This window comes from Vicugna pacos, chromosome 5, assembly GCF_048564905.1.
Source record: "Vicugna pacos chromosome 5, VicPac4, whole genome shotgun sequence".
Taxonomy (NCBI): domain Eukaryota; kingdom Metazoa; phylum Chordata; class Mammalia; order Artiodactyla; family Camelidae; genus Vicugna; species Vicugna pacos.
The window spans coordinates 25,201,047-25,273,135 of record NC_132991.1 but is presented as its reverse complement, the minus strand read 5'-3'; positions in this window follow the sequence as shown (position 1 = coordinate 25,273,135).

Below are 72,089 nucleotides of genomic sequence, written 5' to 3'. Positions count from 1 at the left end.
AAATGCAGGCTTATGTGAGTATATGTTGAAATGATCACCTTTTTTGTAAGCACCTTATATTTTTTATGCCTACCAAAGAGTGGAGATAAACACTTTAAGCAATAATTAGACATTACAAAGTTTTATGATTTATGAAGTGGTTTTCTTTAAGAATTGTGAACCCATGTCCTTTGAAACTACAAGTCTTTAATTTATCCAGTTGCTGGATATTTGAATGCCCACTATGTGCAAGATGTTATGAATAAAGCAACATAATGCTTCCCCTCATGGAAATTCTGTCTAGTGTGAGAGACTGACACTAAAAGAAATACAAACAGACAAAAAGTATTTACAACCTATGAAAAGAGCTCTGATAAATAAGGCTGAATAATATTCCATTTTATGCATATACCACATTTTCTTTATCTATTCATCCATCAATGGACATTTAGGTTGTTTCTACAACTTGGCTATTGTAAATAAGGCTGTAGTGATTATGGGGTGCTAATATCTCTTTGAGGTGTTGATTTCAGTTCTTTGGGGTAATATAACCACAAGTGAATTGTTGAATCATTTAGTAGTCTATTTTTAATTTTTTTTGAGGAACTCCTGTATTGTTTAAAAAAGAAGAAAATCCTGCTATATGCAACAGAATGGATGAGACTTGAGGACATTATACTAAATGAAATAAGTCAGTCACAGAAAGAAAAATACTGCATTATTCCACTAACATGAGGTACCTAAAATAGTCAAACTCATAGGAGCAGAAAGGAGAATGGTGCTTGCCAGAGGCTTGGGGAGGGGAAAACGGGAAGATACTAATCAATGGGTAGAAAGTTTTAGTTATAGAAGATAAATAAGTTCTAGAAGTCTACCATGTAACACCAGGCTCATAGATGACCACACTGTATTATACACTTAACTCTCTGTTATGGTCTCATATATAAACTGATATTACCACAATGAAAATAAGTTTTTAAAGTTTGAAAAAGATAGGATGTTTGATAATAAGGTGGTCAGAGAAGGCCTTAATAATAAAATGATGTTAAATAAGACTTGCAAGGTAAGAAATTATCTGAAGGACAAAAACTGGGGGAAAGAGTTTTCTGGTAGAGGAAATACCATTTGCAAAGGCCTGTAACTTTGTTTGTGTTAATTTGCAGTCCCTAGAAGCTGGCCTTGAGAAGAGGGTTAATGTGCAAATGATTTATTAAGGAAATGCTCTTAGGAGATCCCAGTATGGGAATGACAGGGACAAGAAAGGAGAAGGGGAAGAAGCCAAACAAGGGTTGGATTTTAGCTCCAGCCCCAGTGTCATCCTGATCCTGCTGCAGAGACCTGGAGTATAAATGATAGCTCAAAGTGATTTTTCTATGAAGCTATGGAGTTGGCTTCCATCCCCCTGCAGCGGTCAACCAGGAAACTCCCAGGCATCCAGTAAGAGGATCACCAGTAGGTGATTATACCAAAGAATTTTACCAAAAAGCAGTACTTCAGAAGGAGCCAGTGGTATAGGAAGTTAGTCAGCAGCACACAGAAGCCAGAGGAGGGGTGTGCAGATTTCATAGGAAATGAGATCTAAGGAATCTGTGTGGAGCCCCGTTCACGTCTGCTACAACTTGTTACATAGAGAGCATCTGAAAAGAGGCTAGAGTGACTCTGTCATTGGAAGAGAGACAGAGATGGATGTGAGCCAAGGGTGAAAGGTAAAGAAGATATAGAGTTGGCATTTTATTCTACAAGTGGAAATCAATACAGAAAAAATGACACAAACATATGTGTATTTCAAAGAAATATCTGTGATTATTATATAGAGACTGGTTTAGAGGGACAAGTAAGGGAGCCAGGGTTATTTTGGTAGGTCAAAAAAGAGGCGATGGTAACCTGAACTGGAGTGATTACAGTGAAGAAAGAAGTGAGCACGTAAGATCTATGCAGGAGATGAAAACTACGGGACTGAATAATGGATTGGATGTGGAAGTCAGGTCGAGAGAAAGTTCCCATGAGACGCGTCGGAGGTACAGTAATAACAGGACCTGACCATAAGGAAGTACCCTTTGACAAAAGGAAAATAACCAGATAAATTGACCTTAGTCTTAAATCCTGAGAGAGTCAAACCTTCTCCATTATATTTATACCTTCCACGATACTAAAGAACACAGATCAATTCTGTTAAGTTTACAAAGTCATCATCTGGTTACTTATATCCATGTGAACTTACATATTTATTTGTATTGATCATAAAATACGTGTCAGAGTTTATGAATACAAAAATGAGCAGGGCACAACACTTTTCCTCAAACAGGTACACATCAGACATGTGCACATCTCACTTAAAGCAAAATCCAGAAACCTTAAGATTCTTAGAGCACTATCCCTTGGAACACATGACCCTTTTTATTTCTGCATAGTGATTAGATAGGCCCATACTCTCAGAGGGAATCTAGATCCATCATTAACTCCTGAATCTCTCTAGTCTCACCTGACATACCACAAATGCTTCATGTCTTTCTCTGTAGCTCAGGCAGAATTATACCAAGAATATGCAATTCATATTAACCCACAGTTGGTTTCACAATTTGTGATTGAAGTAGTCATGCACACAATTATTGGGTATCCTTAAAGATTAGACCTATCCTAGGGGACCCAAAGATACTGGAGATACAAAATCAAATAAACCCCAGCCCTTGTGCTTGTGGAACTTGCTCTCCACTTGTGACTTCCACCCACAATAGAGAGGATTACAGTACGGTGTGAAGAAGTGAGGGGGTAATCAGAGGATGTGCTGCATTATGAGAGTACTTAACCTTTGAGAATACCGGTGATGTGGGGTGTATACGTGAATTTGAACCAGAGGAGGCTACTTGGTTGAGATGGCACTTTGTTTAAGCCTAAGCGATAAGAGTGAGTTTGATGGAAGTGAATTTCCTAACTCCCATTCTCCTCTTTACCGGACTAAGAGAAGAGGATTTCAGAGGCTTGGGTGTCTGAGAGCACAGCACCTACAGTGGAGCTAGAGGTGGATGGCCCAGGGTGGGGTGGGCATGACGGGCAAGCTGGAGCTAGATGGCACGAGTATGTGTATTATGCTAAATAAGCATGTGTGCATCCTGCTGAGGAGTCTGGATTTCATCAAGAAATGGAGACACTGAAAAATTTTAAGTAGGGTTGTGGAATGTTCCTTTACATCTAAGAACAATTACTCTGACTGGAAAAGTGAAAGTTTAGGGGCCTTGAGGTCGGTTTAACAGCTTCTTCAATAATCAGTGATAAGGGGTTATTGAGGTTTGGCCAAGGTCAGTAGTCAATCAAGTATAGAATCAAAGATACATCTGTGAGATATTTAGAGATCAAAGAGATGGAATATTGAAGAAGTCCCCTCATTTTCAGAATGAGGTAACTTCCTATTCATTGTGCTTGAAAATCCACTGAATGAACTTCTTGAATTTTTTAGGAAAATAAAGTACTCTGCTTTAAATATGTTGATTCTGAAAGGCAGTGATGGTGAAAGCAAAATTGAAATGCCCTATAGTTTATTGAATACATTGAGCTGATCTCAGAAGAGGTTGGAGGGAGATTCCTGAGTCATCAGTGTAACTGCTGTAAGTGAACTCGTGGCCCAAGAGAAGGTGTGTGAAGAGAGCAAGAGAAGAGGGCTCAGAAAGGAGCACCTATGTGTAAAGAATTGAGAATAAGGAGGCTATGCAAAGATTGAATAGAAAGAACACAGAGAAACAGAAAGAAAAGTAGACAACAGTATAACCATAGGGACCACATCAGGAGAAGTGTCCAGAAGGAAAATGTGGTCAACTAGGATGAAATAATAGAGACAGATTAGCTAAAATAAAAAGTAAAACACACACACACACACACACACACACACACACAGAGTATCTAACAATGGATGACTGTAAAATATGTTGAGAAAGTTTTCAAGAAAATGACTAGAGAAAATCACATTGCAGTGTGTTTGAAAGGGCTGGAACTATAGATCACTCTCATTTGTTTGGTTCTAAAATATAGAAGATAAAGCCCGGCAGAATGTCTCATACTATCAAGGGAGGTGCTGTCTTTTAATAGATGTTTTTAACAAGTTAGATACATGCACTTCACATATGGAAGGGAAAGCGTTACTAAAGAACAGGCTCAAGTGAGAGGGATTAGTTAACACGCTGCGTTACTGGAGGCAGTGGGGAGTGTATTATCCAAAACAGAGGTGGAAAGACCACTCTGGGACAGAAAATGAAATGCCTGCTCGCTGAAATGAGAGACAAGGAGAGGAAGACGGAATTTTATGCAGAGATGTATGTGGTTGGAGGGCAGCAGTTTTAAGGAATTCTCACCTAATGGCTTCTAAAAAGAGTCGGAGAGCAGCGATCTTGGGTAAGGGAGCTTGAAAGAGTTAAAGGCTCTGAAATTAGCTGTAGTGAATGGGAAAAGAGGCTGACCAGAGGAAAACTTGCAGGCAACTCTGGAGGTCAGCTGAGTGCCAGGCTGTACATATGCGGTCAACCAGTCACCATGACTGTGTCCTCACAGTGAGATAACCTAGGGCTCATCTTTCTTGAAGGTGCATGGACACTTCGCACAGTCACATGTATGCCACCATCCCTCTGACTTCCTCTACTTAGAACTTCCTTGTTCGATTCCTGTGTTAGAAGCAGGTTTGGTTTTCCATGCCTCCCCCAGTCAAATAAACTCACTGAATAAACAATCTGTGCTAGCAGATTATTGAACGCAGAATAAAAGTGTTATTTGTTCTCCAGTGGACTGCTGGAGATAATACATTACAAGTTGTCTACTTCACAGCTGCCTATGTTTAAAACACCCCTGAACTAAAACATTAAGGGGGAAGACGCAGTGGTTTAGATGGAGATAATCTGTTCTTCATTTTCAGGCAGTGTTAATGCTTATTCTCCGGGGAGCTGAGGTTTCTGGTCTGTTGTGTAGGAAATGGCAAAAGCAGAGAAGCACAACACTCTGCACTTCGGTGGCCACTTTCCTTTAATGACTTTAATTGCCTCTTATAACAGAAAACATTTTGGAAACATGGCACTTGTTTTCCTTTGCAGATCATCATGGAAATTCACAAGTGTACAGTAAGTTAGTCATGAGCAGTTCTGAAGGACATACTGGCACCTACATGATGCCAGACATCTGGAGGCAGATCTTTGTATGATGGTGGATGGGGCTATGTATTTTGGAAATGTAATGCCAAACATCTGGATATTTGGAAATCAACTCATTGTCTAGCTTTGTGATACTGATAGAAGTATTTTGTTCTCAGTAGATATAGTCACAGACTCTTTATCCTTAAAAAGAATGATTTCTGCTGATGTTTTCACCATTAAATTTTGAAACTGCGCAGCACAGACAGTACTACTAGATCACTCCTCAGACTTTAAAAGTGCCTTTGAATCAACTGGAGAACTTGTCCGTAAGTATTCTGATTCAGAGCCCTCTGATTCTGCATTTCTGCAAGCTCCCTGGTGATGGCAGTGCTGTGGTCCTCAGATCGCTCATTGAGTGGCAAGGCTCTAGGCCTACATTGTCCAATATGGTATCCACTTGCCACATGTGGCGGTTTTAGTGAAATTTGTTAAATTATATAAGATTAGAAAATCATTTCTCAGTTCCACTAGCCACATTTCAAGTGCTCAGTAGCTGAAAATAGACAGTGTGAATATAGAATATTTTCAACATTGCAGGAAGCCCTGTTGGAGAGTACTACTCTCGATGCGTTATTCCATAACTTTGTCTATTCACAAAAACTTGGAAAATTATTGGATTTTGCCTGTAATTATAATCTACTTAAAATCACCGGAGAACTCCTACAAAAGTAGAGTCACGATTGAATATAATACAGGAGATCACAGTTTGGGGTCTGACACTTTACTTTGGAAACATTTTTAGTAGCCATGACACTGAGGTTTTCCTGAATTAGAACAGGTATTTTGAAAGTGTTGCACTAAATTCAACCAGTATATTTAAATATAATTTACTTGTATGTATAGTTAATACAGCATAGTGAAAACCCTGATACTTCTATCCTGATTTACCTTTTGTGCTTCTCCTTTGATTTACATCACTACCACTTACTCTACCATTATTATTATTGTTGTTCCTGTTAGGTACTAGTACATTTACCTATTAATATTACTCTACTTACATTCCCAAGTATCAACAGGCCCCCAAATAAATAAACAAATGCAAATTCATGTAATGAGATAATTAATGAGATAGCTTCATATTACACATTAAGCCAGATGATAAGTCTCCGGACGGACTCATTCCAGCTCAATGAGTAAATTACTGGGTCTTTCCAAGGTTTAGTTTCTTCATCTGTGAAGGATAGATATTTCACAAAGATTAAATGAAATAATGAACGTACATGTTTCTCTAGTGGTGAATCAGCACTGTGCACATACATTATTATTAGTGAGTGATTTTTTATGACCATTTGTAGTGGTGATGCCCGAATACTTTAATGTATTAGGTTAAAATCTAAAGTTCACTGGGAAGATAACTGTTGCTAAAACATTGCGTATATCCACAGAAGAACCCCTGTAGAGTTGGATTTCAAGGTTGGATATGGTATAGATGTTCACAGTTCTGAGATCTAACACAAGTTAAATGGTAGCCCAGATCCACCATTTATATAAACACACATGATTGTCTTTTAAACAGTTCCTTATGAACATTATTATCAAAATACAGTAGTCCATGTAGAATCATGTAGAATGACCAGGTGACAGTTTATACTTTCCTGAAAATTATTTTAAATGCCAACTGAAAGTTTTTCATAAAATGTGAATGAGTTTGAGACATTATTCATTTTAAGATTGAAACTAGTTTTAGCTAAAATAGTAGAAAACTTTTGCTTAAGAATATTATGACCTTTCTTCCTTTCCTCCCAGTTTTGATTTTTGATTTGATCTGTTTTTGTGGTATTTGGTTGAGCATTGAATCTTTACATTGGGCACTTAACATGTCAAGGAAACTAATGATCTAAAAATATGACAGACATTTAAAATAGATTAATTTGTCTATTTCTCAAGGCTGCTTGAGAGGCCCTTTTATAGCCCTGAATTTTCCTTCTATGCTTAACTGGAGCTTTGATCAGAAGATGAGTCTGGACAGAATCCTGTCCTATTCTTTTAACCAATACTGGTGAAACCTGGAACATCTAGTCCAATATATTTAATATACCCACAGAGAAGTTTGTGTAGGTTTTTACAAAATATGGAATTTCCACTAGTATATATAATCTTTATAACCTAAACAGCAGTGAAGTTTAGCTTCAAGGAGGGGGGTTGATCATTTTTATTCCAACTAATCAGTGGATTGAGTTGAAATCCATGCCTGAAGGTGATGACTGCATTGATTCTCACATAACTAACTAAGTATGGCCCTTAGTCCAAGTAGCTGGTGATGTATCCAAGTCAAGTAAAATTCCTCATCCTACAAGTAGGAGTTTGAGCCCAGAGATCCTTGAGTGTAATTTGCGACTGAACATGGGTCATAGGATAGAATCTTTGTATTTAGGAAGAAGAGAAGAGTGAGGAATCTGCAATCAGGATGGGGGAATGGGCTTCAGATGAACTCTGATTCTCTGATATTGGAAATCACAGAGACTGAGGTGCTAGAGATGGGGAGTGAACTAGCCTCTTCTTCCATCCTATGAACACATTTTCTTTTCCAGAGAAATCATCTTAGCAGATAGCCCCTTGTTTTGCTCTCAATTCCACTGATGCTGCTGTGGTTGTTGTAGCTCAGTTCTGATTCAGCTGCACATCCTAGATTTGAGAATTTGACTTTCAGTACAGCTTTCTACTATGTGATGATGTTTAGGTACCAGATCTTGGCAAACAGTGCTTCCAGCAGGTCTAGTTGAACCCGAGTGAATGTTGTGCTCTCCTTTTCTGTTTCCTAAGAGTGGAGGAGTAATGACCAGATTTAGGCATCAGGTTTAGCCATTAGATTAAGATGAGACATCATGCTAAGGGGTGGAGGAGTGAAGTCAGCTTAAATGGAGGAACCAAGGCAGAAGGACTTGCTTCACAATGGGTAGACATATTCAAGATCCCCTGTTAAGTGAATACAGGGTGATGAATTGCAAAATAAATAGGTAGGCAGGCAGGTAGATAGACAGACAGGCAGATAGAATAGTCCTGAAAGCTAGCATAGGGCTTGTTAGGAATTATTAAGTAAAATTGGAATCACAACCATCTCTTAATGGCAGGTCCCTGAACTTCCAAGAAGAAAGGGTACACATTAGTAGTGCAGGTCAGTTTCCATGTTCATTTTGAGGTGTGGAAGCTGCAGATCCTGGAGGAGGTTTCCAATTTTTAGAAATTTGGTTTGTAGCAGCTGCAGCAGAGTTCCCTGCTTTCTCTAGCTACTTATACACTCTTTTAATAAATTGATTTTTAGTAGTTGAACAGGGTGAGTAAAAACGTAAGTTTAAAAAAAAACTCTAGTGAGTATTTTTCATGTAATCTAATATTAAAATTCTATAAATTCTCAAGAAAAATTATAGCAAGTGTAGAAATTTAGGCAGCCACCTATTAGTGAAAAATGAACTGAATACAATGTAATGTGGTTAATAATTTACACATTTCGAATTAGGGTCTGGCAGAAAAACCTAATGGAATTATATAAATGATGGTTTCATTTATTTTAAATTAAATTAGTTTTAGATTTATGTTTTGACACTTTATTGACATGAGATTTTTCATCCTAGTTGTTGACATTAGATAGTTTTCCTAATCCTCCCTAAAAAGGATCAGAGTGGAGAACTTATTAAGAATACATTTTGAAGACCATACCCTTTTAAAAGTTATATAATTCCTTCAAAAAACATTTCTTGAAAGGCATTTATGGTCTTTACTTAAGATACACTTTGAAAAGCATAAAATAGAATTATTTAGATACAAATGCATTTCTCCATGCCCCTCACTTGTTAATACAGGATTAGGATGATCATGTGACTCATTGTTCAAACTTGGACCCTTTGAGAATGATAGAAAATGCAATGTTAGGACAAATGGCATAAACTGGGACAGTCTTGGCAAGTAGGACATATGGGCACCTTCTGTAGTAGATTACGTGTCAACAGACTGAATGCTTATGTATTTTACCTTCTTTGCTGCTTATTTGAAGAGTAAAGGAGAAGTGGAGAAGATTGTAAATGGGAAAAGAAGCATCTAAAAAAGCAGCTAACCTGATTTCTAGAGAATTGGCTGGCAGCTAAAACCATTTTTAGCTTTTTGACTTTGCTCTTTTGTAGCAAAGATAGGTAGTCTTTCTCCACATCAGAATAACAAGGGGTTTCCTTTAAAAGTTCAAGTCTACCTTCTGTTTTAGTTCTAGAAAATCATTAATGACTGAGACTTGGGACCAAAGGGTCTGCTTTTTTATATGCTCCCAGGTGCTGCTCATGTACACGTAAGCACTGGCTAAAGTAGAATACAGTGATTCATCCAACCGACAATGTGCCAAAAATCAGAATCTGACTCCTTGTATCACATTGTCAATCAGGTAAAAAAAAAAAATTACTACTTTTACTACAGTGAAAGAAGATGTGAACAATTAAAATCCAACTAGATTTAATGTGAAATTTTCAGACATACTTCATTCTTGTTTCTGTATGACATTAGTGAGCTTACATGCTTTCTTATTCCCACTGAATGGAAGGGGTAAATTGAATGAGATCTTGCTATCAAGAAGGATACAGTTCATTCTGTTTACTCTTGCTCTCTCTTCACCCTGTCTGGCGCTTAAGCTAGGCTAGCTGAGAGTCTGGCTGCTCTCTCTAGAAACTATAGCTTCCGCTTGGATTCAAGGTGAATTGTCCAGGATTCTTCTTGATTTTTTTCAATCTGATTTTGAGAAGGATGTTACTTTCTGAAATAACAGTGAATGCCAAAGATTGATGCCACAGCATACAAGGAATGTCCACAGTAGCGAGTTAAGAGTTCACTTGGGGATGAATGAGAAGAAAAACAGGTCAATAACAGAGGTACAGAAATTACATTTAGCCCTGAATGCTTCCACAGTAGCTAGTTAAATCAACAGCCGTATCCTCCCTTCGTGGCATTCTTGTCGTCTCCTTCAAAAGACTCCATGAAGAGTGGAATTTCTAGTACCCTTGAGCATGCCTGGACAGAAAAAGAGAACTGTTGAAAGCCATCTTCTTCACTGTAACCTCCAGTTCCACCTATGTGGTTTCTCATGCTGTCCCTTATTATGTTTTTCTTGACTCCTTCATTCAAACTTTGTTAGACAGACACTGTATTAAGTGCTAACACTGACACAGAGAATCATATGCTGTGGCTGCTCTCACGAAGGATCTTGCAATCTGATTTGTGCTATAAGTTTGGATACACAGTAAGCAAATTTAGGCAGTCCTACACATACACATAGCCCTACCCAGCACTGTGATAAAGAAAATCAGTATCAAAGAAGTGGTCCAGATAGGATTTTTGCTTTGGGTCTTCTAAGGAGTGAGGATCCCTTTCAACTGAGATGCCTGAAGAAGCTCTCAAAGAGAAGGAGGACCATAAATAACTTGAAAAGAGAGATGGAGTGGGACTTAATTAGGGTATATTTAAACTGTAAAGGAGAGTTTTGTCCTCAAAGAAAAGAGTTTAAACTTAGGAGAATATCAAGAATTTACTAGGGAGTGGATATAGGTCAATGGTAGAGCACATGCTTAGCATACACTGGGTCCTGGGTTCAATCTCTGGTACCTCCTTTGGGGGAAAAAAAAAAAAAGAATTTGCCACTGGAGATTATTTGAGAGAGCACTAAGCCTTTCCTGTCTCCCAGACAATCCCCACAGGTGTGTACTTCCTATGCTTGGAAATCCAGTTGCCCTTATCTGGAACGTGAGATCCAGAGCCTCTTACGGTGTGTACTCCTTTATGTGTTTCTACTACAGCTAGCCTGTCATCTTCTATGTTGTGGGGACATAATCAGAATAAATTTGCAATGATCTACGAAGAAAACATCTCTCAAATGTTAATGTACATATAACCTATATGAGGATCTTGTAAAAATGCAAATTCTGATAGCAGGTGTAGGATTGGGCCTAGAAGTCTGCATGTGCCAGGTCAACCAGCTGCTGCCAGGCCACAGATCACACTTCAAGTAGAAAATTCCCACATCTGTAATTCACAGCACTGAATCCGCATGGTGTTATTCTGTCATTATTCAACTTTTCACTTCTGTAGTTCCCTGTTCCCCAATTAGTGTTTTCAGTTCATTCTGAAAGAACCCATTCCTTATATTGGTCCCCTCATCTCAAAAAAATAATTATTTCATTTGATGTTATACACATGTTACCTATATAAGAAATATTACTTATCAAAAAGAGAAACTAATCATTTCAAAAGAGTAAATACTGAAAACAAGTTTGGTAGATCCACGAGTTATCAGACCTTCATGCTGCTTTAAATTCTGATAAAATTTTAATTATAATTCATGTGTTCTAATTCCTGTGTTTCCAAATAATGACCTCTTTTTTTATTCAGATAAGTCAAATTAGTACTATATCACACACATACATACACACATACAAAATGTTTGGTTCAAAGAAATTTCACCATCTCTGTATACACTTTAAAGAGAAAACCCAAGCGTCCTCCCTCAGAGGTCTACACAGCCTTAGTTTACGGGTAATTCTAATGAGATTGGTTTTGCTTTCCAAGATCACATTAATTTAGACTAATAACTACAAAGAGAGGAGATACTTTCATCTGCTACAGAAATGGCAATGAAAACTAAAAGCTTTCAATATGATGGAAAGGAAGAGATGGGAAAATAGACCAAGAAAAGCAGACCCTAGATCTTTAAAGCTGAACGGTTCAGTGTGATTTTAAGTAGAGGCAAATGGCCCTTCCTAGCCCACAGGCCCTGAGGTCTTCATGCTAATGTAGCTCCGTTAAATAATCAGCATTATTAATGTGAACCTAGGGCTCTAGTAGAAGATTGAAATATATTTTAATTTTTTTTCAGAGAAAATAGGAGATCTGTGGTGACAATCTGTAGCTTTGTGTTCAACTAGTTTAAATTACCATTGTGAAGATAAAGGAGTTTTTACATTTTGGTATGATTTTAATTTCAAATGCTTATTTTCGCTTTATGCTTAAGAGATATATTCCATTATCCAGAATTTGTCATAGTGAAAGATGTAAGTTTTGGTGAAATACTAGTATTTGCTAAAGAAATTAAAATAATTAAATTTTATTTCACTTTGGACTAGCTGTCTTTAAAGGCAGATTTGATTTGTTAGATAGGATTTATTAATCATTTACAAAAGTATCATATTGTTTACAGAACTTAATTTGTTATCATTTACACTAAATTGTACATACACCATGTATAATATAATCTAGAAGTTCAATAAAATCAAACCTTACTTAGCAAAAGGGACAATAGAAGTAAAGTGCCTTGAAAACTCTATTATTTCATATTCATCCCTATAATAATATCAAATTAAAGTACAATTATTCTAATTTTGCATTTGGCAAGCACATTTCCTCATAGAAATGTCTTTGTCTTACTGTTCTTAATGTAAAACTTGATTTACCAAAAATACACATTTCTTTTAAGGAACTCCTTTTAAAGATCTATTCCATAAAGTGAGTTAGTGGTAGTTCAAAGAAAATTGAATATTGCTATATTTTAAGTGTGGGGGTAAATTAAACAGATACTTAAATATAATTTGGGGTTAATAACAGACTTTGGAAACAATATCATGACTTCTATGTAACAGCAGTTTTTAAAGAAAATCTTCATGACAGCACAGAGTGAAAAGTTCAACTTTCTTTTAACGTATTTTCTATGCTATCAACCCATTTATCCTCAATTTGTGCTTGGGTTCTTTCCAATGTGCTGCGTATTCCGCGTCCCGACCCTTCTCCCTGCGGGCGCTCAACATGCATCTAATGATGATACTCAGAGTGATTGCCTTGTTGGGGGGAAAAGTGTTAATTTGTTCTGACATCCCCAGATCTACATCTAATGAAATGAAAATGTAGACTGGAGCGGGTTAAGCTCTCTGGTGCTTTCCTTCTCCGAACTAGGGTAGTTTCCTTTTGCATGATTGAAATCATGCCTATATCATCCCCTTAATGTCTGTAGTACAGTGCTTAATGGCTTCATCAGGATATATCACTTTCTCTAGCACAGAGCTGCCAGTGGAACACAAATCATTTAGAGAGAGAAATTGTTAGAGAAAGATAGGCGGCAGTGGCTGAAGCATCACAGACGAAAGTAAGGAACACAGAAAATTAAGAAGAATTTAGTGAAAGCATATTATAAGCTCTAAGTTAGAAATGGGAAATACAGGGAAATATTTGTATGACGACATTGACACCAATGTACAGGCAGCATGCACTATGCGCAGAAAAACCCTCCGTGTTTTACTTTAATCCTGATTATGATCTGTTATCACCACTAAATATAATATAAGCTCTGTGCAGCTGGAGATTTCGGTTTGTATCCCTAAGAAATCAGAACAGTGCCTAGATGACAGTAAATACTATTTGATAAAAAATGAACAGAGAGAATTCTGAAATCTATATAAAGAGAAAAAAAGAAAAAAAAATCATCATGAAGTATAACAGGATTAACTCATAAAGTAAAAATCCACATCCTAAAAGGATATTTTAAATGTTATCTCTTTTCCAGAGCTGCAGGGAATTTGTAATCGATACCTTTAATTTTTTCGTGAATATTATCAGTGTTTCTGTATCTTACTTGATCATGTGTAAGTTGTCCTACCTGTTTGTCACGTCCTCCTAGAATCTGCCCGCATTTGAGATAAAATCAAGGTCATAAATAAAAACCAAGTGTCAACATTTTTGAAATAATGAAAATAAAATTTTCAGGACATGTTCAAATGCCTTTCTAGAGGCTGCAGGCCGCTTATTTTTTCATAAACAAACAAGATTAATATAGATTCTAATTGAAGGCTTTGGACGGCCACTTGGCACAAGAGGGAATAGAAGTTGAGATTTTGTATGAAAAATAGTAGGGATACACACTTAACTAGTGTGTATCCAAATCCGTGAATCCACTTAAAATGCCCACTCTTCTCATTGCAATTTCTTGCTCCTGAAATTGCTGAGCATCTGCTATAGATGGTGGTCTTAGAACAGTGAGTTGTTAACCTATTTATTATCGGTGTTTTTCATTTATTTTTATTGACGTATAGCTGATTTACAATGTTGTGTTAGTTTCAGATATACAGCAAAGTGATTCAGTGTTTTATATATATATATATATAAAAATATATATATATATTTTCTTCTAAATATATTTATATTTATTCTTTTTCAGATTCTTTTCCATTATAGGTAATTACAAGATATTGAATATAGTTCCCTATATTTCTACTGCTATACAGTAGATCTTTGTTGTTTATGTATTTTATCTATAGTAGCATCTCTCTGTTAATCCCCAGACTTGTAATGTATTGCTCCCTCCCTACCCCTTCCTCCTTTGGTAACCGTAAGTTTGTTTTCTATGTCTGTGAGTCCATTTCTGTTTTATAAATAAGTTCATTTGTATCATTTTTTTAGATTCCACATATAAGTCATATCATGATATTTGTCTTTATCTGACTTATTTCCCTTAGTATGATCATCTCTAGGTCTTTCCATGTTGCTGCAAATGGCATTATTTTGTTCTTTTTTTTTTTGAGAGTGATGCCTTTTGGAGACCCTTTTGGAAAGCCAGCATATGAGGAGTATGGGCTGCAGGGAGAGGAATTAAGCATTGGAGCATCTGTAGATGCTTGGAATTTTTCTGTTTTCCTTAATGATATGAGATTCCAAGATTAGTCTTTGCTTTGAATACAGTGAGTTGAAAAATGATGGTGTATGAAAATTCACAAGAAAAATAGTCCTGACAAGTTGAGGGCTGTCTTCAGATCAATAAATTGTAACATATATTGGTTATTTTGTAAATATTTTGTAAAATGTAGTTCTGAGACATACATTGCATTTTCTAGGGATAATCAATTATCTGTTGCCAAAATGCCAACTTCTAACATATCATTAGTTTTTAAATACACATTGAAAAATTAGCAGTAATCAGTATGTAGGATATAAAATTCTATGCACAATAAGAAGCTGTTAGCTTTCTCCATGCTATCTTATTTAAATTAAAGTCAACCAGCCTTTATTTTGTACCTCTATGTATCAGACCAAGAGGGCCCCACATAATTTATTCATAATTCTTTCATTCATTCAATATATCAACATAGTAAGTGCTGCTTATTTTTCCAGAGTACACTGTACAAAGGTAACTCCCTAGTGAATAAGACCCAAGACTCCAAGGAGCTGCCCAGGTAGTGGGAAAACATAGCATTTATTATTTATATAATCCTATAAGCAAATGAATACAGTATGATCAGAAAAGGGGCGATAATCTAAATTTGTCAAAACCACTATTAGAGAACAAAGAAAGATAAAACTAATTTTGCTTGTGAAGTATCATGAAGGCTTTCCAAAATGGAAAATCTTTTATACTTCAGTTAATCTTGAAAGGGTGATTAATGCTTACCACCTACGGAAAAAAAGAGGGAACAATATGTTTAGTGATTGGAAAAGTAAATGGCGGCATCAGTACGTAGGGAATTCTCAAGACGGAGATGGGAGAGAAGGCTTCAGTTTTATTCTGCAGATTATGGAAAGAAATTGTGGTAAACATATATATGGTGAGGAAGGATATTATAGATGCAGAGGTGGTGGTTGAAATTGTGATGTGGATGAGGGAGTGGAAAAGATAAATCAGAGATGGGACTGGGACAAACTCTTAACTGAGTAAGGAGGGGCTGAAGAGGAAGGTGTTTCTGAAATGCTTTGCTGACTGAGAAAACCGTGCTTCCAACACCTGAGCCGTGGACTAGAGAGAGAAGAGTATGTTTGGGGAGTGACATTCTGACCATTACTGTGCTTTAGGATATGATAATCTTGAGATGCCTTCTGACATTTATGGATGAAAACTGGAAGCAAGGAGCTAAAGATCAGAAGAAGTTAGAAGAGAAGTGGTGTTGGGAGAGATAAGATGTTTGTATTTGGGGGACTTTGCCTTTATTGGTAATGGAAATCATGGAAATACATGAGATTTTCTAGAAGAAAATGCAGAATGAGTTAAAGAGGTTTAAGAAATTCTAAAAGAAAGTAGAAATTCTCAGGAATATTAACATTAAAGAAGTGGAGATGGGAACGCATTCAGAGAATAATGTTAAAATGATAAAGGATATTTGAAAAATAAAGTTGTATTGAGCATCTGGTTTTTGTGAATATAAATATTCTCATTTAATGTAAACATCAATCATTTCTACAGAGCAAAGTTTAATATTCTTATTTTACTCATAAGAAAACTATGGCTCAGTATGGATCAGCAATTTGGCCAATATCATTTAACTAGGACATGTTGCAATTGAAAAACAAAAAAAGGAATTGATATTTGAACTGTATCTTGATGACTCCAAAACCCAGGCTTTAGTATTCCAAATTAGACGTCATTTTGACCATCAATAAGCTAAAATTTCTCTTCAGTATAAGAATTTTATATTATTTATTTCTGCTTCTGAAAACTTAATTTTACCTGTACATCATTAAATAAAATGCAAGCAATATTGGAAAAACCTTTTGAACAATTAAACAACAGATTTCTATAGATATTAAAACAAAAACTGGCCAAAATATTTGAGTCAGGTGTCAGTTTGGAAACATTTTTAGATATATCATTCATTTTTCAGTTGATGTTTTTCTCACTTATCACTCTTTAGCATTAGAACCTTCCAGACATTTGTCCTCCAGATACTTCATCAGAACAAATATGAGATTTTATTAGAAACACTTTGGAAAAAAAAGTAATAGGGCTTATAAATCTTCCCAAGACTTAATTGTATATTCAGAAGAAATGGTAATAGCAACATTACCTAATGGTGTTTAATACATATTTTATAATGCTTTTGCTTTTATTATAAATGATTAATAGGTGACAATGAAATTTCCCTTATAATGTGTCCTTCAGGTATGGCTTACACACAGTCCTACTTTATATCTCAGCTCTTTTCATAAGTTATGATGGATCTGATTTGCAGACATTCTTGTCATAGTTCTTTTCAAATAAAAATTACTGTTTATATAATCAATATTTGTCAAAATTGCCTAAATGAAACTATGTGCAAAGTAAATGTTATCAGTTTTTTCCTTAGAATGTATATCTATATATACATGTTTATATGCAAAATGTTTTCTTACTTCGATTCCTTTATTATTTAAGTAAGATAAATATATAGATATATACATTTTTGTCAAGGATCAAGAGTTACTTTGGGACTTTGGTATCCTGTATTACTAGAAAAATGAACTTGCTCCAAACTCATGTGCTTTTTAGGACTTCAATTTCTACATCTTCTAAAGGATTATTGAGAAAAATAGAGATGCTTATACAATTTGTAAATGATCCTTGGGATAAAGCAATGGGTGCTTTATAAATGCAGAGTAGACTAGGGATGAAATTAATGGCTGCTGAAACACAATTGGCATCTTGCTCCAATTCTTTGCTGTGTATGATGTTACAGTCATTCCAATTTCGAATGGCCCTGATTTCAGACACAAAAGATGATGTCAAGAGACAACTAAGTAGCAGGGCAGATGAAGTCTTAACAGCTAAAGAGGCTGCTGTGATGCAAATCATTTTTCCAAGGGATGGTAAATATTTCTGAAGTTAACAATTGAATCGAAAATACACTGTCAATAAAAGGCAGATAAAATAAACACAGAAATCATATGCAGTCCTCGGAGAATTGTTTTTGAATAAAGTGCTTTTCAAGGTCTTCACAAAGTTGTCAGCAGCTCTTTTAAAAATCAAGTCAATGCATTTGGAGCAATTGTTTGAGACAAGACTGGTTAGTAAACGATTCTGAAACTCCATCCAGCTGTTAATTTTACATAGCTATTGAAAAAGTATGCAAGTTTTACAGTAAATAATACTTCCAAAACACTGTAACATGATAGGTTTCTTATAAAGCATTATGATTCTCTGCATATTGAAATAGTTGCCTTCTTAACTTTTATGTTTCATTTATGGTACATTTTTTTCAGTACATTGAGCGACATGCTCACATAATGTTCACTGCCTATTGCTAGTGAATAATAGAGTGTTTATAAATATAAAAACATTAAAATTTTGGCAGGACACTGAATTGACTGAGGGTTCCTCCTTTTGAAAAAAAGGAATAAAAAAACCCAAAAAACCTGGTATAAATAGAGCATTGAAATTGGGTTAGGGAAATCTACCGGATAACCTTAAGAGAGACCAATTTTAGATTCTAAAGAGTAGTGAAGTAAGAGTAAAACAGGGAAAATAATGCAGTTGTGGCCCTACCTTTTTGGTACCTAATTTCTGATAGAGGAGACAGATCAAAACAAAATGAGCAAACATGCATCAAAAAATGAGGTAGATTAAAAATTCTGGAGATGGAGAACAGGTTGCTGCTGGTCAAGCAACAGAGATTTGTGGGGCTGGTAAGGAGGTAAGTGTGACTCTAAAGAGGTATATCATGAGGGAGATCTTTGTGGTGATGGAATAGTTTGGTATCTTGTTATAGAGTGGCGTAGAACTGCGTACACATTGTACCAATGCCATTGTTTTGGTGTTATGCTGTAGTTATGTAAGATGTAACTATTGAAAGAAAGGGTGTAAGGACACATGGGGCCTCTCTGTACTTTTCACAGCTTCCTGTGAATTTATAATTATTTCAAAAAGAAGTTTAAAAAGTGGATTAGTTGATGGATCAATAGATATTTGACAAAGTATATGAAAATGTTAACAATTGTAAGGTGGCTGCAAGTTAGAATAAATGCAAGGAAAGGAACAGAGGCTGAGAGAACAGCAGAGGAATCCTAACTAAAATAGTCAGTGAAGACTCCTCTGAAGAAGTGACTTCAAGGTAAAGCGGGAACCAGTCATGCAAGGGTCCAGCTCATTTTAGATCGTGGGGCAAGCACATTCAAGGGAGAGAAAATAATTAATTTTTTCCAACATGGTTGGAACTTAGTGAGTAAAGGGTAGAATGGAAAGATAAGCAGGTGCCTGATAATATAGGGCAAGTGTCAGCAAACTTTTCCTGTAAAGGGCCAAGTAGTAAATATTTCAGGCTTAGTGATGACATAGGGTCTCTGTCACAACTCCTCAGTCAACCTGTATAGTGGAAAGCAACCCTAGACAACACATACATAAATGAGCACAGCTGTATTCCAATCAAACTGTATCTACAAAAAGAGACAACAAGCTAGATTTGTCCAGGGGACTGTAGTTTGATGACTTCTGATGTAGAGCTGTAAAGTTAGGCATTGAAGTTTATTTTGAGGCTAAAGAGAAGTAATCAAATGGTTTTAAGCAGGAGAATTAAGGTCACTTTTGATACTTTGTGAAAAATAGAAGGTGGGGATGCAAAATATGAAATAGTAATTTAGATGATGAAGATTAAAGGAAATTCACTTGAGTAAGTTTTAGGAAATTACCATCTTTTTCTTAAATGATCACAAATTTCCTATGGATACTGTGTATACCCTAATGCATGTATAACGTAATATTCTGCAGATGAAGTAGTATATAGGTATACATACCTCAGAGACATTGTGAGTTTGGTTCCCGACCACCGCAATCGACTGTCACAATAAAGCGAGTCATGTTAAATTTTTTCGGTTTCCCAGTGCATATAATAGTTACGTTTACACTTTACTGTAGTCTATTAAGTGTGCGATAGCATTATGTATAAAAAAGCACATACTTCAATTAAAAAATACTTTCCGTCATCTGAGCCTAAGGTGCAGATGATCTTTTGGTTGGTGGGAAGTTTGAAATATCTCAGGGCTTACCAAACTGTGATACAGGGATGCAAAGTGAGCACATGCTGTTGGAAAAAAGTGACACCATAGACTTGTTCAAGTCTGAGTTGCCACAAACATTCAATTTGTAAAAAAAAAAACACAATATCTGTGAAATACAATAAAACAAGGTATGCCTGTAATGGTAATGTTGATGGTGTCTGGATTAAAATTACCTGTATTCGAAACCTGGCCAGTCATGTAGCCATCTGTGCCTCTACATAGTTCGTTGACCACTCTGTACCAATTTGTCCTATTGAAAAAATCAGGAAAGTGTTGTCCTTTAGTAGTTATAGTACATTTTCCAATAACATAGCTCTAGAAGCAGGACTTCTGTCAGATATTTGTGAGATTTACATGTTTTTTGTGCTATTTAACAGAATTTTGGCATTTGACTTTCCACGACTATACTTTTTAATTACTTCACTATGGGCATGTATCTGATCTCTGATATTTTCTTCTTTCATATTTTCTATAATTTTTCTGGGTCAGTGACTGCTGTTAAACTCTTTGAAAAATCTCTGTGGGAATACATTGAATCTGTGGATGGCTATAAAAATAATTCCAACACAGAACCTATACTTAAAAGATGATTAGCTAATTTGGTTTCTTTTAGGATCACATGAAATATGCATGTTTTATTAGAATGTAATATAGGAAAAACTTTTAATGTATTTAATGCTATACCCCCAAATACATGATGAACCGTTCTCTGTTCTATTAAGTGCAGTGGATTGGCTTTAGATCTATCCTATTTCTTTCTGATTTGCCTTCTTTACTACAGATTTTTGAAAGGTAAAATCTACATCTCCCAGCCTCTCTTTCAGCCAGGATCTGAATAAGGTCAGGTCTTTCCAAATATTGCACTCCCATGAGATTTTGTTTGTAACTGAGTAGAGGGGGAGTATCATTTTTTTGGCTCATATGGTTTGACATTGGGGCCAACAGCATCTTTAGGAACTTTGTGATCCTGAGGTCACAGCTTTGGTGGTATGTTCCTAGAACCAAGAGTTGAAGATGAAGTATTTAATTCTCTAGCTTCCTCAATGTGGCAGAAGTATCTGCTCTTTCGGGAGACCATTTCAGCTGTGGTGTTATGGGGGTCATTTCCATAATCTTACATTATGACCTCCTCTTCTACTCCATCCATTAATTTTGGATTTTTTTAAGCTTAAAACTATACATTTATTTTATTTTTTTTAATTGAAGTATAGTCAGTTTACAATGTTGTGTAAGTTTCTGGTGTACAGCATGTTTTAGTCATACATGTACATACATATATTCATTTTCATATTCTTTTTTTCATTTCAGGTAACTAAAAGATATTGAATATAGTTCCCTGTGCTTTACAGAAGAAAACTGTTTATCTATTTTATGTGTAGTAGTATCTGCAAATTTTGGACTCTCAATTTATCCCTTCTCGCTTCATTTCTCCACTGGTAACCATGTTTGTTTTCTATGTCTGTGAGTCTGTTTCTGTTCTGTAAATAACATCATTTGTGTCGGTTTTTTTTTAGAGTCCATATATAAGTGATATCATATGGTGTTTTTCTTTCTATTTCTGTCTTACTTCACTTGGAATGATGATCTCTGGGTCCATCCACGTTGCTATAAATGGCATTATTTTATTCTTTGTTATGACTAAGTAGTATTCCATTGTGTGTATATATATGTGTGTGTGTGTGTGTGTATACATAATGTGTGTATGTGTGTATGTACACACACATATGTATATGCACACACACACACATATATACACACACATACCACAACTTCTTTATCCAGTCATCTGTCGATGGACATTTAGGTTATTTCCATGTCTTGGCTGTTATAAATAGTGCTGCTATGAAATTAGGGTGCATGTATCTTTCCAAATTAGAGTTCCCTCTGGATATTTGCCCAGGAGTGGGATTGCTGGATCTTATGGTAAGTGTATTTTTAGTCTTTTGAGGAACCTCCATGCTGTTTTCCATAATGGCTTTCACCAAACTACATTGCCATCAACAGTGTAGGAGGGTTCCCTTTTCTTTACATCCTCTCCAGAATTTACTGTTTGTGGACTTTTGGATGATGGCCATTCTGACTGGTGTGAGGTGATAACTTGTAGTTTTGATTTGCATTTCTCTGATAATTAACGATATTGAGGATTTTTTCATGTGCCTATTGGCCATTTGTATGTCTTCACTGGAGAATTGCTTGTTTAGGTCCGTTGCCCATTTTTGGATTGGATTGTTTGGGTTTTTTTTTGTTGTTGTTGTTGTTGTTGTTGTTATTGAGTTGTATGAGCTGTTTATATATTCTGAAATTTAAGCCCTTGTCAGACGCATCATTTGCAAATATTTTCTCCCACTCAGTTTTTTGTTTCATTGTCTTTTTGTTTTGTTTATAGTTTCTTTGTACAAAAGCCTATAAGTTTAATTAGGTCCTTTTTGTTTATTTTTGCTTTTATTTTCATTGCCTGGGTAGACTGCCCTAGGAGAACATTGCTAAGATTTATATCATAAAATGTTTTGACTATGTTTTCTTCTAGGAGGTTTATACTGTCTTGTTTTATGTTTAAGTCTTTAAACCATTTTGAGTTTATTTTTGTGTATGGTGTGAGGAGTGTTCTAATTTCATTGATTTACATGCAACTGTCTGGTTTTCCCACTACCAGTTGCTGAAGAGACTGTCTTTTCTCCATTGTATATTCTTGCTTCCTTTGTCAAAGATTAATCAACCAAAAGTCTGTGAGTTTATTTGTGGGCTCTCCGTCCTGTTCCATTGATCCATGTGTCTGTTTTTATGGCAATACCATGATGTTTTGGTTACTGTAGCTCTGTAATATTGTATGAAGTCTGGGAGGGTTATTCCTCCAGCTTTTCTTTTTCTTCAGTATTGCTTTGGCAGTTCTGGGTCTTTCGTGATTCCATATAAATTATAGGATTATTTGTTCTATCTGTGAAAAATGTCCTGGATAACGTAATGGGGATCACATTAAATCAATAGATTGCTTTAGGTAGTATGACCAGTTTAACAATATTAATTCTTCCAATCCAGTAGCATGAGATATCTTTCCATGCCTTTAACTCATCTTTAATTTCCTTAATCATTGTTTTCTAATTCTCCACATACAAGTCTTTCTCCTCTTTGGTCAGATTTATTCCTAAGTATTTTTTTTTTTGGATGCAATTTTAAAAGGTATTATTTCCTTACTTTCCTTTTCTGATATTTCATTGTTTGTATAAAGAAGTGCAACTGATTTCTGTATGTTAATCTTGTATCCTGCTACCTTGCCAAATTCTTTTAGCAGCTCTAGTAGTTTTTGTGTGAAGCCTTTAGGGTTATTTTTATATAGTATCATTTGCATATAGTGGCAGTTTTACCTCTTCTCTTTCAATTTGGATCACTTTTATTTATTTTTATTGTTTGATTGGTATGACTAGGACTTCCAATACTGTGTTGAATAGAAGTGGTGTGAGTGGGCATCCTTGACTTGTTCTAGATTTTAGCAGGAAGACTTTCAGCTTTTCACCATTGAGTATTACATTGGCTGTGAGTTTGTCATAAATAGCTTTTATTATGTTGATATATCTTCTCTCTATACACAGTTTGGTAAGAGTTTTTATCATAAATAAGTGTTGAATTTTATCAGGTACTTTTTCTGCATCTATTGAGATGATCATGTGATTTTTGTCCTTTCCTTTGTTGTTGTGGTGTATCATGTTGATTAATTTGCATATGTTGAACCATCCTTGTGTCCTTGGGATGAACCCAACTTGATCATAGTATGTGATCTTTTTATGTGTTGTTGGATTCTGTTTGCTAATATTTTGTTGAGGACCTTTGCATCCATATTCATCAAAGATACTGGCCTATAATTTTTTCTTTTTGGTAGTATCTTTGTCTGGTTTTGGTATCAGGGTGATGGTGGCTTCATAGAATGAGTTTGGGAATATTTCCTCCTCTTCAGTCTTTTGCAAGAGTTTGAGAAGGATTGATACGAGTTCTTCTTTGTATACTTTGTAGAATTCCCCAGTGAAGCCATCTGGTCCTGGATTTTTGTTTGCAGGGAGGTTTTTTTATTGTTGATTTTATTTCACTTCTAGTGATCAGTCTGTTCAAATGATATATATCTTCTTGATTCAGTTTTGGTGGACTGTATGTTTCTAGAAACCTGTCGATTTCTTCTGGGTTGTCCAACTTGTTTCCATATAGTTGTTCATAGTATTCTCTTATGATTTTTTTGTATTTCTGTAGTGTTGATTGTAATTTCTCCATTTTCCTTTCTTATTTTGTTCATTTGTGTTCTCTCTCTTTTCTTTCTGTTGAGCCTGGTTAGAGGTTTGTTGATTTTGTTTACCATTTCAAAAAAACTCTTGGTTTGATTGATTTTTTCTATTTTTTTAAATTGTTCCTTCCATTGATTTGGTAACAGTTCAGTTGTCTGGAGCTTAACTAATTTTCTGAATAAAATACCTTCAGTATCTGTGAAATTTGAAACTGAACTTTGGTTGATACAGTATTTAATGCAGATTGATTCTGGGTAAAAACTCCTCAAAGATGGGAATTTGGAATTGGTTACCTAGCCTGGTTGTGTTTAAAGGCTTTAGAAGCTAGAATACTCATAGTATATGATACCCAGAAACAAAATACATTTAAATTACCATATATGGTTACTTGTTGAAATTATATGTACAGAGGACTGAGTGACAGAGTCAAAAACTCTGATGATGGGCAAAAGGATTATACAGACCATGTGGTAGGTAACCTACTTCTAATTACACTGCCAAACATAAAGAAAGAAAGTGACATATTCATATCTTTAAATTATTTCAGGAAATATTAGAAAACCCAGCTTTTCTAAGACTTCTCTATGATACCTCCTTGAGCTTGTATTCCCAAGATTAATACAGTCAAAAATCAGACACAAAGTCTGATTCTACTGGTTGCTGAAAAAACATAAACTGAATTCACTCATTAAATATCTTATGTAAGATAAAGTAAGAACAGAACTTGGAAAGAGAGGCACCCCAAGAATTAGAGTGGCAACAACTGGCAACACACAACTAAACATATACGGAACCTAAAATTTGCCTGAGTGTCAGTGCCAGCAAACCTGTCATGTCCTCTTCTGCTATTGAAGCTGGCCCACCATACATGAATCCCTAATGTTGACTTTGCTTGGGTCATACCTTGTAACAGGATACCAGTTCTCCTGTGCCACCCCTCTACTGCCCTTGCTTGCCTCTAGATCTATACCTACAATTGATTTGCTTGCTGCATGTCAAAGAGTCTAATTGCCAAGTCAGACTTTGGAAGAGGAGGTATATTCACCAAAAGAATTGCAAAAAATGTGCTCCTTTATATCAGGACAGCACAAGGGAGTATGTGCAGAAGGAAATTGCCAGAGAAAGAAGAATATACTTTTAGATTGAGCTGCATTTAGTGCTAAAAACTCAGTGTGCTAGCTCACATGAAAACTGATTCTCAAAGGTGGCCTGTGTTGAATGAAGTTGACACGCCTGAAATTCCATGGTATAATGTTGACAGAATTATGGGAATAACTTTGAGCAGATTTATCATGTGTGTTCATTTCACTGCCTCCGAACTATGTGCCCTTAGAGGACCTAGAGGACATTCCTTTCACCAGAGCGCTGAGTGAGTAGAGCATTGATATTCCTGAAAAGTGCTTGACTCTTTTAAGCTAACAATGAAAGTAGAAAATGTGGGTATTGCTAGAAGATCCCTGATATCAGTGAAAATAATGACATCTGAGGGTGACAGAAGCTAAATAACAAGACTTAGGTGTCAGAGCCAGGTGGGCAAGGTTGCCTAAGAAGTAGCAGGGGCAAAGTAGTAACAGACATGCTTGACTTAGATGTATCTTTAGTCATGGCAAACTGATCAGGAAGTCCTTAATGAAGAAAAAGAGGCAGCTACTTAAGGTACAGTTTGGTTAGTGTAACAGGAGAACTCTAAATCTGGTGACCGGATGCTTGACTTAAATCATAGTAGCAAACTACACCAAAGACGCAGTTCTCAGATCTAAGTAATTTTATAGAGACAGACTTCTTTATATTAAGGAGATACCAGTTTCCCATGAAAAATGGCCCCAAAATACTAAGTTTGGAGCCACTGCACTGAGGACAGTAAAGCACCACCACCTTTGAGTGGTTGTTGGATACTCTGAACTGATACTAATCCTTGGAGATCCGCAGCATTACTATAGTCTAACAGTCAGAGTGGGAACCTAAAGGAAAAAATGAGTATAATAAATGAATGTCTGGCCCAGGTTTGTCTCACAGTGAGTCCATTAAGTCCTCATAGTTATTACTCTAGTTCCTGTATTATATGAGTAAATATTCTGAGCAAGTGTCAGAATCCCTACATTGGTTTCCACCCATGGGGTAAGGACTGCCATGATAGAAATAGGAATAGTGAAGTCCTGCAGTTAAACTTTCTTATCAAAGGATCATGTTCCCAGAGGAATCTCAAACTCAATACCACCAACTGATCCTCCAAAGATACAGTTGTGGAAACTCTATCATATCTCCCTTTAATTGGACTGCTTGCCCCACACAGAAGATAAATGGATCTTAGACCATGAAAGTAGATTATAATACATTTAACAAAGTATAACCACAAATAAACCAGTTGCTTCAGATGTTATTTTATGGTTGGAGGAAGTGAGCACAGCTTCTGGCACTAAGTATCTAGCTATTGATCAGACAAATATATTTTGTTTTTCTAATCCAGTAAGCATAGAGTAACAAAGAGTTTGCTTCCTCCTGGTAATGTCAGCAATATACCTTCATTATCTTTCCTACTATTCATCTGGTCCATGATTCAATTCTGAGAGACATTGATCATCTCACTTTCAAGGGCATTGTATCAATCTACTACGTGATATCATGTTGATAGGACTTGGTGAGCAGTAAATTACACATGCCCTTACTGCCTTAGTGAGACATTTCTGTGCCACAGGGTGGGAGATAAACTCTATGAAAATTAAGGGGCATGCCACTCTTTGAGATTCTGGCATCTAGTTGGCTAGGCCATATTGAAATTCCTGGTAGAAAGAGAAAAGTAGTTTGCTGAACTTCACACACCCTACCTCTAAGAAAGAAGTACAGCATTTGGTGGATTCGGGGAATATTTTGTCAGCTTTACAGCTGTCATCTTTCAGTAGAGCACAGACAAATGAAGGTTATCTAGCTGACCTAAGCTGCAGTTCAAGTTGGTCTGCCATTTAGCTTTTCTGTCTATCAGAACCAGTGTTACATGAAATATTTTTAACATATTGGAATGCTACACTGAACCTGTAGCAAGCCTGGATAAAAGAACCCAATTTCAAACCCCTAAAATTTGCAGTTAAACCATGCCTGCTTTGAAAAATAGATATTCTTATTTTCAGAACCAATACTTGTTTATTACACAGTTTAGGTAGAGTCTTTCTCCTGCTAGTGACCTGAATGATATGCCAGGTAAAAGAAAGAAAGCTTGGTTCCAAAGGTTCCGCTAGAACGGGGTACCACTGAAGAGAGGCATGCATGTTGACCAAGGCAGGACACAACCATCCAAACTGGGGCATGGCAGGCAAAAAAAGGGGAGGAGATTAGAATGTGAAAATAGTCTACTTCAATAGAAAAATTTAAAGCAAACTGTTTAGTGTTCCTTGCTTTCCACCAGGCTGAAGCTCAGGAGATTGGCCGGTAGGTCAGATTCAAGCATCATCAGGTGTGAAGCGAGGTGGACTAAGCACCACCTCAGCTTACGTAGGGAACTTGCTGTTGTATATGTTCTTTGAAGTGAAATCAGACAACAGTTATATGACCCCCGAATTCCTTTCATCTTTCTCAAAGCAGTAAATCAGTTGGCAGGTTTTCAGTTCTAGTTGTAATTAGCTCTAAAAGATATAGTTGGGTTTTTTTTGTTTTTTTCTGATTGAGACATTCTTTAGAGGTCACTTTTCATCCTTCCGATTGTTCTTACGCATATTCTTTTAAATCTCTCAGAAACATAAAAAGGGAGCAATTTTATGATTTTGCAAGAGTCTTATTTAGCAGTTTAGGTTAGGAATCCTCCAGCAATAACTCTCATTTATTTCCATCTCCTTTCATCACATCTGCTGACCTGTTCTCTGATGTTAAAACAGACAAGTGCATACCTCATACATTGATGTATATGTGTTTTCCTAATTAGTTTTCTGAAGTATAATTTTCTGTGGAATCCCCAAGGCTACACTGATATTGTTAGTATTGTATCTGATACCCACATAAAATTTAATTTAATTTTACTACCAATACTTTAATTAGAAGACCGTTAGAGCCATATTTCCCCTATGGTATAGTTGTCACATAAATGAGTAATCAGGTCTCAAATAGTTGATCTAAGATTAAGAAAGTAATAGAGAATATTCATTTAGAGTAAATATATTTGCTGTTTCATTGTTTTATTCTTGGAAAAGGCAACATCAAGTGAGAAGTGAACTTGTAGTTTCAACGATCATTTCTCAGTCTAACTTTAAGAAGACAATTGAAAGAGAAAAGGAAGGGAAACAGAAGAAGAGAGAGTTTTTTTCTTTAAAGGATCTCTCTTTTAGGAAATTTTCAAAGCACCCTGTGATCAGTCTCTACACACACACAAAATCAAAGGACATTGAATCTCCAATCCAAGGCTAAATAAAGCAAAACAATATTTTTAAATTCTTGTCTGTATAACAATTATTTGATTTCAGAAAGAAAAGAAAAACTCATAAAGATCTTTAAGAATTTTCCTCACGAAGTTCTTTTTAAAATCTAATAAAATGCTTGCTTACCTATTATGAATGAAAACCCATCTTTGTTAAAATCTTGGTTGCTTTAGTCTCATATTTTCCACTTTACTCCTTCTGGAAAATATAGTCATTATAGTCTCCAAGGTTTTAATCTCCCTTTTTTCTTACTTTGATTGACACTATCAACCATGTTATTCTTCTGTAAGTCCCATTAAACTTTTACTCATCATTTATTTTTTCTACCTTGAACTTATTTCTCAAGTATTAGTTTTTCTTCTCATTTTCCATGTGAAGGATTTGGGATTAGACTGACAAAAAAACTAAATGAATGCATTTCTAAAGTGAGTCAAATTCTGGATCAAGAAAGTTAGCCAACTTTTTTAGGCAACGTAAAGAATTGAAAGTAGCAGGCAATTTTAAATAAGCCCTCAATGTTCCGAAAAACAGAAAGTATGGAAAACAAGGGTGATAGAGTGAGTCTTTGGCATTACTGTAAAATCCAGTACAAAAATTGTTTTAAGAAATAGGAAAAGGTACCACAGGAGTGAAGTGGATGATGAAGTAATATTAGAACAAGGGAGACGATCTTTTAATAATGCTATAGACCTTACCCTCTGAAATCTTTTTGTTGTCCTAGATTTTGCTTTATTTGTCTTTATTTCTTTTAAACTGCCTATTATTCATTTTCTTTGCCTAATCTTCTGATTATATTTTGCCTCTCTTTTTTTTAAATCAATTCAGCAAAATCTAAAACCTCTTTAAAGTTACCCTTAATTAGTGCAATGACTAGTATGGAGCTCAGAGTAACCCTGGAAAGGTGGAAGTTATGTGAATATGAAGATCAGTGAGAAAAGGAAGGTAGTGATGGAGTAAAAGATTATTACCATTTATTCAGTATACTCATTGATCTCTCTCTTTTTCTATATATGTATGTGTATGTGTGTTTGTAGGTATATTTGTATACACACACAAACATAATCAATGTGAGCTACAGGTGTCTTCTTAGATGATGATAATGTGTATCTTTGGTCTGTGTCCACAGTTCAGAATATTATCTATTAGGTGACTTTCTTAAGTTTTCATAAAAGGTTGGCCCAGTCATTGGGAGAGTCTTCATGGGTTATTATAACAAACCTCTTTTGGAATTTAGATAAAAAAGCTAAATACCTTTAAAAATTCTCAGACTGATTTTATGAAAAGTTATAGGAAATAATGTGTAAAATCAGGAATAAAAAGGAATTTTTTTTAAACAAAATGTCTCTAATTCTTTCAGAATTTAAATACAAAGTTACAATGAGTTGAACAAGTCACATAGTTTTCCATTTTGTAATTACTAAGTTGAGAGTATTGAGTTGTTTGCTCTTCTGTGTTTAGTGTATATGTATCATATGGTATATATAAAGAAAAACATGTACATATATAATATTTATATATGTTATGGAGTGCTATAGGCATTTCATATATATAGTCATATATATATGTATACGATGAAGGAAAAGCACCAGGAGACAGGTTCCTACACTTATGAAGTAACTGAGAATAACTGAATATAGTGTTGATCAATGTTATTTACAAATGTTCTGACTGTCTTCTTCCTGGGTTCATCAGGAAATTATTCTTCCTTAGCTCCTCTGAATTTAGGTGAGGCTATATAACTTGTTTTGGTAAAAGTGATATGCATCATTATTGAGCAGAAAGTTTTATACCTAATATATGTTTATATGTTTATACCTAATATATATATTTCCTTCCTAGTGAGAAGCACATAAGCATGGACTGAATGAGATATGCTTTCCTTTTGTCTGAGTCCCCGAGTAAATAGGATGAGCTGACAGGTTACACATGTATCAGAGTGAGAAATAAAAATAAGCTACTGACATTCATTTGGCGAAGCCTCATTGGACCAGACCATGATAACAGAGGATCTAATAGAGTTCTAACAAAATTGTCAACTATCTATTTGATTCAGCAATCTGAAGAGGAGACCATCCCCAAAGTGTTGGTTCTCCACAACACAACAAAGGCCCTGGTCCTATAATCCTCTCATCTTACACTTATCTTCAGTTCTGCACTTTGTCACTCCCAGTATCCAATCTCTTAATCAGTCTTTTTAGGTCCGCTTAAGCAGGAACTCTCATATTAGGCTCAAGGAAATATAAAACCTAAAAGGGAAGAGGATTTGTCTCTTCACAGCTGTATCTTCAAGCTCTAGCTACTCTGTGCTGGTACATTGCGGGCATGCAATATTTATTATATAGGTTCACAAGACGGAAATTATTTTTTAAACAGATACAGCGATACTAGTATCTATGTCCCCAGTGAACTACTGCACCTCTTACTGTGTCAGGTAATAGTAAGTACTAAATAAATATTTGATGAACAAATGGATGAAGGAAACTGCTTCCCTGTCTATAGCATCTATCTCCTTTATCTTCTATATTTATTTGATCATTTATTATTCATTTATTCATTCAACACATATTAATTGAATGACTTTTATTCCCAGGATCTGTCCTCATTGTTAGGAATGAAGAAATAGCTACTCTCCATAGAAGGAAAATGTCCCCACTTATAACCTGGAGATTATAATTGGGAGTGTGGAGAGACACATTAAGCCTGCAAATGAATGTATATTAAGGGTAATTTTAGACAATAATAGGTATCCAAAAATTAAAGTAGGATAGAATGATTGCCTGGTCATCGAAGACCTGAGAAAGTTACATTGGAGCTGGAACTCAAATAAATTATTGGTGTAATTTCCTTCTTCTCCTCAAAGGTTTTTGATTCTCCTCCATTGCCTCCTGAAGGAAGGGAAATAAATCTAAATACAATTATTTAAAACTTCTACCACCTATGTTACCTTTCTAGAATTAACCCTGGCAATTCCTTTGAAAACCTCATGCTCAAATCTGGTGTTTCTTAATACTCATTGCCTGTCAGAATCACCTGAGAAGCTTTTTGCTTGTTTGTCTTATAATAAATCATACTTTAATGGTCTGTTTAATTTTTTAATTAAATGCCTTATTTCATGATAATTGTAGATTCATTTGCAGTTGGAAGATATAATATAGAGAAATCTCATTTACCATTTAACTAGTTTTCCCATGGCAACATCTTGCAAAAATTAAAGTACAATATTACAAAGAAGAAATTGACATTGATACAATCATCCATCTTACTTAGATTCTTCAGTTAAGTGTACTCATGTGTGTGTGTGTATGTGTTTGTATTTAGTTCTGTGTAATTTTCTCACACGTGTAAGTTCATGTATTTGCCACCAGTATTAACATAAAGAACAGTTCCATCACCACAAGGGTCCCTCGAGATATTGCCCTTTTATGACCTCCTTTTTATAATGACACATTCACATGTCTATTCCTGACCCCTGGGGACTACCAATCTGCTCTCCATTTCTATAGTTTTATAATTTCAAGAATGTTCTGTAAGTGGAATCATAACAGTATGTAATCCTTTGGTGTTGGTTTTTTTTACATAACAATTATTTTGAGATCATCTAAGTTGTTGGGTATATTGCTAGCTTGTTCCTTTTGATGATTGAGTAGTATTCCACATTATGAATGCACTACAGTTTATTTAGCCATTCACCCGCTGAAGGACATATGGGTTGTTTTCAGGTTGGGGCTATTATGAATAAAGCTGCCATGAACATCTGTGTACAGGTTTTTGTGTTAACATTAGCTTGTATTTCTCTGGGATAAATGCCCAGAAGTGCACTTGCTGGGTCATGTAGGGATTGCATGTAAGAAACTCCCCAAACTGCCCAAGTCTTTTCTTAGAGTAGCTGTACCATTTTGTGTTCTCACCAACAGTATGAGTGATCCAGTTTCCCTACATCCTCTTCAACTTTTCCTTTTCTGTTTTTTTTATTTTAGTCATTCTGATGGATGAGTAGTAATACATAATTGTGGTTTTACTTTGCATGTTCATAATAGTTTAATTGTGATAAATACTTTTCATGTTCTTATTTGCCATCTGTATATCATCATTAAAATATCACCTTGTGTTTTTTGCCCATTTTCCAATTGGATTATTTGTTTATTTCCTGTTGTATTTTGAAAGTTCTTTATATATTACTGATACTAGTCCTTCTTGGATATCTGACATGCAAATATTTTTCCAGTCTGTATTTTCATCATCCTTACAGGGTTTTCAAAGAAGAGTTTTAAATTTTGATGACATTTAATTTATCAGTTTTTGCTTCTATGGATTGTGCTCCTGGTGTCAAGTCTAAGAACTTTTTGCCAGACTCTGCATCCTGAAGAAATTTTTTTCCCAGAGGTTTTATAGTTTTACATCTATTACTGATCTATTTTGAGATAATTTTTATGTAAGACATGATGTCTAGGTCAAGTTCCTTGATTCCTAGGACTAGATATATGTCTGTAGATTATTCACTTGCTTCAGCAAGTGTTGAGAAGTTTATTCTTCCTCCATTGACTTTCTCTTGACCTATGTCAGAATTGGTTGGGCATATTTTTGAGAGTGGAAGCTTTAAAAGGTATCAGCATTTGAGCTCATCCTACAGCTAGTTTGAATCAAAATCTATGGCATGACCTTTGCATTATGTATTTTAAAATTTCTTTATAGCTCTTCAGTGTGATTTGAACATGTGATCAGATTTGAGAACTATTGTTCCAATAAATCCAGCTTCTCACTTTCTCCAGAATAGCAGCATTGATTCCTTATTTCTCTTACATTTGTCCTTTTTTTTCCTAGTATTTGCAGATAAAATAGAGGATACCCAATTAAATATGAATTGCAGATAAATCTTGAGTAATTTTTGCTTTTTCTATTATTTATTGCCCTTTTCTGAATTTGTAGTGGTTGGACCACTACCAGTCGTTCAAGTCTTAGTCCAGACAGCTGGATGACCTTTCTCTTTATCTAGAGAGCCAGTGATTTCTCTCTCTTCTATAATTAGATGACATCTTGTTTCTGTCTGTGATGGTTAAGTTTATGTTTAAAATTGACTGGGCTAATGAATGCTCAGGTAACTGGTAAAACATTATTTCTAGATATGTCTGTGAGGATGTTTCCAGGAGAGGTTCGCATTTGAAATGGTAGACTGAGTTTAAAAAAAAATCAAATTTATCAATGTGTGTAAATATTTGTAGGAGATCCATAGTCAATAGGAACAATAAAGGAAAGCTGAAAAGAACTTTAGAGGGAAAGTTTAAGAGGATGTGAAACTATTAAGGACAGTGTGAGACTGGTAGAGGCCCCCAGCAGCAGGGCCTGGTCTCCCCTGGGTCAGAAGCTTGGGAATGCAGCCCAAAGCAGGGAGTAAATTCCATTTAAGATTGTCTGTAACCTAAATCAGCATCTGATATAAGGGGCTCTTTCTCCAATAGCCCAGATTCATGGGGGAAATAAGAGAGGCTCCACTCACTGTTACCACTAGTGATCCACTAGCACAATTTTTGCTCATTGGTGCCTCAACTTTATGCTCTGCTGGCCTAGAAATCTTAGTGCCAGAGGAAGGAGTGCTTCCACTAGAAGACATAGCAATTATTCCACTGAACGTAAAGTTAAGCCTGCCCCCCGTCACTTTGGTCTCCTCATGCCTCTGAATCTGTAGACTGAGTAAAGAAGGAGCACTCTCACCAGAGTAGGTGGGCATCATCCAGTCCACTGAGAGCCTGAATCGAACGGACAGGCAGAGAAAGAATGAATTTCCCTCTCTCTGCTTGAGCTGCAGCATCCATCTTCACCTATCCTTGGACATCAAATATCCGTGCTCTTGGTTCTAGGGCTTTTGGACTCAGACTGGGACTTAAATCATCAGCATCCTGATTCTCAGTTCTTTAGCCTCAGACTAAATTACACCACTGATTTTGTTGGTCTCCAGCTTGCAAACAGCAGATCATGGGACGTCTGTAATCACATGAAAACAATTCTATAATAAATCTTCTCTTATCTGGGTCTGTATCAACTATATCTATGTTATCTGTATCTATCTATCTACCTATCTATATCTATCTATGTGTATATATATATATATATAATGTTTGTGTCTATATATTTTTCTTTCCCCTATCAATTCTGTTTCTCAGGGAACCCTGACTAATACATCTCCTAGAGCACTTATCCAATTCAGTCCTATAGTTGTTACATCCGGTTGGCTCCATGTCTAATTCCAAAGAGTTTCAGTTACCACGATGCCAGGAATCTTCCATAACATTTAATACTAAGAAACCTCAGACTAGAGTGACCAGTTAGTCCTGCTGCCCACTATTATCCTGGTTTTGTCTGGCATCCTGGTAAGTCCGTCAGTTCTGGCCATACTGGGATGGTTCGTCACCCTACTTCACATCCATTAGATGCTTAGAAGAGACTTAGAAAATATGTGTTCAGTATATTGCTTCAAACATGTTTGAATATAAAATTGGTAATGCAGCACCAATTTTTACACATACAGATTAATAATTTTATTCTTCCTACCCTACCACAGAAATTCAAATAATTGCCCGAAACACGCCAAAAGGCTAACCGCAGAATATTCCCTATATTTAAACAAAAGACAAGATAATTTAACCATATACAACAAATTCTCCTCCTTTCCCCCAAAGCATTTCTTGTAGAATCTAACTTTATTGCAAACACCCTTCATTTTTATTAACATGGACCTTATCTAGATGCTGAAACACAAGCTGGATAAAAAGTGCACTAAGAATTTTGTTATTTTCCAATTAAAAATAAGTTCCCTTAAGATGGTTTGGTCAGTTATTTCTTATAAGAAACATGACACTAAAGACTTGCAGGTTTTTTTTTTTTTAATTTGTATGTCAGAGTTTTTTTTTTTCCCCTACTTAGAAAAATCAACTCATTATTCTGTTTTAGTCTATTGAATTATTCAGATATCATACTTTCAAATATTATACAATCCTATGTTCAATTTTGAGCTAATACTACTTTAGATCTCACAACAAATCTCACCAAAACATGCATTAATAAATGGTTCTGGGGATTCCATTCATATGTCACAAGCCATTTGTTTTTCAGTTGCCTGGTTTTATCACTTTTTAATGATTTGTCACGTGTCCTAAAAGACCATGCAATTAATCTTATGTAGGTTCACTAAATTAGCCTGTAAATAATGTAGCAAATCATTAAATTGAAAAGCAAACTCAAAGCATTTAAAAATAAATCTATCATATTGCATTAAAAACCCTAAAGTGTGAATGGCAGCAAACAACATACAGCAAGACTGGAAGGCGTTTCCCACTTTAGAGAGAGAAAATAATAAGCATGAAGTACATGGACTCCCTGAGATTGAGCAGGGAAAATGTTGTCATTTAAAGCTTGAGCCGTAACTCTGGCTTATAGAGTAAGGCATTTGGATAGTTGCATGGGGTAAGCAAGGGCTGAGTAACTCTTAGATCCCACTCTTAGACTGTACTCCATCTAACTGTATTCTCCTTTCTCCCTAGTGTTGATGGGCACTTTGCATTGATTCTACTCCATTGATGCACTTTTTCCCAAAATATTTTAAAACTTTTTTGGGGAAAAAATAATTTCTTTGTGGAAAATATTATGTAAAACTAAATATTTACATCACCAGTAGTCTTTGTTTAGGGCAGGGTTTCTCAGCCTCGGCGACAAGTGAGATTTGGGGTCAGATGATTCTTTGCTGTAGGGAGACGTCCTGTGCACTGTAGGATGTTTAACAGGATCTCTGACCTCTACCTACTAGATCTAATAGCACTTTACAATAGTACCAACCAAAAACTTCTCCAACATTGCCATGTTTTTGAGTGAGGGGGAAAGGGGGCGGCAAAATCGTACCTGGCTCAGCGCCACTAGGTTACATCGCTTGCAATGTTTTATTATTGAAAATACAGTTGACCCTTGAGTGAGGGGACACTGACCCTCCGAGCATAGTCAAAAATCCATGAATAACTTTTCTGTCCCTCCGGATTGTGATTCTCCATCTTCAGATTCAACGTCACAGGTCAGTTGTGTAATACTATGGTACACAATTAGTGGGGGATGGGGAACCCATATAAATCGACCCTTGTAGTTCAAATTCCTGTTTTCAGGGGTCAACTGTATAGGGTATAACCAGTTTGATTTACTTTTCTCTATATCTAAAAAATATTACAGGTTTACCTATGGGTAGAATGGGAAGCTGTTATAAATACAACTGTTATCATCTTTTCAAATTATTTAGAAATATTAGAAGTGGTCCTTATACAATTTTGAATATTGATCTAGTATCTAGTTTTTATGGCCCAGCGGGTAGAATAAAGTATTCAGATGCAATAGAATACAGGTTAGTTATTATTTCTTGTTTACTAGGAGTCTTTCTAGCATGAATGTATTTCATACCATTGAAGGCAAAACTGTGTGGATTTCCCACACGTCCCTAGATTCCCTTAGACTCTGTTGTGAAGTGATCGTTCGTGAGTTTGTCTAGATACATAATGATATATTCTAAATTATTTACAGCTTATATTTTAAGTATTTAACTTTTTCCTTTTTGCAGCATATTATAAATGTTTGAGAGGGTTTACTTTTTCCATCTAGTTGCTTTTCCCAGTCTGTTTCAAAACTATAAATTTTACTGCTCAAAAGTTGCGATGTCCTGACTTATTATGGACTGTTGAGCTGATTTTTAAAACAATATGAGCATATGAAACTGGAAGAAAAGATCATAGTTTTATCCACACCTCCCTGTAAATGCTTAATGTTACACTTCATATTTAAAGTGCCGCCTGTATGTATGGTGGGAAAAGCAGAAGAAATCAAATGTTAGTTGTTGATGTAATAGCTTCATAATCTCTTAGATGACAAGATAGCTCTTGCAAAAGAGCTGCAAATTGAGTAAATCCTTTACAGTGCTCTACAAAGTTTTCATTTTGTTCATATTCTGATCTCAAAGAAGGCATCTATAATCTCTGCATCTTCTCTGAATATAAATAAAATGAGGACAAATTCTGTACGTAAGAAGTAATCTCAGGCAAGGAATCTCAGAAGAATTTGTTTGATCTGCTTTTTTAAAGATATAGTGAGGCTGGATTTGGTCTTTTGAGAACTCCAGTAATACATCATATAGAGTGAAGTTTTTATAATTTCCACAGTTTTCAGTATCTTGACTCACATAATTAAACCAATGATTTGTTATCTTACAGAAGTTACCTTTATGTATTCACATTAAAAACCATGGTTTTAAGTCAGATACACATAATTATAAAAAAGAATTGGTTAACTACCCTATAGGTTGTTAAAATAAACATGCCTAAATCAAACATTGACACTAATTGACACAACGTTATTGATTGAAAAAGCACTAAGATTTATGGTGCTTTGAAGTGTATTGTTAATTACCTGTCATATCAGAGTGGCTGGGAAATATTTACATATTCAAAATTGATTGCAAAAAAGCCAGTCTACAACAAAGCTATGAATTTTCTCAATGAGAAAAAAAAACATACTTATGCATGCTTATACATATTTTTTAAACCTACATGGTACATAAATACATATAATGTATATACAATGTGTGTGTGTATATATATATGTAACTGTATAGTTGTATATCATTTGTATACCTACATAAATGTGTATGTCTGTTCTTCTGTATCTGTCCACATCTGTATCTGTATCATCTATATTGCTGTGGGCGGGGAGGGAAGAGTGATCCAAAAGAGTAGTGATTCAGGTATAGCATTCATTCATCCAGAGGTTTCTTTAACTTTAGTCTTAGAGATCCTCAGAGTAAAAGTTCCATTGATTATTTTAACTTGAAGAAGCACTGCGTGATATATACCTATGTATATTTTATCTGTCTATCTAAATGTCTGTGTCTGTGTATCCTTTCCTTTCTTCCTTAATTAACAACTTCTAGTGTCCCAGAGTACTGATGTTTTGCAGAACAGTTCTTGAGGGAAGTGATTACCTCCATCCTTATTAGATTAGAATATCATCATATTTTCTGTTAGTCTGTGTGGATTAAGATAGCCTTGAATTTGGAATCAAATACCTGGGCTATAGTTGTCTTTTTTCAACATGATCGACTTTCTGTGACTCGTAAGTTTTTGAAAGGATATCCAGGCAATGAGATAATATTTGTGAAAACCCTTTATATTCTTTAATATACTTTACTGGTGTTTGTTCCTTTTATTAGCTATTATCAAGCGCAATCTAAGAGCCTCTAAAATGTTACCTGTATCACTCAGATTTCTTAAACTATATAATGACACATTCCTTAATTCCCTTCTGTTAATGCTTTGGCTTCCCTCTTGCAAAATAGCAAGGAACAGTTAAATGTTCCAATTCCTAAGAGGCTGAACACTTCGACAAACAAGAGTCAGAATAGGGAAAGAAGAAAATTAACGGTTTTCTGCTAATGACTCATATTAGGCCTCTTTGGTGGTCTAAAGCAGTGGATTACATCTTTTTATCATTTCTTCCATCTGCCTGTCACAGCACTAGTAGGGTGATTGCTAGTTTTGTTGTTAAAAATGTCACCCTCATTTTTTCAGAATCTTTAAAAGTAAACACAGGAAAAGTGGTGTATACCTGTCATTTAGATCAAATAAAACAAAGGTCGATGGGAATACATTTCTCGTTTGAAGAGGCTCCCCTGCTGATTTTGTTTATCAGAAAATGGCAAGTTTTTGTTCCTAATGGACTGAAATTTAAATAAAATCTGACCCTGGAAATAAAAGCAGCCATTATAACGAAATAAAATTATATACTTTGGAAGAGAAATTGAATTAGAATGCTGACTTTCTTTGGTTAAATTCTTTTACATAAGGAAATGAGCAAGAGAGAGAAAACTGTTGGGTAAAGTGAGCTTTTTAAAAATCAATAATTGCTTCTAATTTACTTTTAAGAACTTTGTTCCAGACTTCATAGAATATCATGAATTATACTGAAATTTGTATATTTCCTTTACACAAGAGTTTAACTGAAGCCAAGAGGGCAAACTCATTTGCATTTTGGTAGTTCTTTCTAGCAAATAGAATTCTCAAAAGAGCTGAGATTTTGATTTCCTAAGTCTAACTATTCTTTAAAAACTGGAGTCATTAAAAGATCAAACGGCATTGGCAGAAACGTACTTGAAAAATGTAGAAAATAGTACAGCCCTTATAAGGTTACATTTGATTTCAACTAAAATTCATCTGAGAGGACGAAAAATAGGCTCTGACGTTTGTATAATTTGAGTAAGAGGTTTTCTTAAAAGTTTTTGGGGAGACTCTCAGAATCACTACCTCCTATTCTTAGTCTGCTTATTTTGACAAAATTTGTTTTTATTTTAGTCATGTTCGGAAGAATAGTTCAGAATTGACAATATTTAATACAGTGAGACAATTTTTATATAAAAAAACTCTTTAATTTGTTTTGAAAGAAATCAAAGTGTACATTTGCACCTTAAATTAGTATGTTTGTTCCTTAGAAAATAAAAATATTTATGATTGTTCTCAGGGAGAAAATAGGAATAATAAAGTCATGGAGTTCTTCATTTAATGGAGAGCTTAAAAGAATGTCTAGTCCAAAGCCTTCCTTTTTTTGGGATGATTAACTAATATTTGACCACAATAAATTATTTTATCTCGAGCTACCTCTGTAATTTTAACACAGATCAGAACAGAATCAGCATCTGTAATGGAAAGAAGCAGTCTTTATGGCAGGACAGGTCTGAGAACTAAACCCAACTGCTGTGTTTGTTAGCTATGCGTGGTAGCTTTGGACACAATGCTCATGTCCTTAGAGTCTCAGCCTCCTTTTATAGTAACCCCCCTTCATCTGCCTTTCAAGATCCCCAATGGATGCCTGAAACTTTGGATAGTACCAAACCCTACATATACTATGTTTTTCTGTATACATTCACACCTAAGATAAAATTTGATTCATAAATTAGACACAATAAAGGTTTAACAATAATAACTAATCATAAAATAGAATAGTTATAATAATATACTGTAATAAAAATTATGTGAATGTGGTCTCTCCGTCTCTCAAAATACTTGCACAAATTGAATGCCTTTTCCATTTTAACTGAGGACTTACCATTGCACTAGCGCCATAACTTTTGCAATTTGAGGTACAATAGCAAAACTAGTACACTTTTTTTTCCCTTCTTCACGATTTCACAGATAGATTTGTTCTTACCATAGATCTTAGCCACTTTGGCATACATTTTTTTCTCATTAAGTCAAGAATTTTCACTTTTTCGATTATAGGAAGCACTTCATGGCTTTTCTTTGGCATATCCGAATTGCCACTATCACTACTCTTATGCTTTGGGGCCAGTCTTCAGTGAAGTAAGGGTGACTTGAACACAGGCACTGACGTAGCACAACAGTCGGTCTGATAACTGAGAAGGCTACTAACTGACTAACGTGCGGGAAACACTGGCCGAAAAGATAATTCACTTCCAGGCAGGAAGGAGTGGGATGGTGCGAGATTTCATCTTACTACTCACAATGGTGTAAAATTTAAACATTATAAATTTTTGTTTCTGGAATTTTCCATTTAATATTTTGGTACAGTTGACCACTATCTGAAGCTGTTGAAAGTGAAACCACAGATAAAGAGGGACTACTGTATTTTCCCATAAGGTTGTGTTGAGGATTCGATGAGATAATGCTTTAAAAAATTACCTGGAGTATAACAGATGTTCAGTGCAGCCCCTGAACAAATATTCAAGGAACAAATACAATGTATCAGGCTCTCTTCTGGGTGGTGAGGGTGTTGCAGGAAAAGCAAAAACAAAAACTTAGCTTTCATTCTCATGAAAATTACCTTCTTGTGATTTGGATGATCCAAGATGAAACAATAAAAATAGGAGAAAAAAAAAAAGATCTGAGAACCAGGAAAGTACTAGGAAGACCATGGAACTAGATGTAGTGATGGTAAGAATATAGGGACAGAGGCTACTTTCCATGTGGTGGTCGGAAGGGTTTCTCTCAGTGGAGACTCATACATGGGATGTAAATGGTAAAAAGTATTCATTGAATTTAAGTTGAGCATAGATTGGAATGGTGGCCATTGGTATTCCCATAGACTTCAGATGTATACATTCCCAGAACAGTGCTGTCTATCATTCCATTATGTCCTTAGAAAAGAGTACCGAAGGATTTAGGTATTCAATACTTGTTTCAGATTTGTTTTGTTTTGTTTTTTTGAGATAAATCAGGCAGTACTTGAAATTAGGAAAACAACATTTTGATGGCCTGTAAGTTCACTATGTTTAATTACTGTAATGAGATTAATAAAATTTGATGATGTGAGCAGTAAAGTACTTTGGCGTCTTCATCTGAAAAGACATCCCTCTGGTCTCTGGGAGGGTAAGATTACAAAGACATTTACATAAAGTTGCTACAAAAAAGCGTGTTTATAATGCACTAAGCATTCCAAAGGCAAGGAGTTGTAAAACACCATTCAGTTTCTTCCTTTTTTATTTTCAGTGATTTAATTGATACACTGTGTCCATGACTTGCTTAGGCACATCCAGAAACCACCTAGATAGGCTTCTGAGTGATATCTGAAGAGTCCAAAACAAACTCCCCACTGTGTAATTTAAGAGTGTTTAGAATCAGGTATTTTTGGACTCCAGCCCATATCATTTTGGAGTTCATGCCCTCAACCTGTTTCACTCCTATATCCTAAGGGATCTGGTGATTCATAGTCTTTGGTATGTTTCCAAGGGTTGCATCTGGCCCTGCAGGAATCTTCAAATCTTTATTGTTGTATGGCAAAGAGAGGACTGCTAAACAGGGTTATCCTGAGCTGAGAAAATAGCTTGAGAAGCAAGGAAACCGATTATACTCCGTTGTTTCCTGCAGAGGAGAAATCACACAATTCTGGGAGAACAGGCAATCTTTGTTCTACCACAATGAAGGATTCGAAGTTAGGATTTGTCTTCTTCCAGAATATTTGTTTACAAAATGCAGGAGAAAAAAGACATACACTCCACACTCCGCAGAACAAATTCCCTCTGCTTTAGAGGAAGAAGAGGACTGAATATACTTAGAGTTCACAGGACTAAGTATTTACTAGCACAAGAAAAAAGCTTCCTCACCTCTGTGACCAGAGTTGTTTGATGATTTTAATCTATAGCTTATGAATTCCTTCGGATACACAGAAAACACCACAGCTAATCCAATTAGCTAATGCCTGAAATGCTTTCCCCAGGATTCCACTGGTTTCCAGAGTACTTTCTCAAAACCCAGTTTTTCATCTACTTATGTATTAGTCAGTTCTCCTCATGTGCATCCAAACTGGATATACTCAGATAGCTTCAGAATGAACCATCTCTCTCTCCCCACTCTGACTCACATGATCCATTCTTAATGATTAGATTCCTAGGGCCAACATTTTAAAGGGCCACCCTTCTGTGTGTGCAGTTAACACACATTTTCAAATGCCAGTTGGCATATGTGTCTTCCCGTGGGGTAATTAGGCATGTAAATGTAGTAATTGCATATGCAAATGTCCCAGCCCAAAAGGGATGGGAGGTTTCAGAATTCTGTCCCAGAGTGGTCTCCCAACATTTTGGGGGGACTTCCTTCATTTGAAGCCAAAAAATCACGATGGGGTTCCAACTAATGTTTAACTGTGACTACTTCGGTGACTTTTGTTTTTCTATATTTCAGAATTTTAATCATTGTATTCCAGTTTTAAGATGTATAGTTTTCTCTGTCCTCTATATTGAACCCCCTTCAGTGTAAGTTGTACGGAGCTGGGACATAGCTAAGGCGAGTTGTACTTGGTGATCTGGATTTGTGTGAGATGTGTGCTCTTACAGTAAGGAATTGCCATGTGAGTTTAGGAAGAGTAATTCTACAGTCAGTGTCAAGAGGCCAGAGTTCACATCTCAGCTCTGGCACTGTGTGACCTTGAACAAGACTCCTTGATCTCTGAGTTACAGTTTTCTTATTGTTACAGGGGGAGTTCTGCCGTTGTCTTGTTTTGTTTTACATTACCTTGTAGTCCCCTTACAATTTTAAAGATCCCGTGGACTGTGAAAATAAAGATCATGTTTTTCAGTCATTTTTCTTTACACACAGAGGACTGAGATTCTTTGGCGGCACATCAAGATGTCCTCTAAGTAAGTGTGAGGTACTTAATGCTCCTCAAACATTGCAAATGCTCTTCCTTTCAAGCATCACCTCCTAACCTCCTGGTTATATCCATTTTCTGTTCTTTGGGGCTTTACCCGTTTGATTCTTAATGGTTGTCCTAGAGAGCTTTCATACAAGGTTTTGGTGAGTCAGTTGGTAACTGTGTTTGGGTGTCACATAGATAACTCTTCCAGACATAACCTTAAGAACCATTTCATCCCAGTTTGTTATTTTGCAGAACAATAAATAAGGATTCAGTTAACTAGTTAATGTAAGTCTTTTTTTTCTTTCTATGTGTGATTTGTTCTTAGCTCAGAAGGCAACTACTTCTATGGCTCATATTTCATTTAGGGGGTTTAAGTTTTCCCCAGTGTTCATTTTTACTTCAGCATTAATACAGATTTTAGGTGATTTTGTTTTGTTGTGCCTCTTCACCATCATTAGCTTCAAAAAGTTAGTCTATCTTGGATCAGTGCTGCCTAAATATACTAACTTTGCCAAGATTATATATTATATCATTAATATATTTGTAATATTAATGCAGAAACTGTTATTTTAATACACATAAGTTTTGTTGCATTAAGCAGTCATATCTCTCATGTTAATAGTCCATTCAAATTTGACTTTGAAAAGTGCATTTTAAATTTTATTGCAAAAAACGTATTCAAGATATTAGAAACCTGTCCTTTCAAGGAATAGTCACATTAATGTCACACTAGAGTTTTGTCCTGATATAAAATGCTGCTATGATATAAACTTGCTGAGTGTGGAAACCCCACTCCGTAGTAGCTGTTTCTATCACATTTGTGTAAATGGCATGTAATCCAAGGTTGGTTGTTACAAACCATCTCTAGCTAGTTCTGGTGAATAAGGGGTTTACTAGAAGAATAGTGGGTAGTCTGAAGGTACAAGTTGTGAAAAATGTTACCAGGACTCACAGCTACCTTCCCTCTTAGGGCTCACAAGGTCTCAAGCTGTTTCTTCATACCAATTTCATTATCCTTTTTCCCAAATATTTTTCTCTGCAGTCTCATAATCTCGACTTATCTGGGGGATATCTTGCCATGATTTTGCACAGAATGTCTTAGATGCTCAAGTCCTCCATTTCCTCCGTCTCATCACTTGCAGTTTCCTGCTTGCCTCCTCCACTCCCATGACCCTGGACTCCTTGCTTGATATTCTTGGAACATGCCAGGCTGCCTTTTATTGTTGGGAGTTCCTTCTGCCTGAAGCTCTTTCTGTTATATATTCCCTTGGCTAAAACTTTCTCATATTCTTCAAAGTCTTTGTTCTTATGCCATCTTCCCAAATTAAACCTGTGACTCACCGCATCCCCACCCCAGCATTCATGTCTCCCCTACTCAGTTTATATGTCTTTGTTTCACAGGATTTCTCACTTTCTCATGTATATTGCATCTTGTCTTACTTATTAATTTTATGGTTTATTATCTGTCTCTCTCACTAGATCATGGGCTCCCAAGGGTTGGCTCGTTACCTCTTTTATATGCTGATGATGTGTCCCCATTGCTTAAAAGAGTGCCTAGCACGTAGCAGGTTCTCAATAAACACTTGCTGAGTTAATGAATAAATGATGCCATCTTTCTGTTTAACTCCACAGGACCTTAGAGGTACAGAACATGACCAACAGTCATCTCAGGTTAAATTAGCAACAACAACAACAAAATACAATTCACTCTGCCTAGCCGATAGTACTTTTTCTCACTTCAGATCAAATCTTTTGAGGTCAAAATAACTGAATTCCCTGGCCCAGCTCCCATGCAGAACATTCTAAAGGCAAGGACATGGTTTCTGAGAAGTAGGTTGTGAGGAATTGAGGGCTTCCCTCCTGCCATCATTCCTCTTATGTCAAATCTCTCTGCTATATTGATTGACTTCCAACAAAAAAAGATTATATTTGACCAAAGATACTAAAATAGGTATGAAGATTCATCAAATTAGTGTATTATTTTAATGATAGAACCAAAATAGTCTATGAAAGAACCTAAGATGATTTAATTGCAGTCGTATGTATATTATATTTGATTCATTCCTAAAAATGTTCTAAACATCTTCAAAGAATGTTCACTTGGAAATTGAGAACTCTAGGTTCGATTCTTTGTGTCACCCCATTGCGTGACCACGTACAAGTCCTGTCCTGTCACTTTGCTGGCTTTCAGTTCTTCATATGTAAAATGTGAATGTTGAGCTAGGTGATATTATCATTCTGCTTATGATTCTATGATTTATATCATTCCTACAAAAGGAGAAGATAGTTGGTTCAGGGAAATTTATGAGCAAAAGAAATGAACCAAATAATTTGTTGACAAGTTGTTGACTTGTTAGATATCTGGTTCCAAAATGAGAGTGGCCATCCTTCATCATCATTTTGTTACCTGATAAAATAGAGCATGGCCATTTAGAGAACTGGTCAAATGCTAATTTCAGCAGTGATAGCTTTATTCTTCCAATATTTGGCAGTTGACTTTCATAAAGTTGACATTGACCTCAGTGAACTGAATGAATGCATGTAGAGTAAAATGGAAGAGGATGTAAGCATAGGCAAAAGAAATACATATATTCTTAATTTTTCTTTAAGTAATGTTTTATCCAGCATGGCTTCTTGATATAAATATTAATGAATATATCGTTTCTCCAGCTAGATTCTAATATTTCTTAGGCTTCTGAATTTAATCTATAGCATCTCCCTCAAGTGTGTCATTCACTGAGGATGTTAATAAGAATTTTATAATTTAGTGATGGAATAATACTCTGTGAGTTAATCATAACTCCCAATGTGCTTTCTCTGTTCTTGGATCCCTAATTGTTGTCAGATAAATTTTTTGTGTATATCTCTGACATCCTTTTATTCAGTCTTCTAGTGAGTATTTATTGAGACCTGACTAAATGCTAAGCATTGGAAAACTACATGAGTAATACAAAATTCTTACCATCAGAGAATTTATATTCCAGTAGGTAGATCTGAATTATAAACAAATATCAACATTAGACATACATAAACAAATTTCTAGGAATACTGAAGAGGGGAATGGATAATTAAACTTTTCCTTAACCATTTGCCAAACAGGAGATGATGCTTTCTTAGAGTTAACCATATAGACCAAAGAAGCAAGGACTGGCTGATCTAGGCAGAGGGAAGGGTTGTTTGGAGGTGATGACGGTGAGCAGGCTCAGTGCTCAGCATTTCAGTGCATGGAGTTTATATGTGTCCGTGACAGGGTTGTGGGAGGGGGTGGGAAGCACCCACTGACAAGAGAGGAGTAAGCAGAGGGCTTACAATGATTTTGAAGAAGGGAAATTCTAATCAGTGGATTAGCTTCTTCAGATTTATGTTTTAAAAATATCACTTTGGGCAAGATGTCAAGAATATCCACTTAGAGCACTCACTTACCAGTTAAGGAGTTTAGTAACTATTCATAAAGCTTTAAAGTATGTAAGGTATATCATTTTCATCACCATACCTATTATGTGTCATAATCTGAAAAAAAAAATGCCTTAAAAACCCTTCTGGTATCTTATTATTAGGATTCCTACTCTTGATTCTCTCTTACCTGATGGTGTCAATAGCAGTGATTACCTCTTACTTTATGTGATTAAAGTTGTAGAACAAAAATGAAAAAGAATGATTCTCCTGAAAAAGCTACAGAAGAGTTCAGAGTAGCACTCAGGGGAAGCTATGGGAAATACCTCAGTTGCATACTGTAGGAAGTTCAAAATCCAACAAATTTCCTTCTTTACCATTCTGGCTATTTCTGTTAGTGTGGCTAGTAAAAACTGGGCCAGCTTTACAATTTAAGAAGTATTTCATGAAAACTCCCGCAGGTGATTGTAATGTGTAGACAAAAATGAGGCCAGTCCCTGTGCCAGTTCAGTGGGGCTCCATCTCTCAACTTAAATCAAACTTCCAGCTCCCATAAAAAGCAAACATGCAAACAAAAATCAGGCACACATCATACCACTTCATTTCTGGCTTCATAACATTCCGTAATTGCTAGTGATGAGAATGATGATGACGATGATGTCCCTGATGCTGGTGGTAGTGATGGTTGCGAGCATGGTGAAGGTGATATTGACACTGTAATAGCAGAAACTGACCTTTCCGCTTCATTTGGGGCATATGTCCTTTTCAAAATACAATTTAGTGAGGCCCCGTGAGCATGCTTAAACAATCATTCAGCTAATTGTGAAAATCTTTCTTTTTGAACCACAATCCTAGCTGGAACAATACAATACTCAAATACCAATTGAATGCTACCAGCTTTTAAACCCATTGGACATGATCTCAGGTTACTATTTTTTGATGATCTCTTAATTTGCACCCACCATATATGAGGCACACAAGGTCAAGTTAATACTTCCGAGGCCAAATATTTCCCACTGAGTATGTTTTCCACCCAGGGTATGTGTGTTATGCTTGTGTGTGCACGTGCATGTTGGTTTTAGTTTGGTAATTCTTTTTACATCTTTATCTCCCTCCTATTGATTCCCTCTGCTGATTGGAATCAAGCCCTCTTAACAGACATGAGACCCCCCCAAGGAGCCTGCAGTGGTTTGGCAAAAAAAAAAAAAAAATCCCAGCTTGCTGTTCAGTCGGGCTTTGCCAAGCCAGCATAGCTCTAATTGCATCTTTCCACTGGTTTACCCTATCCACTCCCCTCCCTGCACCGCCTCTCCCTTCTTCCCAGTAGTCTTTTGTGTGTACTGAAAAAAAATATGTTATTATAATGAGTACTGTATGTTTACAATGAGTTTTAGTGGATATGGTAGCCAAAAAGATGTAGATTTTTTATTAGCAGTAGCTTTCCAATGGAGATAATATTTATAGAATGAGCCTGCTTGTTTGTACTTTCAAAGATAAATAAAATGAATAATATCCAAACATGATAATCAACATGTCAGTTTCCAAATACATTGGCATTTAGCATGAATGCTCGCTACATACTCATTCTGCAAAGAGTAAAGGATAGGCATTAGTACCAACTCCCTGGGGAATGGTATTTTCAGCATTATTTCAGTATGAACAGTCTTCTTTTGTTTATAGCAGGTATAATAAAACCATAGGAGGAAAATGAAATTTTACAAATGCATGCAAAATTTTATCAAACCCTTTTGGCAAGAGAATAGTTCTGTACTTTTTTTATCCTCCAAGTAACAGAATATATTTGAAGGCCAATTCTTTAGCATTTCTCTTATTTTCTGCATTCTCTAGAAGCTTTTAATATTTATTCATTACTTAATCTGTTTTTGTTTCTTTCTTGAGAAGGCCACTTGATGTCTACCCTTTCCTGATTTTTCAGATGCACCTCTACATGTGTGTTCAAATTCTCTCAGATAGAATGAGGATTTTAGGGTACTGATTTCCTAGGTTTTGAACTTTGATAAGACTCAAGTACCCTGAGCTTCTGTGTGTGGAAGGAGGAAAAGAGTTATTGCTCAAGAAGTTTGTCCTGGTTGAGGATCCAGTTCTGCCACTTTTCAGCTGGATAATCTTCACAATATATAAACTTTATAAACTTGAACTTATGCATTTGTAAACTGGGACTAGGCCACCCCTGATTGTAGTGATGCTTGGGGAAGATGATATATGTGGAGCATCTCTCACATAGCAAGCTCTCTGCACAGGCTAGATCTCTCTCCTCATCAACCCTTCATCTCTGTTTAATAGAGGTTGCACATGACCTTGTATTGATGTCAGTTTTACTGTCACAGGTAATGTTTAAAGTCTTTTGATGTTCTCTCCCTAGGTAAGTAGTTATACAAAACAGGTTTGCCATGGTGTGCTGGTAAATCTTTAACAAGAGGCTGTGGGGAAGGGATGGAGGATGGAGGATGTGTTTTGCAGTGTTGGGTGATTTTTGTTACGTAAACACACCACTTCAGTCAATCACTAGGTGATGTCACTGAACATGGAGCTGGTAAGAGGTGTGCAGGGCACATCATTTTACACTATTTCCACCATAGAGATAAAATAGGTGTAAATAATCTCGAGAACCTAGATAATACTGAAATATAAAATAATTAGGAATTGATGAGGTATATTTATTACATTTGTTTCTAATGTAACTTCTTTAAGTAAATGTTGGTGTAATTTAATTAGTTAATGATGGTGTTTAACAGCTGACTTCCAAAATTCCTGAAAATTTCACTTTTTACTCTTACAAGCCAACAGGCTTCATCATGTCTCTGCATATTTACCAACAAGTCCCTGGTCCTTTGAGGTTAGCTATATGAGGTAGAATTAAACCAAGCAGCCCTTTAAGAAGAGAGTGCACTGATGCACAGGAAGAGTAAATTGTTTACGTGTGCAAGCAGTCAGATTAATGTAAGTGGCATGGTGTCAAGTATTGAGAGTTTGTGTGTAGGTACAGTGACCCCTGTGGGAAATCACTACCTCTCAGCTAATTAGTTGTGGACAGATCCCACTGGCCAGAATGCATCCCCAGGGAACTAGCCCTCTTGACAAGACCCTTGTGGAATATTCTGACCATGCTACCCTGGAAGAATTCAGGAGCAGAGTGTACAGCACACTTATTTAAATTGGCCTATCTCCAAGGGGTTATGTCTTAGGATAGTGGCTCTTGAAGATGGTATTTTAATTTGTTGTTTCAGTGAATTTAATTTTTCTTGTTTGTATCTCTGAAAGTTATCTTGCTTGTTATATCTCTTCATTTTTGCCTTAAACTTGTACTTGCATGTGAATTGATTGTGCAGGCTATACCTATTTATATATCAATAAAGGCAACTTAAATAAGCAAATTTATTTCTAAAATACATATCAACATGAATAAATCTTGTTTCAGTGTCCAAGGACTACGTACTGGTTAAGGACATTTAAACAATTCCATTTCTCAGAGGATGGGGTGTTGCTTTTCATTATTTAATTCATCTGAGACATTTTCCTAGACCATATTGGACAGACACTCAAGCCTTCCATGAGGATGTTGCTTAATCTCACAGAAAGGTAATTTATCTTTTTCTGGGTGTAAGTTTCACCTCCCAGGATTCAAAGTATATCTAGGCCAAGATAATTGATGACCTTATTACCATTATTTGAGCTCTGCTGGTGGCGTGCTGAGACCTATTTCTTTGAGGCAAAAACCTAATGACCCACCCCTTCTGCCCTGGATCCAGTGGAGATTTCAATCTCTGCAAATTATAACAATAAAAAGTAGTTACAAAGTGATTTTCTGAAAACAAGAAATACATATTTGCATATACCCATTTGCTGGACTGGTAAACTGTGGCAGAGAAGATCACTTAAATAAGATTCTGAAACTTGATTTTCATATTCTCCAAATATTTATGCAGCATTACTTTTTGCTTTGGTTATGAGAGAATATATTCCCAAATTCTCTTTAATTTTAATTACTTGTTAATTGTTTCTCATATTCTTAACCTTGGTTTGGTTGGAAGGCAAGTAAGAATGTTCTTCAATTCTGTGTTTATTTTTATTTGTGAGACAGAAACAAACTATTTCCTTTCTACATGTTCTGAATTTCTTTAAAATACACAGAGCTCCCTTCAGTTAAATCTGAAAGATTCTGTACCACATTCCCATTATTTTACTAAATCCTTCTGATCATAGCTGTAATGAGTGTATTTTTAATAGATAAATTCATTAGGTTAGAGATGATAGACTTTTCATAGAATAGAAGACATTTTATTTTTTAATCTCAAGGAAATTTTAAAAGTACATTCTCAATATGTGTGTGATAAAATTGAGACACATAAGAGATTCAGCATTCCAGCCAAGATCACAAAACTATTTAGTAAACAATCTGAAGTTTGCACAGGTCTCTTCATCACAGTGTTCTCTGTTACATTGCTCAAACCTCCAAATTTCTTCCCTTCGTGGGGTCTTCACAGGGACAGTTCCTTCTGGCTGGAGTAATCCCCCCCACCAGCTGCTTCTCGCACTCAGGTCCTATCTGGGGGAGTCTACCCTGTTATTCTACATGTCTTTCCTTTATAGTTTTCCTTGACAATACTCATCATCATGTGTGATTGCTTTTCTGTTGCACTTGCTTGTTCAGCTGTTTGTTTTCTTACCATATCCACTCTAAGCTTCACGGCAGCTCAGCCAACATCTCATTAGTTCATATTCCCGTATCCAACCTTCCTCATAGTACAATAAATAATTGTTAAATGAATGAAGGAATGACAAATGAAAGAAAGGAAAGAGGAAGGAAGGGAGGAAGGGAAAGGGGATGGAGGGAAGGAAAGAAAGAAGGAATCTTTTGACTTCAGTCATATAACTGCCTGCATCACAGATGGCAGTGCCTGGCAGATAGTGTCTCTCTCTTCCTCTACCAAGGGCGCAGACGTTCCTAACCTATTAATGAGAGAGTTTGTTCCTAAATGCAGACTTGAACCAGAGTCTGTCTCAAAACAGAACTCTAGGCTATCTTTCTAAATGGGTCTATGAAAGCTACTTGCCATTTTTGATCTATGTGGTATCACTGAATAGTTTTTTGCTTTTGTTTTTGGTTTGTCTTTTCACTTTAAGTAAGATGATCAACTATAATGTAGACAGAAAGATCTGGAGATTTTTACATCTGGATATCTTCAAAAATTGTCATTAAGTGATATAAATGTAACATTGAATTAATAACCATGAATTTTAGAGATATGCATATTCCTAATCATTTATTTATTTTATTCATGAATGCATTCTGTTATGGGGTGGGAAGACAGGAAACTCTAATGCAGGCAATTGTAAACAAATTTTAGAAAGTTCAAAATTATAGTAACCTGAATTTGTTTATAAAGCACATATGCACATATGCAATCAGGCTGAATTATAAATTTATGGTACTTTGTTCTTTTAGAGCTCTGATTTTCTGGATAAGCAAAAATCTTGAGTATATTTCCTTTGGTGCCTTGACTTCCCCTTTTTTCACCCAGCAACCTCTGTAAGACTCTAAGTTCTCCTCTCCTATCTTCCATACTCATAGTGGAATTCAAGGAAGCTTCCTGGAATCCAGCTTTCTAAGAGCAGTGCTGCACTTGCCATACCATGCTTGTCATTAAAACACCTTATAGAGGCACTGCGCTCTTCCAAACAATTTGTTCTTTCTTTAAATAATGCCATTTCATCATATGATCCAGTCCTAGAAGGTTATTTAATCTTTTTTTTTTTTGGTTCTATTTTTTTATTTTTTCTCACTGTTAAATATATGTACAAAAGAATATATACATATATATAGCATATCCCTGCAGCATAATATTTAGAACAGGCATACAAATATATAAACAAAAATAAGTAAATGAGTTCATATGTACCCAGTACTCAGATTCATAAATAGAAAATCACCAAGACTTGTGAAGAATTCTGTTTGTCCCTTTTTAATCCCCATTACAACTATTCTGCAGTTGTATTAATTAATACCCTGCATTCCTCATAATTTTACTGCATATATGTATGAGTTCAAGAACAGCAAAATGTTTACTTTTTAATCAGCTTTATGAAGGCATAATTCACATATAATAAAAGCCTCTCAATTTAAGTTTACACTTTTTGATTAGTGTATTCAATTTATCACTATGTCACAAAGTAGAATTTATCCTTCACCATGAAAAGTTCCTCTGAGCCTCTTTGCCAGCAATCCTCTGCTCCCACCATGGACCTTGGCAACCTTTGATCAACTTTCTATGATTCTAGTTTTGCAGTATCTAGAATATCATATGTGTGGACTCACACAGTATATAGTCTTCCATGTCTGGTTTCTTTTGTTTAACGTAACACTTCTGAGATTCATCCACGTTGTGTTTATAAGTAGTTCAGTTTTCAAAGTGTTCAGTAGTATTCCATTGTATGGGTATACTATTATTCATTTTTCCATTTTCCATTCATTAGTTGATAGATGCTTTGGTTGTTGCAGTCATTTGGCTATCTGAATGAAGATGCTATAAGCATTTGCATACTATTTGTTATATGGACATATGTTTTTATTCTGCTTGAGTAAATCCTTAGTAGTGGGTTTGGTGAGTAGCTTGGCAAATTTATGATTAACATAAAAAAAACTGCCAAATTGTTTTCCAAAGTGACTGTACCGTTTTTCCTTCCCATAATCAGTGTATGAATGTATTAGTATCTTCAAATTCTTACCAGCAGTTAGTGTTGTCTTCGTAGTCTTTTTTATTTTAACCATTCTAGTGAGTTTGTGGTGCTGATATCTAATTGAGAATTTAATTAACATTTTTCCAACTAGTAATGATGTTAAGCATATTTTATGATGTTTATGTATATCTGCTTTATAAATTTAAAAGATTTTTTTAACTGTTTTAGGTGTACAGTTCAGTGCCATTAAGGACATTTACATTATTGTGCAATCGTCACCACCATCTACTTCCAGAACTTTGTTTTCCCAAACTGAAACTCTGTACCCATTTAACAATAACACCCCATTCTTTCCTCCTCTAGCCTCTGGCAACCACCATTCTACTTCCTGCCTCTATAAATTTGACTACCCTAGGTTACCTCAAGTAAGTGGAATTATGCAATGTTTGTACTTTAGTGTCTGACTTATTTCAATTAGAATAATATCTCAGGATTCATCTGTGTTACAGTATGGGTCAAAATTTCATTGTTTTTAAAGCAGAATAATATTCCATTGAATGTATAAACCACATTTTATTTATTCATTCATCTTTCGACAAACTTTTGGTTGTTTCCACCTTTTGGCTATTGTGAATAATGATATTATTAACATGGGTGTACAAATGTTTGCTTGAGTTCTTGCTTTCAGCTCTTTTGAGTGTGTACCCAGAAATCGCTAGATCATATAATTCTTTGTTCAATTTTCTGAGGAACTACCGTGTTGTCTTCCACAGTGACTACATCCTTTTACATTTCCACCAGCAGTGCAGAAGGCTTACAATTTCTCCATATCCTCACCACACTTATTTCCTATTTTTCTTTTTAGTAATAGCCATTTTATTGAGTGTGAAGTGGTAGCTCATTGTGGTTTTGATATGTATTTATTTAATGATTTGAGATGTTGAGTATAGATTGATTTTTTTAAAAATATGACATCATGATGATAGCCAGTATTATAATCCATATACACATTGTACCTCTCCAATTATTTAGTTCTTTAAGATCTTTGAGCAATATTTTGGAACTTTCTATTTACAGGTTTCAGATACATTTTGTTAAATACACCTTTAAGTCATCCATGGTTTTTGATACCATTGTAGATGTTTTCTACTTTATTTCATTTGCCATTTGTCCATTGTCAGGATATAGGGATATAGTTGACCTTTGCATATTGAACTTGTGTGCTATGACTTGCTTAACACACTACCGTCTTTTCTGTAGGTTCCTTACAGTGTTGTATAGCAATTATTATGTCATCTGTAAATGTGGAAAATTTTATTCTTTCTTTCCATTCTTGAGTCTTTATTTTTCTTGTCCTATTGCGCTTGCTAGGAATTACAGTACAGTGTGAATGGAAGTGGTAGGAGTAGACACCCTTGTCTTATTTCTGATCTTATAGAGAAAGCATTAATTCATTCACCATATTTTGTTAGGCTTTCACAGATTCCCCTAATCAGTTTGGAGATATTTCTTTCTGTACCTTGTTTACTGAAGATTATTTTTTAATTATTAACAAATGATAAATTTAGCCAAATGCTTGTTTTTTGCATCTATTGTTTTACTCTTTTATTCTAGTAATTTATAGTGAAAACGTTTTGAATTCTTGGAAGAAAACCTAATTGATCCTTGTATATTATACTTTTAAATGTGTATTTCTGTATTTGATTATGAAAATTTGTTTAAAATATTTGCATTTATATTCATGAGGAATATTGATCTGTAATTTCCTTTTTGTGAGGTCTTTGAATTTAGAATAAGAGTTTTGGTGGTCTCATAAAATCAACTTCAAAGTGTTCTCACTTCTGTTTTCTGGAAGAAATTGTGTAGAATTACTATTATCACTTCCTTTTATCTTTGATGGAATTCACCAGTGTATCCATCTTAGCCAGGTTTATAATAAGAAATTCAGTTTCATTTATATATATGTAGGGCTATTCAAATTATTTGTTTCTTTAGTGAGGTTTGATAATTTGTATCTTTTGAGGAGTTTCTATTTCATATAAGTTATCACATTGTATAAACATTTTTAAACTGATTTCTTAATTTTTTTTCTATTTGGCGGGATCTGTGATGATATTAAATCTTTCATTCCTGATATTTTGTTGTCTCTCTTTTCTTTCTTGGTAGTTTTATTTATCTGGCTAAATAAAGGTTTATCAATTTTATTGATCTTCTAATATATTCAGACTTTTGCTTCATTGATTTTTTTGTCCTATTTTCTGTTTTTAGTTGTGTTAATTTCTACTCTTACCTTTATTATTTTCTTCCCCCTACTTATTTGATTTTTATTTGCTCTTGCTTTCGTAGTTCCTTAAGATGGAAGTTCAAATCATTGCTTTAAGACAGTTTTCTTTTTTTATAAAATCATTGTATTATTAGCTGAAATGTGTTCCCACTACAATCACTGCAAAATTAATATGTTGAAGGCCTAACCCCCAGTACTTCAGAATGTGACTGTATTTTAATCTAGGGCCTTTAAAGTAGTTATTAAGATCATATGAAATCATGAGGTGTGCCCTAATCCAACATGTCTGGTCTTCTTATAAGAAGAGGAAATTTGGACACATTGTTGATATTGTGATTTATAGTAAGAATGTATATTTGATTTTCATCCCTGTTCCTGGCCCAGAGATCCTAAAACCTTGGAATTTCCTGAGATGAGTGTCTTTTGTTGTTAATGAGGTGACTTTTAGAGAAGACCTAAGGTTAGGGGGCTGGTTGCTGGGGGAGCCAACTATGTGATTAGAGGGTTGGCACTGTCAGTCCCAGACCCCTGACCTCAGGAAGACTAGAGGGGCTGGAGGTTGAGTTCAGTCACCAGTGGCCAATGATATAATCAATCATGCCTATGTAATAAAGCCTCCATAAAAACCCTAGAAGATGAGGTTCAGAGGACTTATGGGTTGGTGAATTTGTGGAGGTTCTGGGAGAGTGACACACCCAGAGAGAGCATGGAAGCTCCTCACCCTTTCCTCATACCTTCTCCTGTGCATCTTTCCCATCTGGCTGTTGCTGAGTTATATCCTTTTATAACAGACAGATAATCTAGTAAGTAAAATGTTTCTCTGAGCTCTGTGAGCCAATCTACCAAATTATTCAAACCCAAGGAGGGAGGGTCATTGGAAACTCCAATCTGCAGGTAGTCTGTCAGAAGCATAGGTGATGACTTGAACTTGTTATTGTGTCTAGCCAGGGGGAGGAGGGGAGTCTTGTAGGACTGAGCCCCTAACTTGTGGGATCTGACATTATATCTCTAGGTAGTGTTGGAATTAAGCTGAACTATAGGACACCCAGTTGGTGTCCAAGAATTGCTTAGTGGGATGGGGAAAAAACACACATTGTAATTTGTGCCATAATGAAGGACATGCACAGAGGGAAGACTGTGTGAACATAAAAATGGCCAACCATAAAGAGAGACACCTCAGAAAAAACAATCCTGCCACCCCCTTGATCTCAGACCTCTAGCGTCAGGAACTGTGGGGAAATCAGTATCTGTTGTTTAAGACACCCATCTGTGGTACTTAAAGCAGACCTAGCATCCCAATTGTTTGAATTGGATTGCAACATTCTGATATATCGTGCTTTCATTTTAATTTAGTTAAAAATACTTAATTTCCTTTTCAATTTCTTCTTTGACCCATGATTTTTTGGTTTGTTTAGAAGTGTGTTATATAATTGCCATATATTTGTGGATTGTCATCATATCGTTAATTGATTTAAGTTTGTTTGTTTCTTTATTTTTGATGTGTTTGAAGGAGCATACATAATACGCCTTACTCTAGGCCCAGAATATGGTATATATTTGTCATTATTTTATGTTTACTTGTTAATGATGTGTATTCTGCTGTGTAAGTCTTGAGTTCTACAATGTCAGGTCAAACGGGTTGATAAATTGTACACATTTTCTCTATTATTGCTTCATTTTTGACAACATGTTCTCCAATTACTGAGGAAGAAGTGTTGAAATCTTAAACTATAACTGTTAATGTGTTTCTTTTGTTAGTACTGTCAGTTTTTACTTCATGTTTTTTGATTCTGAAATTAGGTACATAAACATGTAGAATTGTTATGCCTTTTTGATGAATTGGCCCCTTTTTCATTATAGTAAGTCCTTTATTTTTGTTAATTTTTTTACTTGAAACTTATTTTTCTAACATTGTTATAAACTTTTCAGCTTTCTTTTGATTAGTAGTTGTGTAGTACATCTTTTCCAACCTATTATTTTAAAAAAAGATACTATTTTTATATTTAAAGCAAGTCTTTATAATACACTTTGTATAAACTTTGTCGATAGCTTAGTCTCTTTTTTTATGCAGTCTGAACATTTCTGTTCTTTATTTGGAATGTTTAAATCATTTTCACTTAGTGCAATTATTGATATGGTTGTGTTTAAATCTAGCATTTTGCTCTTGGCTTTCTATGTATACAATATGTTCTTCTTTTTCCTTCTTTCCTGCTTTCTTTTGGATTATTTAAATGTTCTATGATCACATTTTATCTCTACTATTGGATCATTATCTATACCTTTTCTTATGGTTTTAGTGGTTGTTCTAGATTTAATTAGACAAATTCTTAACTTTTGTTTATTTTAACTATTATCATGCCACTTCATAGAGTGTGAGAACTTTTAACAGTGTACTTCTCTTCTGCACCTATCTTTTGTGCTTTTTTGTTATGTAATTTACTTCTAGATGTTAAAAAACTCAAAATACGTTGATATTTTTAAATTTAAATAATTGACCATTGTTCATAGAGATGAGAATGAGATAAAAAATTTGCATGTGTTACCACTTATTTACCATGTGTGGTCCTCATTATTGCTTTATGTAGATCTGATTTCCATCTGGTATCATTTTCCTTTTGCCTGAAGAATTTCCTTTAACATTTCTTGTAGTTCAGTTAGCTGGTGGTCAATTCTCTCAGCTTTTTTTTTCTTCTGAAAAAAACTTCAGTTTGTCTTCACTGTTGATGGTTTGCTAAGTATAGAATTCCAGGTAGATAGTTGTCCATTCCACTCACTCACCCCCATGTTTATAAAGATGTCACTCCATTACCTTTAGGCAAACATAGTTTCAAAAAACAAGTCTGCTGTTATTTTGTTTTATCTTTGTCCTGTGTGCATAATGTGTCTTTTTTCTCTGAATGCTTTTAAGATTTACTCATTGTCATTGGTACAGGGGAATTTGATTTTGGTATGCCTTTAGGTGTTTTTTTTTTTTTTCTGTATGAGTTTTGATGAGATTTTTGGATATATAGGTTTATAGTTTTTGTCAAATTGGGAAAATGTTGATAATTATGATTATTTCTTCAAATATTTTTGGTTTGTCATCCCTTCCCCTGGAGTCACATTTATTCATGGATGAGATGACTTTATTTTGGTTTCTGTGGTTCTCAGAAAAATGCTTTCCTGCCAGGACCACATTCTTATCCCTGGAACCCGTGAATACATTCCTTACATGGTAAAAAGGATTTTTACAGATGTGACTGTGTTAAGGACATTGAGATAGAAAGGTTGTCCTGGATTATCTGAGTGGGCCCAATATCAAATAGTTCCTTAAAAGTAGGGAACCTTTTCTGACTGTGGTCACAAAAAGATGTGGGACCATCAGAGGTGGGGTATGATATAGGATTTAAAGCACTGTCACTGACTTAAAAATGGAAGAAAGAAGCCATGAGCCAAGAAATGTGGGTAGCCTCTAGAAACTGTAAAAGGAAAGGAAAGGAAACAGGTTCTATTCCAGAGCCTTTAGAAGGAGCATAACTCTGCCTTCACCTTTATTGTATGTGGCTCAGTGAAGACCTGTGTCACACTTCTAACCCACGGAACTGTAAGATAGCAGATTTGTGTTGCTTAAGCCACTGAGTTTGTGGTAATTTGTATGATACCAATAGAAAACTAGTAGAGTCCCACAGATCACTAATGTGCCATTTATTATTTTTCAGTTTCTTTTTCTCTGTGCTTCATTTTCAAGAATTTCATTGCTGTGTCTTCAAATTCAGATTTACTCTTCATTCCTTCTGCGTCATCTAAACATCTTACTCTCATCCAATGTATTTTCTACTTAATATAATTATTTTCATCTCTATAAGTTCCAATTGAGTGTTTTATATCTTTATTTCACTCTCCTCATTGTATCTGTTTCATCTTTTACATCCTAGTGAAACCTTTATGACAGTTGTTAAGATTCTTGCCTCCTAATTCCACCCTCTTTCTAAATTCTGGTTCTGTTTCTGTTAATTTATTTTTTTCCCTGCTTCTTAATATACCTAGTAATACTTTTGGATGTCAGATATTCTAAAATGTAACTTGTCCAATGCCAAAATTTTTGGAGTGTTAGATTGTGTTCTGGCATGCAGTTAAGTTACTAACAAATCAGTTTGATCCTTTTGAGGCTTCTTTCTTAAGCTTCATTAGGGAAAGGGCAGCACAGCTTTTATTCTGAGGCTAATTTAGCCACTAACGGAAAACTTTTCTAAGGACTCTAAACAATGTTTTTTTAAATGAGGTTTAACTATTCTGTCTAGTGGTAACTTGAAGTATTTCTAGTGTTTTGAGTTTTTTTGTTTTGCTTTGTTTTGTTTTTCCTTTGGTGCCGGGAATCATTAGGTCTACCGAAGATTTAGGAGGTTTTATGCTATGCATGTTCAGATTAGTTCTGAGCCAGAGACACTCAATGAGACCCTATTGAACATCTCAGGAATTCTGCTTCTCTTTAGTTCAGTATTATTCTCCACAGCTGTTACAGCCTTAGCCTACCTGACTTCATACATCTCTCCTCACCTCAGTGAGACCACCAAACTCTGTTTGGCTTCTCTCTTCTGTGATGTGGTCTAGAAACTGATTCCTCATAGTAATCTGGGGTAATTGTATGGCTCACCTTATTTCTTTCCTTTCTCTTAGGAATCAAATATCTCAAAAACAATTCTGTAAACTTATACTGTTTTTAACTTTTATGATGGAATGGCGGTTCCCCTTGTATTTAATAATTTATGGGTAGAATTGAAATCTGCTTTTTTAACATTAAATAAATAGGGTCATACTCTATGTATGCTCCTATACATAGGATCTTCTGTGATCTTTTTTGCTCAATATTATATTTAGAGATTCATACATGTTGCTATGTATAACTGTATTTTATTTCTCTATACATGACACCCCAGATAACTTCCTTGTCCCTTCTACCATGTGAGGTCACAGTAATAAGACAGCTGTCCATGGACCAGGAAATGTTCCCTGATCTTGGATTTCCTAGTGTCCAGAATTGTGAGAAATGAATTTCTGTTATTTCTAAGTCACCCAGTCTATTGTATTTTATTGTAGCAGCCCAAAAAGATTAAGAGAATTACTAAAGAAGAGTACTTATTCCTTGATTTTTCTTTTAATTGGATCATCTAAGTGTTAAAGAATAATAGTAGATATAGCACCCAGCCAGTGACTGATGGAAGCAATTCTGTAAGTGCCAGGCTCCCTTGCCTCATGGCTATCATTCCAAGTGTACATTTCACCAATCCCCAGATTTCCTCAGCAGTAAACAGCTTGCTTGGTACTGCACACTTCAGTGATGGCCTTCTCTTCCCTAAGGGTGTCACTTTTGCTGTCTTCTACCAGTGCTTCCCAGAATCGAGTCCCAAATAAACTCTCTCTCTCAATATCTATCTGTATCTATATCTGTAATATTTCCTACTGGAAAAGTAATCTTTAAAGCTTAATTTTTAGAGAAAAGGATAGCAAACTTTAAGAATCATTACTTTAGTAAATGTTCTGTATCCTGAGTAGGCTTAACGAAACTTTCTTTTTGTTTTTTTTCAGTTCAAATCTTTTCAGATAAATTCATTATTATTTTCAAATAGGTGAAATACAGGCTTATCTTGGATTTCTAGTGGATAATTTATTTCTCAGTAGAGTGTTCAAAACAAAAGGACATTAACATCCAGAGGATTTGAGGAACTATGGCCAGAGTGACGCTGGTGATTTAGAGCAAAGAGGGTTCTGCTCATTAATGTACTCACAGCAGAAAACAGCCATCTTTTCCATGAGCCTGTTTTGTAGCTCCCTGGCTTCTCCTGTGGCTTTGTTAAACACTGGGATCTTAAATGGATTTATTGACTTTTCCAATGCATATTAGCATACCTCTCCTGTAAAGAGCTGGTGGTAGGGACATGCCGCATTCCATTGTTAGCAACACTTACCAAAATCAGTAATAGAACAGTGGGAGTAAAATCACAGAGGGGTGGAAAAGCTAGCACACTAAAATATTAAAGTCCAACTGTGAAAAGCTTTCCATGGTATTTTTTTCCATATCAAAATGCATTTTAAACACTTTTGGAGTATTAGTATAATTAACTATAGTAGCTTTGTAAGCAGTTCCTTTTGTAAGAGGAAAACCTACCATCACTTAGAGGTTACTAGTTTTTGACACTGAGCTCTTAAGTGGATAATTATATTTATTGAGAAGGGATGCTCACTTGACCACTTGGTGTTTTGGTTTGGGCCAAGGGGAAACAAGGCAGGTGAAGTGTTTTTATTTACAATGTAACAGATATTGCTATTGTGACTCGATTTCTCAGGCGTTGTTGAGTTAACTCAATCTTTATTTCTGGCAACTGCGATGTTCTTCTCTTCCTTGTTCTTGGAAAATTAAAAGCTTCTACCTTAGAGAAGTGAATGATACATTATCCACTTGCTCTAAATTGAACCCATTTGGAGCTATTTGCATCTTGTAGAACCTACAGCTGAGTGCTGTGCTCAGAGGTGTAATGAGTGGTTGTCACAACACACTGGAGGTGGCCCCATAACCAAATGATCCCCTGTCAATCCCCTCACAGGAAATGCTTTGGCAACCTGTAATTCGGCCCCAGTATTAACATCCTGCCTGGGTTTTGTTAAATGGCACTTTCTAGGAAGTAGATCTGGGGAACTTGTGTTTAATAATGTTTTAAGAGGAATATTTGATGGAAGTTTTAGAAAGCATCACATGGGGTTAACAGTGATTTGTCATTTGTTTCTAATTAAAGTACCTAATCTCTTATCACTGAAGCAGTCATTTTTTTATACGAAAGGCACAGATGTGAATGGTAACATATTAATGAGATGTCATACTACATAGTCATTTAGTGTTTTGTTTAACTTAAACATAGCAGAAAATGTGTGTCTAAGTAGACATGTGTAATGACATTCTGATAGAATTATAATTTCCTGCATTTGCATAATCTTTAGTAAAATTCACACTAGGTTCACCTTGCATTGCTAATTTCATTCCCCAAATCTGCATTTTTGGAAAATTAAAGAAAAGTCAGACCTAAAGTACTGTAGAAGCAGAAAGGGCTTATTGTTAGTTTCCTTCAAATTAAAACTGGGATTGTAATTTAAATATTTGAGTGCCAGGTGTTCTGAAAAGTGACAGGAACCATTCAAATTGACAGAAAGTTTTGCGTTTCCCAAAGCTATTAAATCTTCTATATTAAATTATCCTGGGAGCTTGACACATCTTTGGTCTAAGCTGGAGCTGAATTGTGACTTCAGGATCTGGAAAATTGTGTTTGTCTGATCAGGTGCCCTGGTGTGCCCAGGTCCAAGATTCTATGAGCTATAACTTCAAGAGTCAGTCAGGTAATCGGGCGATGAGAGAAGCAGCAGGAGCAACCGTATTTAACTACCCCCTGATGTGTACCACGTGACTCCCCATTAGCCCAGCAAGACAGCTCTGGATGTAGGTTAAAATCAGGTGATCTCAAAATAGTTTGGGGATGTGGAAAAACATTGAAATCAGACATCTACCTCAGATTATTAGTGTCATTGCCAGTAGGAAAACCTAATTATTCCAAGGCCTGGTTAAAAGATACATTAGACAGTATCTTCCAAGATCTGTCCACATGGCATATTGTGCTTCAGGGATCCCATTCATTTAGTAAAAAAAAAAAAAACAAAAAACAACGTATTCAACCCTGCCATCAACTAGACATTGCTAGGGACAAAATGAAGTTTCTCTACTGTCCTACATGACAACAACACATTTTTTACATGCATAAGTTACTTTATATCAACACAAATAAAATGAAAGTTGTTTTTTTATAAAGGTGAAAAACAATCAATGCAGTGCACTTTTTTTTTTCTTTTTGCAAACCCTGTTGTCCCTTTAATTGTTCTTAGGCTCACCTAGGGTCCAAACTTCATAGTAGCTTTAACGATCTCACTCAGCTACATACAGGTACTTACCCATGCCCACTTATACACAAAATAACCTATCGTATTAAAAGGGAGTAGATTTTACCATCTAAAAATGCAAACTATATATGAAGTGCAGACTACAGTTGGATTAATTTTGTAAAAGGTGATAGCCAGTAAGGATAATTCAGAAATTCAAATCACTAGTTCTGAAGTTTCATTGCATGGTAATCATACATAGAAATTTCATATAAATTTAGATTCCTCTGCCCAATCCTAAGGGATTTCAATTCAGAAATTGTGAGTCTTGACTGGGATTCTGCATTTTTCACAGGCTTCAAAGATTATTATGAGTTGGCACATGACCAGGCAGTATTCTATTTGGTTATCAAAGTTGTTTGGTGCAAACTCACTATAAACTATTAATATTATTGACAGAAATGGTTTGTTTATTAATATACATAGAATGAGAGCTAATATGTGTTTTATTTAACAAATTAAGTAATGTTCAAGTTCACATTTATAATTTTCTAGAAGGCAGATAAAATTTTTCTTGCTGATTTTTCTACACATTTTGCCATTTTGTTTTTTATAGGCAAGCCTAGCACACACATTGGGGCAAATTTTAGAAAAAAATTAACTTGGAAACCAGAAACAGTCAACTTTGTGAAAGCAGTCAACTTTGGATTTTAATAAAAGCCACTGGTATCTTAGGTATACTTGTGGGAACATCATATTTTTAAATTTATTTTTATTTTTTATTTTTAAATTGAAATTGTTATTGATATAATAATAAATTCACATGCACTTGTGAAAAGTTAAACAGAAAGATCCTGAATACATTTATCTGGTTTCCCCCCTCAGTGGTAACACCTTACAAAATTATAGTAACACACTGCAACCAGGATATAGATATTGGTACAATCCACTGCTCTTCATATTTCCCCAATTTTACTTGTGATTATTTGTGTGTGTGCGTTGTATTTTTAAACGGTATCCCATTAGTACATATGTTTTCACTTTTGACACTTTGTACTACTTTTCTGTCTTTTGTATTAAAATTAGGGAAGAGAATATAAACTAACTTAACAGAACACATGAAAAAGTCCATCCAACTCTAATAATAAGGTTGAAGTCCATTGGTGTATCCCTTATGCCTTCCTTCTCCTACTTCTCACCTCAAAAGTATTCAATATGTTAGTATTTTACTACATATATAGTTAGAAACAAGCAATACATGTTAAAGTTTTATAAGAGTCAAATTCTAAACAAATGGTGTCATAAAGTACCTACAATTTCTGAATGTAAGTGTGATGTACTGTATGTACCTTGTGTTGAGCATTGAGATTATTTCCATTTTACCATGATTACAACAGTGGCGTCAATGGACAGTCGCATACATGGGCAGATGTCGGGGATTTTCTCTGAATGTATCAGTAGTAATGGACTCATCAGATAATAGAGTTCTCTACATTGGCTGCACATTTACACTCCATAGAAGGATATTGGAGTTCCTGTTTGTCTATATCATTGCATTGTCTAACTTTTAAATTCTTTCCCAATCAGATAGGCTTTGTATGTTTACATTAGAAAAGTTCAGTTTCTGCATTTGTAAAATGAAAAGAGTAATCATATCTACTTCACAAGTTGTGATTAGTTCTAAATGTGAAAAATCGATATGAAAGCACTTAGCACAGTGTCTGGCACCCAAAAGGAATTCAGATGTTTTATATCAAAATGGGGAAAAGTGCAAAGTGTTCTGATTTAAACTGGGTTGATCAGGATGTCTTCTTAGGTGATGTTGTTGGTGGTGCTTAATCACAGCCCCTTGCATTGGGGTTGACTGTTGAACACGCTGTTTTAATGACAGCAAACTCATGGACTCTAAGTAAACAGTATCCCTCCAACCCCCCAAAATCTATGGCCTAGCCCTACCTTAGGAGACATGAGACTGTCAGAATTATAAAAATGCAAAGAGCCTGTGAACTTCTAGAAGAGGTGGTGCTCTAACAGAAGGCTGCAGGCAGATAGATGGAAAGGCGAGGATGAATGAATGAGTTACAATGTTACCTTGAGAATCTAGAATCCTCTCATATCCTGAGGATATGCCAAGGACTTGGTTTCTGGAAGCAAGTTAGGTTTGCTCTCCTGCCACATTTTTGGCTCTCCAGGATTGCCTTTATTGTCCTTACCACAGTGTGTATCCCTTGAAGAAAGAAATGAACCTCTACCAGAATGAATGGCTGTGAACGTGAGGTTCGTGAATAGAGTTGATCATAGCTCAAACTATTAGAGTGATTAGGGATCTAGTATATTTTCAAAGATGAACAATAACATCTTTGCTCAGAAATCATTAGAATTCATCAGAAAACATTTTTCTGGAAGTAGTCAGAAGAAAAATAGGCAAGCAATATACAACTGCTGTTAAGAGAATGGCCTCTGAAATAAGAAAGTCTTGCCAGCTACCATCTGTGTGATCTTAGAAGAGTTAAGCCATCTCCTTTGTCAGTTTTCTCATCTTTAACAGTATTTTACAAGGTGAGTTTATTATGAGGATCAGGTAAGATATTTTATCAACACTAAGCAAAGTACGCATGATAAATTTTTTTCTCCCCAGGGGTGGGATTGTCTTATGATTCAACATTTGATTCTCTGCTCTTCCCCGTCCTTCATTCAAATGACAGCACTTCCTACTGCTTTAAAAGTCACTTCTTAACAGCTAACTTTCAGAATTCTTTTACTTTGACATAACTTCCAAGTTTCTTTAATGCTTCTGAGAATTTTGATACAGTTCTTCTGTTAATGTCTACTGTTGAAAAGTAAAGGGGTGGAGGCGAGGGCAAAGGAAATAAGAAAGTTAAAAAAAAAGTCATCAAAGAAAGATGCAAATGTATCTGCTAGTTTCCTATATCTTATGTGGGTAAATAAGCATAAGTAAGATTAAATCTGAATGAATAAACGAGAATCAGAGAATCATTCTTAATGGTAATATCCTCAAAGTCTTGAGAGAAAATGATTTTAAACTTAGGATCTTGTATGCAGTCGAGCTAACATTAAATGGCAAAGAACAACAAAGACATTTCCAGAAAATGAAGACTCAGAAAATTTCTCTATTCAAGCCTGTATCTGAAAGACGTTCTAAAGCTGGTACTCCAGCAAACTTTTTTTTAAAAAAATTAAAAAAATAAGATATGAAACATAGGAAAAAAGGTTGAGAAAAATCTGGAAAAGAGCACATACATAGCTAAGACTAATTTTTTGTGCACAACTGTAAAATAAGGAATTTTCTAAAAGTAAAGCTATTTGAATTAAACATAGGTGATAACAAGTGGAGGAGGGAAAAGGAAAGTATGTTAATGAGTCTTACATTGTGGGGAGAGAAAAAGTGGGGAAAAGACAATAGATAGTGGATAATCTAGATGTTAATAAATCCCTTATTTCTGTCACACTTGAACATTGTTCTGGAAGTTTAAGTCTATAATAACATCGTGAAGAAAAATTAGAACAGGAAGAAGATAAAGAAAAATGACACTATTGTTTCTAGATGACACAGTAATATTTTTAGGTGATCTGAAATAATTAACCTGCAAACAACTAGGAAGGAAAATTCAATAAGATATAACTTGTGTTTTCAAATAATGGACATGTATAGTGAGGCGTTAAAAAAAGTAGGTATGGTCTTGTAACTTGAGTATTTTTCTTAACAATATGTCATGAAGTCTTTCTTATGTGTGTGCCTCTGTATGTGTATAATCCCTAAAATGGAAATAAGTTTTACCTAGTAAATCTATTACGTTTTAGAGAGTTAGCATCTATAAACCACTTAGAATAATTATAAGCACATAATACACATTATACAACTACTTACACAATTTTATAATAAACTTGCATTTTCTCTTCTAGAGGGACTTGAATCAAATTTTTAGGCTACAAAAATTCTGTGGCTATTTCAATTGGAATAGCATAGAAATGTATAGATTGGTGATACTAGTGAAAATTGACATTGAATGTATTGAGTTTTTCTGTCTAGGAACATAAATATGTTTTCTCCATTCATTTTGCTTTTCTCTTACTGTTTTTAACTGAAGTATAGTTGATTTAAAGTATCGTATTAGTTTCTGGTGTAAAACATACATAGATTGTACTCCATTTAAAGTTATTATAAACTATTGACTGTATTCTCTGTGTTGTACAACACAGTGGGTGCGGACACACACATATGCATGTTGTCTCCATTATATCCACTACATAAAAATACATATATACATATATGCAAATATATACACACAAGACCACACACACAGTATTTTATATTTAGAAATGATAGGAGAGATGGTGTTAGCAAAATTCAGAAATATAAAAACATCAAATTTCTATTGAACAAAGACTTTTTTTTTAATTAAAATGTAGTCATTCTGCAATTATAATTGGGGAGCCTGAGATTCAAATAATGAATATTCCTTAGGAAAGAATTGAAAGTATACATACCTACAGTCTTGAGCTACAACTTGTGTGTTCTGTGAAAACTAAAACCAACGTATGTCTCCATCCTCCATGTAAACCGTCCTATAAATGGACATATTTTTCTGTCTCTTTTTTGTTTCTACTTCATTGTGATTAAAAAAAAAAATTAGCTCCTTGTTTCAAGTAATACTTGTTTCCAGGACATAATAATGTGAACCAACTAAGCAGCTTATGTTTCAAGATTGACAGCTTACTCATCAGTATGCAGGCCTCAATGCCCACGGTCCATGGCTCTAAGGTCATAAACCCTGCCCATCCCACCCAGGCCCTGTCTTCAAAATCTACCCTAGAATCATCTGGACCAGGCACAGACCCTGTAGCATTTTTTTCCTTACTGCACAATCTTAGGTTTTTTTTCATCAGCAAGTGTTTCCGGTGGTCCTTTAGGGAGTTGATGGTAGACACTCAGTCATTGCATCACCAAGAGGCCCTTGATATGAACTGATGCCTATTTGGATTGTATTACCTGGGGAACAGAGCCAATACATCATTATTATTTCAGTAATAACACATCTTATCCCTGCTGAAGTCACTGGAAAGGCCTCTTTCCTTCCTTTCCAGTAGCACTTCCTTGGTTTCTACCTCAATTGTCTAGTCACTGTAATGCATTAACAAATAGCATGTGACGCTACAATTGTTGTATCTAAAATCAAATACATCAGTTCATGATAAATTTCATCCCTCTTACTGAGTTCTATATTTTCTTCTGTTTTATCCCCAGATCTTTAAGATCTTAGATGTTTGATGATTGATTTCTACTTTGTACTGTTTCTAAGAATTTCTCCACAGGAAGGTGTGATTCCAATTATTGGTCAAAAGATATTACAACCTGAGAGGCAGGGTATAGCATGGTGGTAGAGTGCAGTGCTTAGCATGCACAGGGTCCTGGGTTCAATCCTCAGTACCTCCATTTAAATAAATAAAGTAAATGAATAAAGCTAATTACCTCCCCTATCAAAAAAAAAAAAGAGGATACTGTTTTAAAAAAAAAATTACAAGCTTAGACAGCATGGTATCAGGCACCCATAAAAATATATGTATTTTTATTTTCTGGTGAAAGAAAGCTGAATATTTGTATTAACTCGTACCCCAATAAGTTGGAGTACCAACATGAGGTTGATTATAGGATGAGAGTTAGAGCCAACCATCATATCTCTATCTGACCTCCTCCCTACCTCCAGCTAGTATGTAGGAAGTCTGGAAGTTCTGTTTGTCTCTAAATCAATTGTTGGGATTTCCACAGGGACCTCATACGTGCATTAGGAACTAGCTCTTTCTGTCAGCGTGTGGAATATAAATCTTTTCCTCTTTTTTTCCCTCTGCTGGCTCATTGTGATGGTGCTTCCATTAACTGCCAGCACCTACAGAGATCACACCAGTATCTGCATAGGTTCCCACTGCTGCTGCTTAGGCTCACAGAAGCCAAGTGGAGGCTGCTGTTGCCTAAGGCCAGAAACGTCGATAAAGTAGCTAATAGCTCACATCCTCTCCACCCTGAGTCCTAAGGCGTTCATTGTGATCCCCAGCACAGCTGCTACAGGTGGGGATACTACTGCCGTCGTGTGTACGTCAGCCATCTGCCACTGCCATGCTCACTTCAGCCGTGAGACTTCCACCAATGGGGAGACCGTCTCTCAGTGTCCGTGGGAATTATAGAAAATGAATCTTATTCCTTATTCATTTACTGTACCCCTTCATCAAGAGTCAGGCCTGAGTTCAACAGGAGATATGCCAGCGCAGAAAAGGGGTGAGACGTAGCATTCCTCTACCCTGAATCACTCTTGATGAATACAGCCTTTTTTTTTTTTTAAAATGAGCCAGCTCAGCTCTCTTTTCCTTTAAGATCTCCCCTGTTCCCGTACCCACACTTCAAACAGTCCATCCAAACTGACTTATAATGAGCCCATTTGACCTGGCCTTCAGATGAGTGTAGATCTCCTTGAATTTTAAAATTATGCAATGTTCAAGCTGAATTCTTTACTAAAAACAAAAAGGGAAAAGGAAATTTAGAAAATATTTGTGTTCTGTCTGCTTTGTGTTTCAGAAATTGCTCTCAAAATAAGCCCTAAAGGAAAAAAAAAAAAGACACACACAATACTAGCATCATGCTGAAAGTGTAAAAAAAAACCCAAAAACTGATGATTATACATACATTAGGTTGATAGTAGAATTTACAAAATGGCAAGATAAAGCAGCTACAAGGCATTGTGCCAGCGGGCTGCACCGTGCTGATTTCTGTGTGCCGGTGAGCCTGTACAGCAAATCCTCAGGAAAGAGGATGCTGGGGTGCAATGCTCGCAGCGGTGGAGCAGCCCCCTAGGGAAGGCCTGTGTGGATAACGCAGTAGTAACTGCAGGGTGGACACAAGAGGGTACATGGCCCTTAGCTGCATTTGAGAAATCAATTAGGTAGGCCACGGCGAAGTTTAAACTGAAAGAAGAATTGTTTGATATTTTCGTAGATACACGCACTAGGAAACTTGAAGTCGAGTTTAACGAAAACGCTATTAAGGAAAAATACTAGTTTAGCAGTAGTATACTAATATACTAGGAAAAGTACTGTTGAGAATTTTAGAAGGAACTAAGGCAGATGTTAAGAGATATTTACTGTTTATATAAAAAGGGCTTGAGGAACCGTGTTGTTTTTTTTTTTTTAAATAGTGCAAATGGTGGATCAGGATTAGAAGACGGCTTAGGAATGAAAACACATTTTCTTTCTTTGAGAGCAGTCATCCTCTGGTTTTCAGAACTGCAATTCTTGAGTAAGAATTTCCCTAAGCTGGGTCTTGGGAGAGGTGGAAGCAATGTTTGGAGAGTCGTTGTCTGTAAACAGTAGCCTTCTTCTGAAAAGTGTATAGACAAATGGCTTTGGAGTCCAGAGATGTGGAATTGACTTACAGCTCTTGCTTACTTTGAGCATCTATTTCTTCATCTGTACAGAAAAGAGCATCCAACTTTCAGGGTTGTTTTCAGTGTAAACAGTGCACCTAAAACCAGATAAAATCACCTAACATTGATTTTTATTTGAAAACAATTGCACACTAAAAACATACTGGATATTTAATCTTTCATTGTTTTCCCAAGTTGGTATTTAAAAACTTCAAACCTATAGGAAAGTTGAAAGAATGGTACAGTAAACACATATAAACTCTTTACCGAAATTCTTCAGTTGTTAACATTTTGCAGTATTGATATTCCTTTCACTCTACTTTGTCGTCACTAAAATGCCTTAGCATGCATCTCCTAAGAATAAGAAGATTTTTCTACATAACCGCATATGTTAAAATATTGCAGAAATTTAACATTGTTCCAGTTATCTTACCTAATATGCATCCCATATTCAATTTTCCCCCATGATCCTAATAATGTCCTTTGTAACTGTTTTTGGTTGTTTCTTGGTAGTTTTGTTTTTTGGTTTTGTTTCTATTCCAAAAAAACAATCAAGGATCACACACTGCATTTATTGGTTACCAGCATTTTCTAAATTAATAACTGATATTTTAAGACTCCAAGCCTACTATGTCCCAGTTTGGTTT